Genomic DNA, 72089 nt, shown 5'->3' with positions numbered 1-72089 from the left:
GGTTACGCACACAGTTGACAAGTTTTAATTAAGTTTACTTCAGGTTTGCTATGAACGGGTGTTAAACAAAATTTTCAAGTTGCCACATAACCGTGGAAATGGCTTTCGAAAATATTTAACCCTACAGGGGTGCTCCAACTAGTCCATCACAAACTACCACAAGTTGTGTTAGAAACCTCGGCCATGGAAAATCCATGATCTCCTCACTTCCTGGTGGAAAACCTCAACCTCGAGATAGCACATAGTATCCTCAGAATTCCTCGCACAAGCCGTTTGAGAAAGGTAAAACAAATCCAGCAAGGCTGCCCGATGTGTCAATGATCCTTATAGGACTTGCGTATCTCGTTCTCATGGCATACCAGATGAGCGATGGTTACCACGCCAAACACTAAGTTTCCTCGGGTAGCGTTAATAAGCTGCTCTGGGTTGGACTCACACTCATGAGGAGCATTGACCTGGGGGTTGATTAATTATCCACGGGAGTCGACTGGTCCCTATCAAGTTTATTAGTTACTAGATAAATATAGTACCAATGTTGGGCCTTGCCAAAAGAGTTATATCCCAAAATGAAAGTCAAGGGGGTCCCCATAACAACCCCAAGCATGTTAGGAGCGCTCAATTATGGACCATTACATCGGTACACAAGTAACTAAGGAGACAAAGATGGAACAAAACACCGAGCAAGAAGGCAACGCCTTCCACCTTTTACCAAGTGTATAGGTGTATTAAATTAAATAGCAAAAATATGGTGATATAACAAGGAATTCATGTTGTCACATGGAAAATCAACTTCACCTATTGCTAGCAACGCTATAAGAAGGCTGAGAAAGCATTGACATAGCCAAACAAGGGTTTGTTGGGTTGTGGAGGGGGTTAGAGGTTTTCATGGAAATGTTGGGAGGCTAACATTTATGTTGTGGGTAGCGAGATATAGAGATAGAAATGAGACAACTAGCATAGCAATGATAGTAGTGGTATCTAGGGAAATGAGCATCTTGTGTGTGATCCGCTTGGAAGAAGAACGAATCCGTGAAGTAGACGAACCAACATGGTCGAACGAATCCTCACACTCCGACACACTTGCGCAACTCTATTGAGAAGAAGCAATCCGGAAACAACATTGAACACACGGTAAACACCAAAACATATTCATGAGAAGATGCACAATTAAATATGATGCATGTCCATTTCAATTATGCAAGGCATGGCCAAGCACAACAATTAATATTACACATTAAATGAAGCTCAATATGCAGCGAGTTGCATATTGACCAAACTCCGCATTCAAATATTTAGTTCACTCTCCTTTATGTACACGACAAAATTAGATGTTGTTAAATGTGGGAAGAAATGAAGCATAAATAAACTACACTATCTAGGCATTTTAAATGAGGCCAGAAACAATATATAGCATTTCCGAAATGATCTCATATGTCAATTTTGAAACCGGTCCACATATCAACTAGAAACATTTTATATTTATTAAACAACTAAATAAAACGAAACATGTGATTCTACACGTCATTCTAGTCAATTTACATATATATAGATCACGTAAAACGGAGCTACGGTTTAAAAGATATGATCATCACAAGATAATATGACATGGATGTAAAATCTATGCAAATGACAGCCACAAATATATAAATTATGGATACAACAAGTTATTAAGAAACTACATGAAATTCCAGGCAAGTTTAAATGAGGCCAGAACAACGAATAACAATTCCGGAAAGTCCCATATGCAAATTAAGGTTCCGGTACTATTCTGCCTATTACACAATTTTATAGTTATTAAACAAAAAAATAAATGCTACCACGTCATTCTACATATTTTTCTAGTCAAGTTACATATATGGAACATTTTAATCGGAGCAATGATTAATTAGTTATGAATTAAACCGTTTTGACATGAAATTAAAGCAAATTACATGAAAACAGGTAGTTAAGTATTGTTAGCATGGTTAAAAGTAGAATATTGTGAAACTACACAAAATTCTAAACATTTTTATGTACAAAGTTTTTAAATCCGACGCACGGTTATTTTGCTACGGATTAAAAAATTTAATATGACATCATGCAAAACAAAGCAAACAACTCGTTTAAATATTTTTAACATGTGTGAAAGTTGCAAATTATTAATCTACACAAAAACTAAGCATCTTACATATATAAAGTTTTTACATGCGACCCACGGTTAATTAGTTATTGGCATTTTAAAATGATGCATTTTTTTAATTAAAATTGGTCATAATATATTAGGAGCTCATAATATTAAATTGGAAAAATCGTTCTATAGGAAAAACGTTAACTAGGACGAATCTATTAGGCTCATAATATTAAATACTGCCCACGGGGATCTGATAGCGGGGATGGGTCTGCTCACCTAGTGAGCTCTGGCCCAAGTCGGTGGAGAGGCTGATGCCGACTAGAGGTGCGGTGGGGAGCTCGGCCTCGAGGCCGATTCCGCGAGCTGGGCCAGCAACGGCGAGGCTGGACGAGGTGGCGGCCCTGCAGCGGTTGCTGCGGGCACGTTGTCCTCCTCGTGCGCCCGCACAAGGAGGGTTACAGGGGCGGCGACTGCACAGCGGTTGCCGGCAATGGCGGGGGCAACCAAGGGCGGCAAGGTCGGGGATCGAAGGATCTAGTCGTGGAGGTCCCGGCTCCAAACTTGGCGGTGGCTCTGATCGCCGGCGTTGGCAGATCGGATTGGGGAGACCGAGATGGGAGGCGTGCATGGCGGACACAGGGAGGAGCAACGACACGCGCGGCTGATCGCGGCTCGGACGGGGGCGCGCCGCGGTGGTCGGCTGAGGCGGCAAGGGGCGCGGCGGCACGCTCAGGTGGCCGGCCGGGCGGTGCTCCAGCAAGGGCCGTGGGAAAGAGAGGCAACACTGGCTGGAGGCAGGTGCTTGGGGCACTGGGGTCGCCCGGACATGTCCACGTCGGCCACGGACATGTCCGACGGGGCTGGAGGACGAATATGGACCCTCTAATTTCAGATCTGAGGGCTGAAATTGGAGAGGGAGTGGGGATCTTGGGATTGGAGGGATGTGGGGCTAGAAGTAAGGGTGTTTTAGGGGACGGCTGCAAATTTGGCTAGGGGAATCCTAGTTGAGTGAGAATCTCTCTTCACAAGGTGGATTTATATAGGGAATGGTTTATGTTGGAATGGACCTCGTCCGTCCGATCGCGATCCGACGACCATGAATGGAGGAACGGGCTAGGTGGGTCTAGTGGGTTGTGTAGATGGGCTAGGTGGGGATGAGAGAGAAGGTTGTGGCCCATGAAAGAGTTTTTATAAACCGAAAACGTCCAACAATTTGACGACTATAGTGTCGCTATACATTTAATGGTTCTCGTATCAAATTGACTCCTATTGCAACGAATTTGGTAGGCAGCCTACCTACATTAAAAGAAGACCACCTGGAAACTTTCAACCCAATCCGAAAAAAAATTATACACACTTTTAAAAAACAAAATATTATTGGTGCCACGGGCGCGCGTATGTGGTTGGTCTCAAATGGTCAACGACAAAAACGGAGAGGACCATCAACTAATAACGGATGCAAGTTTTGAAAAATGACGGTAATGGAATGACAGCGCTATGCGCATGATGCGAATGATGCGATGAAGACCGCGACAACCAAATAAATCACAAGGCAACAATGGAACGAAAGGGAATCTTCCAGAGCGTCGGTTCGGGCTGTTACATCAACATTGGCACTACATTTGCCTAATAATTAATAAAATTTCATAGGGATCCATCGACCTCCGTGGATAATTAATCAACCCCCGGGCCAGTGCTCCTCATGAGTGTTGGTCCAACCCAGAGCAGCTTATTAACGCTACCCGGGGCAACTCGGTGTTTTTGCATGGTAACAATCGCTCATTTGTTGTGACGTGAGAACGAGAAACGTTGATCCTCTGGGGATCGTCGGCACATCGGGCGACCTTGCTCGATCACCCCCTCTTATCCTTATACTCGTAAGTTAGACACTCAAGTAAATGCTTAGTTGCTTGTTGCAGCCTGACCAGTTAACCATACCTCACCCATTAAGCTTTGCTGGTCTTGATACCTTTGGAAATGAGATTGCTGAGTCCCTATGGCTCACAGATTAGTACAACAACAGTTGTAGGTATAGGTAAAGTGATACTTGACGTGAGCGCGATGATTGTTCTATTTGGAGTTTCTTCTTCTTCATGATCATCAATCTAGGATGGGTTCCAGGGCGGCAGCCTGGGATAGCAAGGATGGACGTTGTTTTATTCGTTTGATTTCATCTGTTGTCGTACCCTGCTCTTCTCGATGGTGATTGAATATATTGCTCTATTGAGATGTTCATGATTAGCTTGTGGTGAGTGTAAGCCAATTCCATATATTCATCTCTTTTTTACATGTACTTGTAATGATATCCATTCTTGCGGAACGACGAGAAGCGCTTCTATCCTGGCCGAGACCCTCATGCCAAAAAATAAGGATAGGATTGCATCTTCGGCGTTAGAGTACGCCATTTCTCTTCCTTCTCGCGCAGGACAAAGTCGGCGCCCTCCTGACGGCATCGCTGTCTCTACATCATGGTGACCTACAACAAAGGAGAGGATAGAAGGTGAAGGTGAGGTGAGGTGGGGTGGCAAAATCAAGGTAAGGAAGGAGGGAAGTACCTACCCAACCACGCAGGTGTCGAATGTGATACCCTCTAGCCTCATCGTCACTGGAAGTGGCAGATCCTAGCGAACATTAGGGACAATGCTTGATAACGTAGCTCGCCATGGGGCAGGATGGAGGGCTTGAGCCCCGAATCTGGTCAGAGGTGAGGAAGGAGCGGACCATGGGGAGCTTGGGGGCGTCATGCACGCCAACGAAGCTCACTAGAATGCATCGACATGGGTGGTATTAGCGGTGAGGGAGAGGGGTTCACGGGAGTGAGGGATTCGCGGGAGAGAGATGTGTGGTTCCGTACATGTGGTGGGTGGCTCATTTCCTTTTTCATTTTCCCTTCTCCTTTTCTTTAGATATATAGATGGATGTGAACCATGTCATCAATCCATGGCACTATTTACGTGTGGCGGGTGATGTCCGAGGCCCGCCATTAGTGGTTGAGTTACCACTGGCAGGCATGTACTCCCGACCGTCACTGATATTTTTGGGCAAATTTACTCCAGGACCAAAAATACCAATGGTTGGTATGTGTTGCTGCCCGCCATAGGTAACTCAAGTACGAGTGACGGCTGTTGTTTTGTGCCCGTCACCGATAAGAATTCTCCCGTGAAACATTTGGACACGTGTTACGAGTGACATGCGCAAACTCGCGCCCACCACTACTAAGCTAATAGCAATGATGGGATGGTTTTTCCGCCCACCACTCGTAAATTTGAAAATTGCTATCTTATGAGTCAACATGCATTAAAATGATTATGATGTGGTATGGTACTATGGTATTTTCCCTCTGAGTAACTCGAGGAGCTTGACTTGGCAGATTCAAAACGAATGCAACCTTCATGATATTTAAATTCAGAGTGTTCATATCCTACTCATGCTAATGTCCAATGCTAATTATTCGCAACGCAAGATTATGACCGTTTTCGCTCTTTAGTTGACCGCTTCTCAATCTATTGCTAGCCTTCACCTGTACTAAGCGGAAATACTGCTTGTGCAACAAAATTCCTAAACCCAAGTTGTTCCACATGAGTCCACCATACCTACCTATATGCGACATTACCCTGCCGTTCCAAGTAAATTTGCATGTGCCACCTCTAAACATTCAAATAAACATCCATTTTGTGTGCTTGTACCACTCAGGGAGCGATGGGGCGGTCGGTATCTTCCATGCTAAACAGGTTATTCTCAAGATGGGCATTTATTCGCGTGTCATTGCACGAGAGATGCTGGTAAAAAGGATGCCGAGTCCTGCATAATCAAAAATAATTAAATAAAACTCATGTGACAGATGATATGTTGGCAGACATCCATGGATTCGGTCAGCCATGGTTTGTGTATGGATGGTGGAAAGGACTAAATTTACAATTCCTTTTGGCAACTGCCAATAATGTGTTTAGCATGAAAACTCTGTCGTAACTCTGGCACCTGTGCAAATCAATGCTTCCCTCTACAAAGGGCCTTTCTATTTACTTTCATGTTATTTTATTTTTATTCTTGAGTCACCACCTTCTTACTAAAGCACCAGACCTGAGAGCACTATTGCCATTCTTGTGCATTGACACTAGTTAATGTTGGATGTGAGCATGCATGACTGGATCTTTCGACTTTGAATTAAAATGTTTAGTCACTTCTTGGATCTCAGAGGTGCTCTGCACTTATGTTTTGTGGCCTCACAAAGGGCTAGTGAAATACCATGTCATGATATTATATCATGATTGTGTGGACAAATTATTGGTATGTGAGATATTTTATTATTGCTCGCTAGTTGGTTATGTTATTGCCATGAGTGAATATGATAGCTAAGTGTTACCATCGATATGATTATTTATGATTTATGTTTAAAACCTGAACACTAGTTAAATATATATACATCAACGCGAATAAAAGAGTTGCAAAAAGTTTTCTTTATCACTTTCAGTTTATCAATTGAATTGCTTGAGGACAAGCAATGAGTTAAGCTTGGGGGAGTTGATACGTCTCAAATGTATCTACTTTTCCAACCACTTTTGCTCTTGTTTTGGACTCTAATTTGGATGATTTGAATGAAACTAACCCAGGAAGGACGTTGTTTTCACCAGAACTGCCATGATGTTATTTTTGTGCAGAAATAAAGTTCTCGGAATCGAACAAATTTTTTTGTCAATTATTTCTAGAATATATAAGGCATTATGGAGCAAGAACCACCGGAGGTGGCTGCCTGTGGGCCACGAGCCAACTGGGCGCATCCTATTATAAATTCATATCTTTGGAGAAAAAATTGGAGAGAATATTTCATCGTGTTTTAAGAGAAGGAGTCGCCACCACCTGCTCTTCTTCCTTGGGAGGGCTAATTTGGAGTACTTTTGGGGTTCCGTAGGTGGAGATTCATTGTCGCCGTCATCATCAACTATCAGACTCAGGGCTTTGGGGACCCAAAGAGGTTCGAACTCTCGAGTGCGCAGGCTCTTCCGCTCTACTCTACCACGCTATCTCGCGGCGACACTCCGGCATGCTCGATCTAAGGAAGAAGAAAAGTAGGCACGCCGTTTACCCAGGTTCGGGCCACCTCGCGGTGTAGAACCCTACTTTTGTTTGTCTGGATTGCTCGAGGGTCACACAGAGTATAAAGGTATGTTCTGTCTAACTTTCAGGATGATCCCCTTCTACGGTGGCGACCTATCCTCCTTTATATTGGCCCTGGTCCTCTTCCCTCGAAAATCAAGGCGAGAAGGGTTGCCATAATGGCTAGTTTGAAGGGGGACAGGAGCTCAATCTATCCTGGCAAAAGTAGTCTCCGCATGAAAAGATTCTTACCGTGATACATTGGTGGGCTCAGGGATGACCTCCTGGCTTGGCGATCCTCCCGTCCTGGTCTTCTTGCACCCAAGAGGAAACATTTAGGGATTTCTTTGGGAACCGGCGGTGGCCTTACTCCCTTAGCACAAAAGTTTAAAGCATCCCCATCTACGCCTGCTCACACACCTCCTGGCACCACTTGGCACAACACGCGTCACCCACGAGATGGCATAGGGTCGTCCGACCCCACCGAATCATCCTTGACTAGCCTGCCCCACGCAGGACTCGAGGGCAGCCCCGGGAGTTGCCCTCGCAAGGGGGATTAGTGCAGCTCCCGACGACAGGGGCCCCACAAGAACCTTGCCCGTGAAGTCCAAAGAAGGTGCATGCTTAGCACACGACATGAGCTACGTTTGGGCCTATAGGAAGATGTGCCCAGGGCCGGCGGTGTGAACGATTCTGCCAGTGGTCGGGGCGAAACTGCACAGGCCGCAACCGCGTGCGTACCAGGCATGATGCGTGGCGCACGATAGAACATGGTACACCCCCACTTCCCCACGATGCCTGGGAAACTGCCCAGGCTGACATAAAGCCTGTGCACGACATGGGGCCATCATTGCTCTTCCTTGCCTTGTTTATGCCTAGCAAAGGCGAGGGGCGCGGGTCGGTCATCTATCGACTGTTATAAGTAGGCAAGCTAGAGGGTCCATGGGCGAATCTTTCTTGCTCTCTCACCTCTCTCCCGCTTATTGTTGCATCGATGATGGTGCGTGTGAGGATGTTTTCTGCTGCCGAGAGGGGAAAGGCAGCGGTGGAGGAGGTGGAGGCGCCCTAGATGGCGAGGGGGCGAGGCCGCCCCCGCGCGTCCACCATCGTGGCCGGGGCGCCTTGCCAGTGACCCCGCCGGCCCGAGCACTCGAGGTGGAAGCTCGGCCCACGAGCGTGGCCGTGGGGGCGAGGCTCACGTGGGTGGGGCAAGAGGAGCGGCGCAGCCTCCAGACAACCCCGTTCATGGAGACACTCCGCATACGCGGCCCATGAGTTCATCGTGGAGATAGAGAGATAACTCCGTACCTAGCTCCAGCTTCGGAGCTCCTTCACCGGGGAGTTGGTGTAGCGCACCCCTTGGCTTGTGGTTACATCCAGACGGCTGCTGCAACGAGCCTTCCTGGGTGGCGATCGAGTTCACCCCCGCGGCTTCATGTACCTCGCGCAGGGATAGAAATTTTTTGCCCTAGCCCGTGGGTTTAAGGAGGGTCATGTCCTATACTTCAAGTTTGACAAGGGTCGCCACGCTCTTTGTGAAGATCTTCGAGAGAGCCACCGACCGCCTGGACTGCTGCATGGAAAGCGACAGCAGTTCCGTCGGCGATGATGGCGGAAGAAACACTTCTTCCAAGAGCTACCACCGCGAGGGTTCCCCACACGCGCGCGTCAAGGAGGAGGGCTCAGACTAGGCGGAGGTGACACAAGGGTCGACATACTGAAAGCAGCACTGCTCGAAGCTAATTCTTTTGTTTCTGTTTCTTACCTTCCGTGCCACAAAGTGTGCTAGCCCCGCGATGGCGTGTAAGAGGGATTATGGCCCTTGCGCCTTAAGTTAATTATTGTCGAAAGCAAATTCGCACTTAGTGGTCCTTGTTAGGCATGCCCCTTTCTCCGCGATTCCCTTGGCGCTTTGCGTCGCTAGGACCGAGTGCCCGAGCCGGGCTCACTAATTGGTGGCATGTTAGGTTTTGGTACCGGGGTCCACTGAGTCGTGCGTTGCCGTCAACCCGATTCTTCGGAACAAGACGCCCAATGGCTGTGACATGCGGGTACACACATGGCATGAGGGTGCCCTCCCCCCAAAGCTTACTTCGTTTCCTATCTTCTATCCGCGCGCCTCCTTCAGAAGTCCCTTCGCAGGTTCTTCCCCGTACTTGGGTTTGTTGTTGTTTTTTGTTTGCCTTTGCGCGGTGTGTTGGCAGGGCCCAACCACATGCGTACTGATACGTCTCCAACGTATCTATAATTTTTGATGGTTTCATGCTATTATCTTGTCAAACTTTGGATGTTTTGCATGCCTTTTATATATTTTTTGGGACTAACTTATTAACTCAGTGCCAAGTGCCAGTTCCTGTTTTTCCATGTTTTTGACCGCTTTCAGAGTAGATTTTGAATGGAGTCCAAACGGAATAAAATCTCCGAAAAGATTTTTTCCGTAACGGAAGAAGATCAGGAGACTTGAGAGCCAAGGCAGGGGGCCCCAGGGGCCCCACAAGCCCTCACCCCGCGGCCAGGGGGGAGGCCGCGACCCACAGGCTTGTGGGCCCCCTAGACCTCCTTTTCCCTAGCGTTTGCGCCTATATATCCCCAAAACTTCCACAAAAAATCAGGAGATCATCGAAAGTACTTTTCCGCCGTCTTAAGCTTCTGTCTCCGCAAGATCCCATCTGGGGCATGTTCTGGTGCCCTGCCGGAGGGAGGATTCCGACACGGAGGGCTTCTTCATCAACACCATGACCTCTTCGATGATGCGTGAGTATTTCACCATAGACATACGGGTCCATAGCTAGTAACTAGATGGCTTCTTCTCTCTCTTGGATCTTCAATACAAAGTTCTCCATGATCTTCATGGGCATCTATCCGATGTAATCTTCTTTTGCGGTGTGTTTGTCGAGATCCGATGAATTGTGGATTTATGATCAGATTATCTATGAATCTTATTTGAGTTTCTTCAAATCTCTCTTATGCATGATTTCATATCCTTGTAATTCTCTTCGAGTTGTGGGTTTTGTCTGGCCAACTAGATCTATGATTCTTGCAATGGGAGAAGTGCTTGGTTTTGGGTTCATACCGTGCGGTGACCTCACCCAGTGACAGAAGGGGTAGCGAGGCACGCATCGTGTTGTTGCCATCAAGGGTAAAAAGATGGGGTTTTCATCATTGGTTTGAGATTATCCCTCTACATCATGTCATCTTGCTTAAGGCGTTACTCCGTTCGTCATGAACTCAATACACTAGATGCATGCTGGATAGCGGTCGATGTGTGGAGTAATAGTAGTAGATGTATAAAGTATCGGTCTACTTGTCTCGGACGTGATGCCTATATGTATGATCATTGCCTTAGATATCGTCATGACTTTGCGCGGTTCTATGAATTGCTCGACGGTAATTTGTCCACCCACCGTAATACTTGCTATTTTGAGATAAGCCTCTAGTGAACACTATGGCCCCCAGGGTCTACTCCACACCATATTTTCAGCCTTACACTTTTTACTTCGTTGCACTTTCCGCCTTCAGATCTCACTTTGCAAACAATCTTGAAGGGATTGATAACCCCTTTACAGCGTTGGGTGCAAGCTCTTTTGTGTTTGTGCACGTACTCTGGACTTTACGAGATTCTCCTACTGGATTGATACATTGGTTCTCAAACTGAGGGAAATACTTACTGCTCCTGTGCTGCATCACCCTTTCCTCTTCAAGGGAAAATCCAACGCAAGCAAGTCTCCGTCAACGTGTCAATTTCTGGCGTTGTTGTTTGAGAAGTAGCAGAAGGATTTTTGGCGCCGTTGTTGGGGAGGATCAAGTCAATAACTCATCCAAGTAGGTGTCGCAAACTCATCTCTTGCATTTACTTTGTTTGCCAGTTGCCTCTCGTTTTCCTCTTCCCCACTTCACCAATTTGCCTTTTTCGTTTCACTTTTTCTCGCTTGCTCTTTGTTCGCTTGTGTGCTTGCTTGCTTGCCGAAGTCACCATGAATGAAAACACCAAACTTTGTGTCTTCTCGAATACTAATAATAATGATTTTATTAGTACTCCGATTGCTCCCGCCACTAGTGCGGAGTCATACAAATCAATGCCGCTGATGGGGTCATAGTCCTAGGGTAGGGTCATAGGCATGCCCTACATGTCCTACCCAAGGACTACCCCACACAAGGGACAGGACCTTAAGTCTGCCCCGACTGAATTAAGGTGTCCCCATCATCCAGTCGGTAACAGGCCCAGAATCATCCAGTCGGAGACTAACTTTCGGAGAGCACCAGGCCAACCGACTGGATACACTCGGTACGTCGTAACCTCTCCGGAGGAAAACTGCCGTACATTTCCGGGTGCGTTTATTAGCATTTAGAGCATACGTTACGTGTAACGTATGCATTCAATCGCCACTACTCCACCCGTGAGTCAGAACTGTTGTGGAGGACAGCGCACTCTCTATAAGCCGCCCTCCCCCACTGGTCAAGGGGTTAGCAAAACATTGTACTCCATATCACACTCGGTAACAAGTTCCGAGAGAGCACTGAGACGTAGGGCTATTACCTCCACCGCAGAGGGGCCTGAACTCATACAACCTCGCCGTAGCTAGGACTCTGCCCATCTCATTCGTACCCTACACATCTACTGTCAGGCTTGTACCCACGACAGTTGGCACCCACCATGGGGCGGCGTCTAAGCGACTTCCGGCGAGTTTGCGACTACTTCCTTTCGTCATGTCGTCTGGTGGAGATTCGAACATAGGTCGCCAGATCCTCTTCGGCGTTCTCTCCTTCACCATCGACGACTCGGCGTGGTTTCGGGAGCCGCCTCTCGACGTCGAGGCGCTTCCCCGCCGCGGGGCCACGCACTTCCGTGCCGGCGCTCGCGGCGTTCTTCTTCTTCAACAATCGGCTCCATTATCGGCCTGCACTTCCGCCATGCGCCGCAACAAGCGGTCTCGCAGCCCGCATCTCCAACGTTGGGTGCAACATGCCCGAGCGCGTCAGATCGCGTCCTCTCAGGTGGCAGTTCTGGAGTCTGTTGTGGTTGCCCCGCGCTCCTAGTGCTCGGGCTCGGTTCCGACTGAGCTCCCTTTCGAGTACGCGGGTCGTGGGCTTGCAGCAGAAGTACACATGGCCAACTCCCATGAAGATCCCCGTCAAGCCGGCCGGGGCGAGCACAAAATCGGCGAAGCATCCGGTGCACGTCGTCCACCTCGTCGTTCTGCCAGCCGGCACACTCGGCGGAGCAACGTGGAGGTGTTCCGCACACCTCTCCTCAACTTGGCTGCGGCTGCTCAGATTGCTGATTCCCTCCAGCCGTCTGATTCAGAGGTAGGAAGGGGAATCGAGCAGATCCGAGCTCTGTTGCGTGCGGCGCAGCAGCAGAATTCGGCAGTCTCCCAGTCGCACAATCGGATCTACAATAGTTCCGTCCATGCAAACACACATCGATCGGTTCATAGCCCTGGTTCCCATCAACACCACAGGGGAGGGAACCGTTCCTTGATCCGTGAGGATCGCCGCCGTTCACGCACCCCTCCGCAGGGTGGGCCTTACGGGTCCCGACATCATGATGATCGGCGTTCAGTCGGCGACACTTACGACCCAAGACCCGACGCAAGAGGGCGAATCGCCCAGCGAAGAGTCGACAGGGGCCGAGCCCACCGCGATGGGCACGATATGGATCGTCCGAGTGGCAGCAGGACCATCGTGTCCGGCCCCGAGTGTTTTAGTCGAGCCATCCGCTCGGCTGACATTCCGCCCAACTTCCGATTGGCAGCAGGAATCGGTAAATTTACAGGGGAGTCCAAGCCTGAAACATGGCTAGACGACTACCGAGTGGCAGTCCAGATCGGAGGAGGGGACGACCATGTCGCTATGAAGCACCTCCCTCTGATGCTCGACGGATCGGCTCGAGCTTGGCTGAACCAGTTGCCCCCCTCAAGCATTTACAGTTGGGCAGATCTAGCCCGAGTGTTCATCAGAACCTTCGAAGGGACGTGCAAGTGCCCTGCAGGCCTTGTGGAGCTTCAACACTGCGTCCAGAAGCCGAATGAGCCCTTGCGCGACTTCATCCAGCGATGGACAACTCTCTACCACACGGTGGAGAACGTCACCGAGCATCAAGCAGTCTGCGCTTTCAAGGCAGGCGTGCGGTACAGAGAACTGTACTTGAAGTTCGGTCAAACGGGCGACATCTCCATGAGTAAGATGATGGAGATAGCGGCTCGCTACGCAAATGGGGGAAGAAGAGGACCGCATCCGGAGCGGCAAACACAAGACACTCGGCGATGTCGACGGAGGTAACACTCGGAAGCAGAAACAAAAAGTTCCTCCCACACCGCAGGCAGAAGCTGTAGCTGTAACCAGCGCCAAATTCAAGGGTAAAGGGAAAGCGCAGTCTGCTCCCAAGAACAAGCCGTTCAACAATCCCATCCTGGACCAGCCTTGTCCAGTTCACACGAAGATGGACGAAGAAGGCAACCCCATATACGCGAAGCACACCACTCGGCAATGCCGTCTCCTAATCCAGGGGTTCAGCGAAGGGCAACCGAGTGAGAAGAATCCTGAACAAGATGAGGAGGATAAAGAGGATCCGTTCCCCCAAGTCCATGCAACCCTCATGATTTTTGCTGACGTCGAAAGCAAGAGTCGACTGAAGTTGGTGAACAGAGAGGTCAACATGGCCGTTCCGACTGCTCCCAAGGTCCTTAAATGGTCTCAGACTGCGATCACCTTTGATCAGTCAGATCATCCAACGCATGTCCCCACCCTAGGAAGACAGGCTCTGGTCGTCGACCCGGTGGTGGAAGGAGTCCGACTGCGCAAAGTCCTCATGGACGGTGGTAGCGGACTGATCATCATGTACGCTGACACTCTCAAGGGAATGGACATTCCGATGTCCAGACTCAGCGAGAGCAGTATGCAGTTTCACGGAGTCGTCCCTGGACGGAAGGCCAGGTCACTCGGCCAGATCGCGTTGGACATCACCTTCGGCTCCGACAAAAACTTTCGCAAGTAGAAGCTCACATTTGAGGTGGTGGATTTCCAGAGCGCTTACCATGCAATTCTGGGTCGCCCGGCATACGTGAGCTTCATGGCACGTCCATGCTATGTGTACTTGAAGTTGAAGATGTCGGGCCCAAAAGGCGTTATCACCATCACCGGCAACCGCCAGCGAGCCGAGGAGTGTCTGCAAGAGGGATCAAGAATCGCTGACCATCAGATGGCGGTACTCGAGCTCGACGAATACAAGAAGATAGTTGACCCTGCCGACCTGATGCGCTCGAAGAAACCAGCTTCTGAGTCCTCATTCCAGTCGGCGGGGGAGACGAAGAAGGTCAGCATCCACCCGACGGACGACTCAGCCGCCCCGACGAACATCTCCACCACCCTCGATCCTAAATAGGAAGCCGAGCTCACCCAATTCCTCCGTGAGAACTGGGACATCTTCGCATGGAAACCATCTGACATGCCGGGTGTACCCAGGGAGTTGGCTGAGCACCGACTGCATGTGGATCCCGCTACTCGGCCCGTCCGAGAGCGCCTGCGCCGGTCCACCGCGCACAAGAGGAAAGCAATCGGAGAAGAGGTGGCCAAGCTGTTGGCGGCCAACTTCATTCGCGAGGTTCACCACTCCGAGTGGCTCGCCAATGTCGTCATGGTGCCCAAGAAGGACAAGTCACTCCGAATGTGCATTGACTTCAAGCACCTCAATAAGGTCTGCCCGAAAGATCATTTTCCGCTCCCCCGCATAGATCAAATTGGCGATTCGACTGCGGGATGCGAGCGTTTGTCATTTCTTGATGCCTATTCGGGCTATCATCAGATCCGTCTGTATGGTCCCGATGAGTTGAAAACAGCCTTCATCACCCCGTTTGGGTGCTTCTGCTACATCACTATGCCTTTCGGTCTGAAGAATGCAGGAGCTACCTTTATGCGCATGATCCAAAAATGTCTCCTCGACCAGATCGGTCGCAATGTGGAGGCATACATGGATGATATCGTAGTCAAGTCACGCAAAGGTTCCGACCTGCTGACTGACTTGGCAGAAACATTCGCCAACCTTCGTAGGTACGATATCAAGCTCAACCCAGCCAAATGTTCATTCGGTGTTCCCAGTGGAAAGTTACTCGGTTTCTTCGTTTCCGAACGAGGAATCAACGTTAACCCCGAAAAGATCGGGACCATCGTCCGAATGGAGAGGCCGGTCAGAATACACGATGTTCAACGGCTCACAGGTTGCCTAGCGGCTTTGAGCAGGTTCATCAGTCGTCTCGGCGAAAAAGCACTTCCTCTGTACCGACTCATGAAGAAGTCAGATACCATCGAGTGGACAGACGAAGGCCAAGTCGCATTCGACGACCTCAAAGTCCTGCTTTCCACCCAGCCGATTCTTACTGCTCCGCTCAGTAAAGAGCCCCTTCTTCTGTACATCGTGGCTACAAATCAAGTAATCAGTACTGTTCTTACAGTCGAGCGAGAAGAAGGCAAAGCGTATAAAGTTCAGCGGCCAGTGTACTACGTCTCCGAAGTCCTGACCCCTTCCAAGCAGAGGTATCCCCATTATCAGAAACTTATCTATGGGATTTATATGACTGCGAAGAAGGTGGCCCATTATTTCCAAGACCACTCGGTATCTGTCGTGTCGGATGCTCCGTTGTTGGAAATTCTCCACAATCGTGACACATCAGGCCGAGTGGCGAAGTGGGCGATGGAGATGCTGTACTGCGACATCAAGTTCGAGGCCAAGAAAGCTATTAAGTCTCAAGCCCTGGCTGACTTTTTAGCAGAATGGGTAGAACAACAGCAATCGACCCACATCTACTCGGCTCATTGGACAATGTTCTTTGATGGGTCTAAGATGTTGAATGGCTCCGGCGCTGGCGTTGTGATCATATCACCCAAAGGCGACAAGCTCAAATACGTGCTTCAGATACACTTCGATTCCTCCAACAACGAGGCGGAGTATGAAGCTCTTCTCTACGGACTGCGCATGGCCATCTCACTCGGCGTCCGTCACCTGATGGTCTACAACGATTCGGATTTGGTAGTCAACCAAGTGATGCAAGAGTGGGACGTAAGGAACCCCACCATGACAGTGTACTGCAATGCAGTGAGGAAGCTAGAGAAGAAGTTTGAAGGTCTGGAGCTCCACCATGTTCCGAGACTGAAGAACCAAGCAGCTGATGAGTTGGCGAAACTCGGATCCACTCGGAGACCAGTCCTGAGTGACGTCTGCCTCGAGCACCTCCATCTTCCCTCAGTCAAAGAAGATCCCTTCACTGAAGAACCGATACAACCCAAGAGCGCAACAGATCCGACTGAAGTCGATGTACCTGCGGTGGTTGATCTGGTCACGGAGATTCTGGTTGTCATTCCCGATTGGACTGTGCCGATCATCGCATATATCCTAAGGCAAGAGCTTCCAGAAGATGAGATCCAAGCCAGGCAAATAGTTCGCAGGTCGAAGGCATTCACTGTCATTGACGGTCAATTGTACAAGGAGAGTGTGTCAGGCGTTCTCCAACGCTGCATTTCCCCGGAGGAAGGACAGTTGATCTTAGAAGACATTCACTCGGGAACCTGCGGGCACCACGCTTCTTCAAGAGCAATCGTCGCCAAGGCGTTCAGAGCCGGTTTCTTTTGGCTGCAGGCCAACGAGATGGCTAAAGATATGGTCGACCGATGTGTAGGCTGTTAGTTCTACTCCAACAAGTCCCACAAACCAACATGTGCACTAAAGACGATCCCACTTGTGTGGCCATTCGCAGTTTGGGGACTAGACACAGTCGGACCATTCAAGACAGGCCAAGGGGGCTACACACATCTGTTGGTGGCAGTCGACAAGTTTACAAAATGGATAGAAGCTAAACCCATCAAGAAACTCGATGCCTCAACAGCTGTCAAGTTTGTCAGAGACATCATTTCCAGATTCGGGGTGCCTCACAGCATAATCACAGACAATGGGACAAACTTCGACTCAAACAGATTCAAAGGCTTTTGTGCGAGTCAGGGCATCCGAGTGGATTTTGCTTCCGTAGCACATCCTCAATCCAATGGGCAAGTTGAGAGGGCGAATGGGCTTATTCTTCAAGGTTTGAAGCCCCGACTCCTGCGAGACGTAGGACAAGCTGCTGGCGCTTGGGTTACCGAGTTACCTTCGGTGCTTTGGGGCCTCCGCACCACTCCGAATAGATCAACGGGGCGATCACCGTTCTTCCTCGTTTATGGAGCAGACGCAGTCCTTCCGAGTGACCTGCTTCTCAACGCCCCGAGAGTTGAACTCTTCTCCGAAGCCGAAGCAGAACAAGCAAGGCAAGATGGAGTCGATCTTCTAGAGGAGGAGCGCGAGATGGCACTTACTCGCTCAACAATTTACCAGCAAGATCTGCGACGCTTTCATGCGCGTCACGTCAGGAGCCGCACATTCCAAGCAGGCGACTTAGTGCTCTGAGTGGACCAACAAAGACCCCACAAGTTGGCTCCGGCCTGGGAAGGGCCTTTCATCATTTCCAAGGTGCTGAACAACGGAGCATACAGACTCTACAACATTGAGAGGGAGACAGACGAGCCGCGCGCATGGAACGGAGATCTCCTCAAGCGTTTTTATACGTGATCGTCGACTGAAGCAGTGTAATGAACAAGTTTTGAAGAAATAATATATTCAGCAGATTCAGTTTTGTGCAGATTCAGAGTTCTCCCACACACACACAAAAAAAAAAAAATTAGCTGCGGTCCTGCATCGCCTAAGTACTCACTTCCTCCGAGTGTGCACTATACGTCACACTCGGGGACTTAGCTGCGATCCTGAATCGCCTAAGTATTAACCTCCACCGAGTGTGCACTATACGTCGCACTCGGGGACTTAGCCGCGATCCTGCATCGCCTAAGTACTCACTTCCTCCGAGTGTGCACTATACGTCACACTCGGAGACTTAGTTGCGATCCTGAATCGCCTAAGTATTAACCTCCTTCGAGTGTGCACTATACGTTGCGCTCGGGGACTTAGCCGCGATCCTGCATCGCCTAAGTACTCACTTCCTCCGAGTGTGCACTATACGTCACACTCGGAGACTTAGCTGTGATCAAGAATCACCTAAGTACTAACCTCCTTCGAGTGTGCACTATACGTCGCGCTCGGGGACTTAGCCGCGATCCTGCATTGCCTAAGTACTCACTTCCTCCGAGTGTGCACTATATGTCACACTCGGAGACTCAGCTGTGATCAAGAATCACCTAAGTACTAACCTCCTCCGAGTGTGCACTATACGTCGCACTCGGGGACTTAGCTGTGATCAAGAATCACCTAAGTACGAACCTCCTTCGAGTGTGCACTATACGTCGCACTCGGGGACTTAGCTGTGATCAAGAATCACCTAAGTACGAACCTCCTTCGAGTGTGCACTATACGTCGCGCTCGGGGACTTAGCTGTGATCAAGAATCACCTAAGTACTCACTTCCTCCGAGTGTGCACTATACGTTACACTCGGGGACTTAGCTGTGATCCAGAATCACATAAGTACTCACTTCCTCCGAGTGTGCACTATACGTCGCACTCGGGGACTTAGCTGTGATCAAGAATCACCTAAGTACTCACTCCCTCCGAGTGTGCACTATACGTCGCACTCGGGGACTTAGAAGTGATCAAAAATCACCTAAGTAACAACTTCCTCCGAGTGTGCACTATACGTCGCACTCGGGGACTTAGAAGTGATCAAAAATCACCTAAGTAATAACTTCCTCCGAGTGTGCACTAGACGTGCACTAGGGGACTTAGACGTGGCCAATAATCACCTAAGTCTTAATATTCTCCGAGTACGCACTAAGTGTTGCACCCGAAATAGCATTCAAGCAAAAGACTAAATGTTTTTCATTCCGACCCCAACAGTTCAAAAATGATAGGTGACTCGGTGCGGATCAAGCTTACCCGCACCGATTTTAAAGTACGACCGCCAACAGAAGTGGCCAGAGTATATTAGAGGTTAACACTCGGCATACCGAGGATAAAGTTTGATCACGCGTCACGTGGGCCGGCGTCAGGACTGGAGGGCTCCAGAAAAGTGTCCAAGTCGATTCCATCAGCGATGCGGGTAGCAGTCTCAAGGAACGTCTCCATGAAGTCTTCGAATCGAAGCTTCTTCGTATTGGCGACCTTTAATGCTTTCAGCTTATCTTCCCGCACCTCCTTGCAATGGACTCGGACCAAGGACAGCGCAACATCAGCACCGCAACGCGCTGCCGATTTCTTCCAGGATTGCACTCGGCTCGGAACCTCCTCCAGTCGCCCCGTCAGGGTCTCCATCTCCTGCCACGACTCGTCTTCCGGCCAAAGTTCCTTGTTAATTCGGCCGACGGTTTCTCTCAGTCGACCGATGAAAGGACCTACTTTGCCTACGCGGATATGTGCTCGAAGCAGATCCCGGTTGGCGTCATCGCCGAGTGGCACCTTGTCTTTCATGGACCGCTCCACAGCTGAGGCTTCAGCTTCAGCGTCTCCGCAAAAGTCTGCACCAAACGAGCAAACAGACAGTAAAAACCGAGTATTCGTCACATGGTCCAACCACTCGACAAAGCATAAGACTTACTAGCCAGACGAGTCATCATCTACGTAGCCCAGTCGGTGACATACTTCTCTTGGGCTATGCATCGTTTGTTCAGGATGCCCATCTGTTTGTGCAGCTCAGTCCTCTGTTTCCCCACCCTCTCCACCTCCGCCGTCAACACCCTGTTTGCCTCCAGCGCCTCCTCCAAGGACTTCTCTCGTACTTCCAGCGCATCCTTCATGCCGGCCATGGCGAGCATTGCAGCTTCTAGTTCACCAGCATACTGGTTCCTCTCCGCTCTCAGGGCTTCATAAGCCGTTCCCATTTCACAAGTTTTCTACACCAAGAAACAAAGGGTAATCAGCAAGTTTATCAGTTCACAGGCTAAGTTCTTCAGACCCCTGCCGACGCAAGCAGTCGACAGTGGTCTCGGGGACTACACCCAGTGGGTTCACTGAGAGTGACCCCACTGGCATGCACCTCAAACAGGCCCACCCTATTGAGGTGCACTCGGAAATACTACTCGACCTGCGTGCAACTTACTCTCGGAGACTCTTACCGCAAGAGCGCTCCGACTGCAACAAGTACTCGCACTCGGAAATCTTGTCTACGGACACAACCAAACTAAAGACAAAATGTATAAAGACAACTGTCGGTGCAAGCACTCGACAGAAGTCTCGGGGACTACACCCAGTGGGTTCACTCGGAGTGAACCCATTGCAAAAACAATACCACCCAGTGGGTTACAGGAGAAAAAGTAAATACTTACTAGACTACTTACTCGGATGTCATCGCGCAGCTCCAAGCTCCGCCGGTACAAGGCCGCGACGGAGTCATAAGCCCTCTTGGCTTCTCCATCCATGAGTTCCGCCTGCACCATGGCCCCCTTGGCCGCTCCCACCTGCTCCTCTGGGACACACGGGATGCCGAATTCAGCATTCGACGAACTGGGAATCGTGGGAAGTTCCTGGGACATCCCAAGGTTCACCCCAGTCGGTTCCTCCCTCACTGGCACCGGTTCAGTCGGTGGTGGCACTTCGGTCGGTGGAGCGTCGGCAACAAGGGCAGTAGCAGGAGGAGCAGCCTCAGGAACTGGCTCCAGGACGGGCTCCACAACAGGGTCGGCTCTCCCCTGGTCGTCCTCGTCCAGGTGAATCGCCCGTGACAACGACAAGCCGAATGACATGACGTCTCAGAAAAAGAAAGAACGGCGCAGTCCGCAGGAATAAAATACCCGACTCTCCTACAACATACCTGGCTGGGACGAAACGATGTTGTCCGTGTCCATAGGGTCGTCCCCTTGGCGGGCCGGAGAGGTTGCAGAAGTGGCAACCCTGTCGAGTGAAGTCCATTCGACTTATAAAGCAGGAGTTCACCCGGTCAACAGAAAGAGCCGAAAGTTAGATTCACTTACGTGGAGGTGACGGGGATGGCCATCCTCATCCGCGGCAGGGCCTTCCGAGGTTTGGGCCCACTCGGCTTGGGCGCCCTGGAGGACTAGCCTGCGGGCTCAGCGGCTGCATCCCTGGCCCTCTTGGTGCCTCGAACACTCGGTACCACCGGGGCAGGAGGCGAGGCACTCGACGACGCAGGAGGAGCTGAAGGGGCGGCGGGCTCGTGCTGACGCTTACTCCGATGCTCTGGCCGCAGGGGTGGCGAGTCTGGCTCTTCATCCTCTTCCTCTTCCTCTCTGTCCTCCTCCTCCGACTCCCCGCTGTCGGAGACGTATTCGGCGCTCTCCACGCTCCCCTCCTGGCTGCCTTCTTCCTCCTCCTCCTCCGGATTCCCGTTCGAGAAGGGGGAGAACCAGTTGGTCCACGCCTGCATGAATTTCAGTCAGAAACATAAAGCGTCACACGGAGATATAAGTAAACGACTGGAATAAAGACGATTCAATGCACTCGGCTGATGCCACTCACCTGATTCGGTGGAGGGTTGTCCGCGCTGTAAGGCGCCACTCGGCGGGCTCCTTTAGGGTTCTCACAAGGACCCGTGATTTGGAGCACCAACGAGGTCACCTTCTCCTCGAGTATGCCCACCACGTTGGTCCGAGTGGAATCCTCAGGCCCTGTGTAGTGCCACATAGCGTGGTCCCGAGCCTGCAGAGGCTGGATCTGCCGACCGAGGAAGACTTCCAGCAGGTCTATACCGGTGACCCCTCTCCTGACAACATCCACGAGTGCCTCAACCAAAGGCTGGATATCGTTCTTCTCGGCCTTAGAGAGCGCGAGTTGTTTGGGCGGAGCGGGACGGCCTTAGAGGCTATGTCCTGGCAGTAGAACCACGTCGATTGCCAGTTCCTGACCGACTCGCTCAACTGGAGAGCGGGATAGCTGCCCCGACTCTTCTTCTGGAACCCTAAACCCCCGTAGAGCTGGAGGAGATGCGTCTTGTCATCCGACTGACTAAGACGTTTGATGGTTTGAGAGCGGGCGGAGAAGATATGTTTGAATAAACCTCAATGGGGGGGGGCAACCGATAAAGCACTCGCACAAAACAATGAAGGCAGAAAGATGGGCGATGGCATTTGGAGGGAAGTGATGGAGTTGAGCACCAAAGTGATTCATGATGCCCTTGAAGAAGGGATGCGGGGGCAGAGAAAAACCTCTGTGAACATGGCTGAGGAGCAAGACACGCTCCCCTCCCGTGGCGCCGGCTCGACCTCGTCGTCCGCCGGCAGCCTCCAGGACTTATGTCTTGGAATTATGCCCTAGAGGCAATAATAAATATAGTTATTATTATAATTCCTGTATCAAGATAATCGTTTATTATCCATGCTATAATTGTATTGAATGAAGACTCATTTACATGTGTGGATACATAAACAAAACACCGTCCCTAGCAAGCCTCTAGTTGGCTAGCCAGTTCATCAAAGATAGTCAGTGTCTTCTGATTATGAACAAAGTGTTGTTGCTTGATAACTGGATCACGTCGTTAGGAGAATCACGTGATGGACTAGACCCAAACTAATAGACGTAGCATGTTGGTCGTGTCATTTTGTTGCTACTGTTTTCTGCGTGTCAAGTATTTATTCCTATGACCAAGAGATCATATAACTCACTGACACCGGAGGAATGCTTTGTGTGTATCAAACGTCGCAACGTAACTTGGTGACTATAAAGATGCTCTACAGGTATCTCCGAAGGTGTTAGTTGAGTTAGTATGGATCAAGACTGGGATTTGTCACTCCGTGTGACGGAGAGGTATCTCGGGGCCCACTCGGTAATACAACATCACACACAAGCCTTGCAAGCAATGTGACTTAGTGAAAGTTGCGGGATCTTGTATTACGGAACGAGTAAAGAGACTTGCCGGTGAACGAGATTGAAATAGGTATGCGGATACTAACGATTATATGAATCCTTGGCACTGAGGTTCAAACGATAAGATCTTCGTAGAATATGTAGGATCCAATATGGGCATCCAGGTCCCGCTATTGGATATTGACCGAGGAGTCTCTCGGGTCATGTCTACATAGTTCTCGAACCCGCAGGGTCTGCACACTTAAGGTTCGACGTTGTTTTATGCGTATTTGAGTTCTATGGTTGGTTACCGAATGTTGTTCGGAGTCCGGGATGAGATCACGGACGTCAGAGGGTTTCCGGAATGGTCCGGAAACGAAGATTGATATATAGGATGACCTCATTTGATTACCGGAAGGTTTTCGGAGTTACCGGGAATGTACTGGGAATGACGAATTGGTTCCGGGAGTTCACCAGGGGGGGCAACCCACCCCGGGGAAGCCCATAGGCCTTGAGGGTGGCACACCAGCCCTTAGTGGGATGGTGGGACAGCCCAAAAGGGCCATATGCGCCTAGGAAAGAAAATCAAAGAGAAAAGAAAAAAAGAAGAGGTGGGAAGGGAAGGAAGGACTCCCACCCACCAAACCAAGTCCAACTCGGTTTGGGGGGGGAGCCTTCCCCCTTGGACTCGGCCGACCCCCTTGGGGCTCCTTGAGCCCCAAGGCAAGGTCCCCTCCCCCCACCTATATATACGGAGGTTTTAGGGCTGATTTGAGACGACTTTTCCACGGCAGCCCGACCACATACCTGCACGGTTTTTTCCTTTAGATCGCGTTTCTGCGTAGCTCGGGCGGAGCCCTGCTGAGACAAGGTCATCACCAACCTCCGGAGCGCCGTCACGCTGCCGGAGAACTCTTCTACCTCTCCGTCTCTCTTGCTGGATCAAGAAGGCCGAGATCATCGTCGAGCTGTACGTGTGCTGAACGCGGAGGTGCTGTCCGTTCGGTACTAGATCGTGGGACTGATCGCGGGATTGTTCGCGGGGCGGATCGAGGGACGTGAGGACGTTCCACTACATCAACCGCGTTCACTAACGCTTCTGCTGTATGATCTACAAGGGTATGTAGATCACTCATCCCCTCTCGTAGATGGACATCAGCATGATAGGTCTTCGTGCGCGTAGGAAAATATTTGTTTCCCATGCGACGTTCCCCAACAGTGGCATCATGAGCTAGGTTCATGCGTAGATGTCTTCTCGAGTAGAGCACAAAAGTTTTTGTGGGCGGTGATGTGCGTTTTGCTGCCCTCCTTAGTCTTTTCTTGATTCCGCGGTATTGTTGGATTGAAGCGGCTTGGACCGACATTACTCGTACGCTTACGAGAGACTGGTTTCATCGCTACGAGTAACCCCGTTGCTCAAAGATGACTGGCAAGTGTCGGTTTCTCCAACTTTAGTTGATTCGGATTTGACCGAGGAGGTCCTTGGATGAGGTTAAATAGCAACTCATATATCTCCGTTGTGGTGTTTGCGTAAGTAAGATGCGATCCTACTAGATACCCATGGTCACCACGTAAAACATGCAACAACAAAATTAGAGGACGTCTAACTTGTTTTTGCAGGGTATGCTTGTGATATGATATGGCCAACGATGTGATGTGATATATTGGATGTATGAGATGATCATGTTGTAATAGTAAATATCGACTTGCACGTCGATGGTACGGCAACCAGCAGGAGCCATAGGGTTGTCTTTATACTAACGTTTGTGCTTGCAGATGCGTTTACTATTTTGCTAGGATGTAGCTTTAGTAGTAATAGCATGAGTAGCACGACAACCCCGATGGCAACACGTTGATGGAGATCATGGTGTGGCGCCGGTGACAAGAATATCGTGCCGGTGCTTTGGTGATGGAGATCAAGAAGCACGTGATGATGGCCATATCATGTCACTTATGAATTGCATGTGATGTTAATCCTTTTATGCACCTTATTTTTCTTAGAACGACGGTAGCATTATGAGGTGATCTCTCACTAAAATTTCAAGACGAAATTGTGTTCTCCCCGACTGTGCACCGTTGGTACAGTTCGTTGTTTCGAGACACCACGTGATGATCGGGTGTGATAGACTCAACGTTCACATACAACGGGTGCAAAACAGTTGCGCACGCGGAACACTCGGGTTAAGCTTGACGAGCCTAGCATGTGCAGACATGGCCTCGGAACACATGAGACCGAAAGGTCGATCATGAATCATATAGATGATATGATTAGCATAGGGATGCTTACCACTGAAACTATACTCAACTCACGTGATGATCGGACTTGAGCTAGTATAAGTGGATCATGAACCACTCAAATGACTAGAGAGATGTACTTTTTGAGTGGGAGTTTAGCGAATAATTTGATTAAGTTAAACTCTAATTATCTTGAACATAGTCTGAAGTCCACTTTGAATATACTTGTGTTGTAGATCATGGCTCACGCTACAGTCATCCTGAATTTTAATAGGTTCCTAGAGAAAGCTAAGTTGAAAGATGATGGAAGCAACTTTGTAGACTGGGCTCGTAGTCTTAAGCTAATCTTACAAGCTGGGAAGAAGGATTATGTCCTTAATGCTGCGCTAGGAGATGAACCACCCGCTACGGCTGATCAGGATGTTAAGAACGCTTGGTTAGCACGTAAGGAGGACTACTCAATAGTTCAATGTGCAGTCTTGTATGGCTTAGAACCGGGACTTCAACGTCGCTTTGAGCGTCATGGAGCATTTGAGATGTTCCAGGAGTTGAAGTTTATCTTTCAGAAGAACGCCCGGATCGAGAGGTATGAGACCTCCGATAAATTCTATGCTTGCAAGATGGAGGAAAACTCGTCTGTGAGTGAACATGTGCTCAAAATGTCTAGGTACTCAAACCGTCTAGCTGAGCTGGGGATTGAACTCCCGCAAGAGGCTGTCACTGACAGAATCCTTCAATCACTGCCGCCAAGCTATAAAGGCTTTGTGTTGAACTACAACATGCAAGGGATGAACAAGTCTCCCGGCGAGTTGTTTGCGATGCTGAAAGTCACGGAGTCTGAACTCCGTAAAGAGCATCAAGTGTTGATGGTGAATAAGACCACTAGTTTCAAGAGAAACGGCAAAGGCAAGAAGGGTAATTCGAAGAAGAGCGGCAAGCCTGTTGCCAATCCGACGAAGAAACCCAAAGCTGGACCTAAGCCTGAAACAGAGTGTTACTATTGCAAGGGTATGGGTCACTGGAAGCGCAATTTCCCCAAGTATCTGGCAGATAAGAAGGCGGCCAAAGAAAAATCAGGTATATTTGATATACATGTTATTGATGTCTACTTAACCGGCTCTCATAGTAGTGCCTGGGTATTCGATACCGGTTCTGTTGCTCATATTTGCAACTCGAAACAGGAACTGCGGAATAGACGAAGGCTGGCGAAAGATGAAGTGACGATGCGCGTAGGAAATGGTTCCAAGGTTGATGCAATCGCCGTCGGCACAGTTTCACTTCAGTTACCATCAGAATTAGTGATGAACTTAAATCATTGTTATTTAGTGCCTGCGTTGAGCATGAACATTATATCTGGATCTTGTTTATTGCGAGACGGTTACTCTTTTAAGTCAGAGAATAATGGTTGTTCTATTTCTATGAGTAACATCTTTTATGGTCATGCACCTAATGTGAGAGGATTGTTCATATTGAATCTTGATAGCGACACACATATACATAACATTGAGACCAAAAGAGTTAGAGTTAACAATGATAGCGCCATATTTTTGTGGCACTGCCGCTTAGGTCATATTGGTGTAAAGCGCATGAAGAAACTCCATGCTGATGGACTTTTGGAGTCACTTGACTTTGATTCACTTGACACGTGCGAACCTTGCCTCATGGGCAAGATGACTAAGACTCCGTTCTCCGGAACAATGGAGCGTGCAAGTGACTTGTTGGAAATCATACATACCGATGTGTGTGGTCCGATGAGCGTGGAGGCACGCGGCGGATATCGTTATTTTCTCACCTTCACTGACGATTTGAGTAGATATGGTTATGTCTACTTGATGAAGCACAAGTCTGAAACATTTGAAAAGTTCAAGCAATTTGAGAGTGAAGTGGAAAATCATCGTAACAAGAAGATCAAATTCCTACGGTCTGATCGTGGGGGTGAATATCTGAGTTTGAGTTTGGTACTCACTTAAGACAATGTGGAATTGTTTCACAGTTAACACCGCCTGGAATACCACAGCGTAATGGTGTGTCCGAACGTCGTAATCGTACTCTATTAGAGATGGTGCGATCTATGATGTCTCTTACTGAATTGCCGTTATCGTTTTGGGGTTATGCATTAGAAACAGCTGCATTCACTTTAAATAGGGCACCATCAAAATCCGTTGAGACGACACCATACAAACTTTGGTATGGCAAAAGGCCAAAATTGTCGTTTCTTAAAGTTTGGGGATGTGATGCTTATGTCAAAAAGCTTCAGCCTGAAAAGCTGGAACCCAAAGCGGAAAAGTGCGTCTTCATAGGTTACCCAAAAGAGACAGTTGGGTACACCTTCTATCTCAAATCCGAGGGCAAAGTGTTTGTTGCTAAAAACGGAGCTTCTCTCGAGAAGGAGTTTCTCTCGAGAGAATTGAGTGGGAGGAAGATAGAACTTGACGAGGTTGTCAAACCTCTCATCCCTCTGGATGGTGGCGCAGGGCAAGGGGAAACCTCTGTCGTTGCGACGCCGGTTGAGGAGGAAGTTAATGATGATGATCATGAAACTCCAGTTCAAGTTTCTGTCGAACCACGCAGGTCGACGAGACCACGTGCTGCTCCAGAGTGGTACGGTAATCCCGTCTTATCAATCGTGTTAGACAACAATGAACCTGCAAATTATGAAGAAGCAATGGTGGGCCCAGATTCCAACAAATGGCTAGAAGCCATGAAGTCCGAGATAGGATCCATGTATGAGAACAAAGTGTGGACTTTGGAGGTACTACCTGAGGGCCGCAAGGCTATTCAGAACAAATGGATATTTAAGAGGAAGACGGACGCTGACGGCAATGTGACTGTTTATAAAGCTCGACTTGTGGCAAAGGGTTTTTCACAAGTTCAAGGAGTTGACTACGATGAGACATTCTCACCCGTAGCGATGCTTAAGTCCGTCAGAATCATGTTAGCAATAGCTGCATTTTTCGATTATGAAATCTGGCGGATGGATGTCAAAACGGCGTTCCTTAACGGTTTCCTTAAGGAAGAGTTGTATATGATACAACCCGAAGGTTTTGTCGATCCTAAGAATGCTAACAAGGTGTGCAAGCTCCAGCGATCCATTTATGGACTGGTGCAAGCATCTCGGAGTTGGAACAAACGCTTTGATGAGGTGATCAAAGCATTTGGGTTTATACAAGTGGTTGGAGAATCTTGTATTTACAAGAAAGTGAGTGGGAGCTCTGTGGCGTTTCTAATATTATATGTGGATGACATCTTACTAATTGGAAACAACGTGGAGTTTTTAGAGAGCATAAAGGATTACTTGAATAAGAGTTTCTCTATGAAGGACCTAGGAGAAGCTGCTTACATTCTAGGCATTAAGATCTATAGGGATAGATCAAAACGCCTGATAGGACTTTCACAAAGCACATACCTTGATAAAGTTTTGAAGAGCTTCAAAATGGAACAGTCCAAGAAAGGGTTCTTGCCAGTTTTACAAGGTACGAGATTGAGTAAGACTCAGTGCCCAGCAACTGATGAAGATAGAGAGCATATGCGCTCCGTCCCCTATGCTTCAGCCATAGGTTCTATCATGTATGCAATGCTGTGCACTAGACCGGATGTTAGCGTGGCCATAAGTATGGCAGGTAGGTTCCAGAGTAAACTAGGAGTGGATCACTGGACAGCGGTCAAGAATACCCTAAAGTACCTGAAAAGGACTAAGGAGATGTTTCTCGTGTATGGAGGTGACGAAGAGCTCGCCGTAAAAGGTTACGTCGATGCAAGCTTTGACACAGATCCGGACGACTCTAAGTCACAAACCGGATAGGTATTTATTCTTAATGGGGGTGCGGTAAGCTGGTGCAGTTCCAAGCAAAGCGTCGTAGCAGATTCTACATGTGAAGCGGAGTACATGGCTGCCTCGGAGGCGGCTAAGGAGGGTGTCTGGATGAAGCAGTTCATGATGGATCTTGGAGTGGTGCCAAGCGCACTGAATCCAATAACCTTGTTCTGTGACAACACGGGTGCCATTGCCTTAACAAAGGAACCACGGTTTCACAAGAAGACCAGACACATCAAACGACGCTTCAACCTCATCCGCGACTACGTCGAGGGAGAGGATGTAAATATATGCAAAGTGCACACGGATCTGAATGTAGCAGACCCGCTGACTAAACCTCTTCCACGGCCAAAGCATGATCAACACCAGAACTGTATGGGTGTTAGATTTATTACAATGTAATTCACATGATGATGTGAGGGCTAGATTATTGACTCTAGTGCAAGTGGGAGACTGTTCGAATTATGCCCTAGAGGCAATAATAAATATAGTTATTATTATAATTCCTGTATCAAGATAATCGTTTATTATCCATGCTATAATTGTATTGAATGAAGACTCATTTACATGTGTGGATACATAAACAAAACACCGTCCCTAGCAAGCCTCTAGTTGGCTAGCCAGTTCATCAAAGATAGTCAGTGTCTTCTGATTATGAACAAAGTGTTGTTGCTTGATAACTGGATCAAGTCATTAGGAGAATCACGTGATGGACTAGACCCAAACTAATAGACGTAGCATGTTGATCGTGTCATTTTGTTGCTACTGTTTTCTGCGTGTCAAGTATTTATTCCTATGACCATGAGATCATATAACTCACTGACACCGGAGGAATGCTTTGTGTGTATCAAACGTCGCAACGTAACTGGGTGACTATAAAGATGCTCTACAGGTATCTCCGAAGGTGTTAGTTGAGGTAGTATGGATCAAGACTGGGATTTGTCACTCCGTGTGACGGAGAGGTATCTCGGGGCCCACTCGGTAATACAACATCACACACAAGCCTTGCAAGCAATGTGACTTAGTGAAAGTTGCGGGATCTTGTATTACGGAACGAGTAAAGAGACTTGCCGGTGAACGAGATTGAAATAGGTATGCGGATACTGACGATCGAATCTCGGGCAAGTAACATACCGAAGGACAAAGGGAATGACATACGGGATTATATGAATCCTTGGCACTGAGGTTCAAACAATAAGATCTTCGTAGAATATGTAGGACCCAATATGGGCATCCAGGTCCCGCTATTGGATATTGACCGAGGAGTCTCTCGGGTCATGTCTACATAGTTCTCGAACCCGCCGGGTCTGCACACTTATGGTTCGACGTTGTTTTATGCCTATTTGAGTTCTATGGTTGGTTACCGAATGTTGTTCGGAGTCCCGGATGAGATCACGGACGTCACGAGGGTTTCCGGAATGGTCCGGAAACGAAGATTGATATATAGGATGACCTCATTTGATTACCCGAAGGTTTTCGGAGTTACCGGGAATGTACCGGGAATGACGAATTGGTTCCGGGAGTTCACCAGGGGGGGGGGGGCAACCCACCCCGGGGAAGCCCATAGGCCTTGAGGGTGGCACACCAGCCCTTAGTGGGCTGGTGGGACAGCCCAAAAGGGTCCTATGCGCCTAGGAAAGAAAATCAAAGAGAAAAAAAAGAGGAGGTGGGAAGGGAAGGAAGGACTCCCACCCACCAAACCAAGTCCAACTTGGTTTGGGGGGGAGCCTTCCCCCTTGGACTCGGCCGACCCCCTTGGGGCTCCTTGAGCCCCAAGGCAAGGTCCCCTCCCTCCCACCTACATATACGGAGGTTTTAGGGCTGATTTGAGACGACTTTTCCATGGCAGCCCGACCACATACCTCCACGGTTTTTCTTCTAGATCGCGTTTTTGCGGAGCTCGGGTGGAGCCCTGCTGAGACAAGGTCATCACCAACCTCCGGAGCGCCGTCACGCTGCCGGAGAACTCTTCTACCTCTCCATCTCTCTTGCTGGATCAAGAAGGCCGAGATCATCGTCGAGCTGTACGTGTGCTGAACGCGGAGGTGCCGTCCGTTCGGTACTAGATCGTGGGACTGATCGCGGGATTGTTCGCGGGGCGGATCGAGGGACGTGAGGACGTTCCACTACATCAACCGTGTTCACTAACGCTTCTGCTGTACGATCTACAAGGGTACGTAGATCACTCATCCCCTCTCGTAGATGGACATCACCATGATAGGTCTTCGTGCGCGTAGGAAATTTTTTGTTTCCCATGCGACGTTCCCCAACATTATGCACGAGCATGCCATGCTCCACCAGCTCCAGCAGGTCCCCTTCCGTCACCGTGGAGGGGAGGAAATCTCCTTGGATCCACCCCGCCGGCAGCAGCCGCTGCCGCCGTTGAGCAGCTGCCGCCTTGCTCTTCTTCTTCCTCGCCTCCATCTTGCTGGTCTGACCCTTGGTCATGGAGGCGATGGCGAGTCCTCGAGGAGGAGGAGGAGGAAGAAGCGTAGGTGCGCAGGGGGTGGCGTGGAAGACGGAGCGGGCGGGAGCGAAAGATTTGGCGAGCGTAACCGAGGAGTCTCGCCGCCCAGAGTTAAATAGAGCACCGACTGGGTCGCTGGCGAGCGGGCCCGAAATATTATCTGCCCAACCGGCCACAGCGATATCAGTGGAGGAGTTGAAGGCGCGGGAACCGAGGAGTCAGGCGCTACTTGAGCGCGCTCACGTCGTCCCCGCTGAGCGGGCGGAACCCGAAATTTGAGATCCCGAAAAATCCGCCGCTGTCAGTTGACCAGTCACGTCAGAAGATGCCGCGAAAGCACTCGGTTTCTGACATTCCGTTTCGCAAGCACTTCCACTCGGAACGCTGGTCAGGAGAGATAAAATGGATAGAGGCAAGTAACGCCCAAGCCGAACCTAGTCCAGTCGGATCTGAACCTCAAGCACCGCTTCGGCGTTTCAACCCCAATCCATTCGGGGACTAATGATGGGGTCATAGTCCTAGGGTAGGGTCATAGGCCTTCCCTACATGTCCTACCCAAGGACTACCCCACACAAGGGACATGACCTTAAGTCTGCCCCGAGTGAATTAAGGTGTCCCCATCATCCAGTCGGTAACAGGCCCAGAATCATCCAGTCGGAGACTAACATTCGGAGAGCACCAGGCCAACCGACCGGATACACTCGGAACGTCGTAACCTCTCCGGAGGAAAACTGCCTTACGTTTCTGGGTGCGTTTATTAGCATTTAGAGCATACGTTACCTGTAACGTATGCATTCAATCGCCACTACTCCACCCCTGAGTCAGAACCGTTCTGGAGGACAGCGCACTCTATATAAGCCGCCCTCCCCCACTGGTCAAGGGGTTAGCAAAACATTGTACTCCATATCACACTCGGTAACAAGTTCCGAGAGAGCACTGAGACGTAGGGTTGTTACCTCCACCGCAGAGGGGCCTGAACTCATACAACCTCGCGTAGCTAGGACTCTGCCCATCTCATTCGTACCCTACACATCTACTGTCAGGCTTATACCCACGACAACCGCTTTGCTGAATCTTGTTATGAAAGAGCAATTCTCCGGCCTTCCTAGTGAAGATGCCGCATCCCATCTCAATACCTTCATTGAGCTTTGCGATATGCAAAAGAAGAAAGATGTGGATAATGATGTGATTAAATTGAAGCTTTTTTCCTTTCTCGTTGCGAGATCGTGCAAAAACTTGGTTTTCTTCTTTGCCCAAAAATAGTATGGATTCTTGGGATAAGTGCAAAGATGCTTATATATCCAAGTATTTTTCGCCGGCTAAGATCATATCTCTCCGTAATGATATCATGAATTTCAAGCAACTTGATCATGAACATGTTGCACAATCTTGGGAGAGAATGAAATTAATGATTAGAAATTGTCCCGCTCATGGCTTGAGTCTTTGGATGATTATACAAATCTTTTACGATGGCTTGAATTTCGCTTCTAGAAATATCTTGGAATCCGCCTCAGGTGGAACGTTCATGGAAATCTCGTTAGGGGAGGCCACAAAACTCCTAGACTATATCATGACGAACTACTCTCAGTGGCACACTGAAAGGTCACCTACTAGTAAGAAGGTACACGCTATAGAAGAAATTAACTCGTTCAATGCTAAGATGGATGAGTTAATGAATTTGGTTGCTAGTATAAGTGCTCCTTTAGATCCTAATTATATGCCCTTGTCTTCTTTGATTGAGAGTAGGAAAGCTAGCTTGGACATTAATTTTGTTGGTAGGAATAACTTTGGCAACAACAATGCTTTTAGAGGAAACTATGTTCCTAGGCCTTTTCTTAGTAACTCCTCTAATAACTTTGGCAACTCCTACAACAATACTCATGGAAATTACAATATATTACCCTCTGATCTAGAGAGTAATATCAAAGAGTTTATCAACTCACAATTTTTTTTAAATGCGTCCATAGAGGAAAAACTACTCAAAATTGACGATTTGGCTAAGAGCGTTGATAGAATGTCTAGTGATGTTGATGCTTTGAAAGTTAGATGTGCTCCTCCAAAGATCAACATGGATGAAACTTTGAAAGCTATGCGTATTTCCATGATTGAAAGCCAAGAAAGAACCACCCAAATTCGTGCTAGACACGAATGGCTTAAAAAGGTGTGTTCTCGTGATGAGAATCACGAAGATCTTAAGTGCTTGGTGTGACTCCCATTGAATCTTTGTTTTCTTGTGTCAAACCAAATGATTATGGGGCTAGATATGAATCCACTTTGGTTGAAAAGTGCCCCAAAGATTCGGAGTCCATCTATCTTGATGCTAAAAGCATTAAAAGTGGAGTAGAAGATGTTAAAACTTTGAGTAGTAATGAAATTACTACCATGGATTTCAAGGAATTCAATTATGATAGTTGCTCCTTGATTTTATGCATTTCTTTGATGCAATCCATGTTAAACTCTCCACACGCTTATAGCCAAAACAAGGCCTTTACCGATCATATCGTCGAACCTATGATAAAATATCTTGAAGAGAAACTTAAATTGGAAGTCTCTATCGCTAGAAAGCTTCCTGATGAGTGGGAACCTACTATCAAAATCAAAATCAAAAACTTTGAATGCAATGCTTTATGTGATTTGGGTGCTAGTGTTTCCGCGATTCCAAAGTCTTCATGTGATGTTTTGGGTTTTAATGAGATTTAAGAGTGTTCTATTAATTTGCATCTTGTTGATTCTACTGTCAGGAAACCCATGGGAAGGATCAATGATGTTCTTATTATTCAAAATAGGAACTATGTACCCGTGGATTTCATTGTGCTTGACATTGATTGCAATCCTACATGCCCTATTATTCTTGGTACACCTTTCCTCAAGACTATCGGCGCTATCATTGATATGAAGGAATATAATATTAGATTTCAATTTCCTTTAAGGAAGGACATGGAACACTTTCCTAGAAAGAAAATAAGATTGCCTTATGAATCCATGATGAGGGCCACTTATGGTTTGAGCACCAAAGACGACGATACGTGATTTTATCGCTTTTATGCCTAGCTAGGGGCGTTAAACAATAGCGCTTGTGAGAGGCAACCCAATGAATTTATCTTTTTATTTATGTTTTGTTGCATCCACGCCATCAAAATTCTGTTGTGTTTATGTTTTTTGTGTTTCTTTTTGTGTTAGAGCCAATCAAAACCTTTATGACTAGTCTTAGATAATGGTTGTTTGATCCTGCTGGAAAAAGACAAAAACTTTTTGCTCACGAGATGATTTTTCATTTTTATTCAGAAAGAGATTTTGAGGTGATTCTTTTTGCTTCTCATTTATATGCCTTTTTCCCAGGCCTTCGTAAGTTTTCAGATTTTTTGAGGTACCACAAGTATATGAAGCATACATATTGCTACAGACTGGTCTGTTTTTGACAGATTCTGTTTTTGTTGAGTTGGTTGTTTGTTTTGATGAAACTATGGTTAGTATCGGGGGGTACTAGCCATGGAAAAGTGATAATACAGTATCCCAACACCTATATAGATGGGATTCAAGTTTTCTACAGTATCAAAAGAAGTGGTAGTTTGTTTTCTTGTGCTAATGTTATGACGAGTTTCTGTTTAAGTTTTGTGTTGTGAAGTTTTTAAGTTTTGGGTGATGTTCTCATGGACAGAGAGATAAGTAGTGGAAAGAGCTCAAGCTTGGGGATTCCCAAGGCATCCCAAGCCAAATTCAAGGACACCAAAAAGCCTAAGCTTGGGGATGCCCCGGGAAGGCATCCCCCCTTTCGTCTTCAATCCATCAGTAACATTACTTGGAGCTATATTTTTATTCACCACACGATATGTGTTTTGCTTTGAGCGTCTTGTATCTTAGGAGCCTTTTTCTTTTTTGTGTCTCACAATCATCCTTGCTGCACACCTTTTTGAGAGAGAGAGACATGCACTCATCGTGATTTTTGCTAGAATGCTCATAGTCCTTCACTTATATCTTTTGAGCTAGATACTTTTGCTCTATGTGCTTCACTTATACCTTTTAGAGCACGGCGGTGTGTGACATGGTAGTTGGCTTATGCTATGAAAGTAGTCTCAAATGTGATAGGTACCCAAAGAGGATGCAAAAACCTCCATCTTCATGTGCATTGAGTAGAAAGAGAAGTCTTGATTCCTCTCAATTAGTTTTGAGACATGGATTTGGTAATATTAAGAGCTATGTTAGTAGGGTGTTGTGAATCTAGAAATACTTGTGTTGAAGTTAGTGATTCCCGTAGCATGCACGTATGGTGAACCGCTATGTTAGGAAGTCGGAGCATAATTGATCTATTGATTGTCATCATTTGTGTTGAGGTCGGGATCGCGCGATGGTTAACACCTACCAACCCTTCCCCTAGGAGTATGCGTTTAGCACTTTGTTTTGATTACTAATAGAAACTTCCGCAACAAGTATGTGAGTTCTTCATTACTAATTCGAGTCCATGGTATAGATGCACTTTCACCTTCCACCATTGCTAGCCTCTCTAGTGCTGCGCAATTCTCGCCGGTGCACAAACCCACCATATGCCTTCCTCAAAACATCCACCATGCCTACCTGTTATGGCATTTTCATAGCCATTCCGAGATATATTGCCATGCAACTCCCACCGTTCCGTCTCATCACTTGTGCCGTCACTCTCATATTGCATTGCATGATCGTAAGATAGCTAGCGAGATGTTTCAACGTCACATGACATGCTAGATCGTTGCACATCCCGGTACACTGTCGGAGGCATTTCCTATAGAGTCATCATCATTTTGAGCTTTAAGCTGTGAGTAAATAAAAGTGTGATGATGTAGCGACCCGACTCAAGACGAGTCAAGCCTCTGTGTATTTGTGCCATCCCTGGATCAGTATGCTGGCACACACAGTACATCAATGTATATATCAAAGTGCAATCACATGTAAATAGCGTAAAACTGATATATACCTTAAATATCTCAGCTGAAGCAGTCAAGGGAGTGGAGTCCCAATAAACACCAATGGCAAGTTGAGTGTAGACCGTAACCCTGAATCGTACTCTTACTCGTCGAAGAAAATATCTGCAACATAAGACGTTGCAGCCGTGTAGGTCAGCATATTGAATATGCCGGCAAGCCACATAAGAGAGGGGTAAAATGTCATCTATACTATATGCATATATGGTAGGTGGGGTTGTAAGTTTTAGCGTAAAGCAAATTTTTCTCCTACAAAAAGAGAGGGCTAAAAACAAAATGTTACTACATTGTTGGTTGTTAACGAGATGGTTCCGCCAACCAGTTCTCGTACCCGAGTTGTCAATAGTTACCCTCATCAAATATATTTAATGGTGTTGAGATATCCAGATAACTCCAGTTCCTTTGGCTCAAGTCGTCCATGACCGTGGACACGACTAATCGATCAGGTTTGAGTACTCTGCAGAGTTTTGCACACGTTCCCCACAAGATTTGATCGCCTCCGTGTATGTCCTCGCACTTCAGGGTGTTTGAAGACCGGATGATCAAAACATGGTCTTTCAACGGGTCCCTTTGAATTCCTGTCGGTGCCCATCCATTCCTACCTTTCGTCTACATCTGTTAGCACCGCCTGTCCAGAGTCGCCGCGTTGTCCAACCAAGCCAGAGCCCATAATGACTTGTGGCTGTGCAGGTAAGCCTTCGGTCTTGAAAATATCCGTCCGTCTCTTTGAGCCTGGGTGAAGCTTTTCGCAGGATGTCATGGCCGTCCCCAGCATCCCGGGCATCCACTGGGTTCTCCAGGGAGCCGATCAACCGTCCTTCACCTAGAGTTGCATTGCGTCCGAGGTCTTGAAAATCTTGTCTTAACCGGTCTTGATTATTTAATCAACCTCGCATCACTCGTTTTATGCACTCAACCGAAATCCCGTCTACTCAAGCATAGCAATATGAAATTTGTTGTCCCGGGGCCAAGTATAGGGGTTGTTGTGTGCCTACCACATGATACTACAATCTATACTAAAATTTCCAAGTACCTACTCAGCATGCAATTGGGCATAGGATGGTAGAACTACGATGCGTAAAACATAGGTGATAGTATGATCAAAGTGACTTGCCTGGTGATGTTGACGAAGAAGAATTTCTCGAGAAAATAACTTGATAGACTACTCGTCACTCTCCGATGAAATCTATATAACAAACATATCATTCACATAAGCACTCATACTAGCAATCAATTCTAGCAATCAAAACAAAAGAGAGAGCGAATAAGAATCCGAAATAAACTTCAAACAAGACTAGGGAGTCTTCTAGTACGTCAAACACTAAATAGTTTTTGTCTAACAGAAAATAATAATAAGGAACTAAGATAAAATTTTAACTAAGATAAAATAAAGTATTTTTCACAAAACTTTTTGAAAGTATTCCCAAACGGGATTTGAAACAGTGTTGAAACCAATCGCAAGTTACTAAGGAACTAGAATTGATTTCATGAAAACAAATAAAAATAAAATAAAAACTTGTTGCAAAACTACTGTTTATCTAACAAAAACAAAACATAAAAATCTTTCTGAAATAATAAAGAAAATATTTTAAAAACAAAGATAGAAAAGGAATTAGCCGAAATCCTAAAAGAGGTGAAACAGAAATTGTTTCACATGAAACAGTGAGCTCAGATACTCAGACAAATCTGAAATCTTTACCACTGATAAATAAGATCACTAGTGATCAGTAACAAAATGAATCAAATTAAAAGCTATTTTTAATCTCCTGGAATAGGCAAAACAAGGTTTAAACTAAATCTGATCTAACTTATATTTGAAAATTTCAAACATAGACAAATTATATGTTTTTAAAAACTACAGGAAATTTGTGAGCTACTGGAAAAAGAATACTATCATTGGACTTCAGGATAAAAAGTTAGAGGCTAAACAAGATTGGAACTTTGCTGTTTTTGGAATTAAACAGAAAAAAGAATAAAAGCTAACTAGCTACGTGGCGCTCACTGATTGGCTAAGGGGTGTTTGCTGCATAGGCTAACCAGCGAATGGCCGCTAAATAAGAAAAGTTCTCTGGCCAAAAGTTAAGTAAATAAAAACCAGTGCGGTTTTTTGTTTAAAAACCGAAAGGGTAAGTTACTCTAATCTATACCGTAGGATCTAGATCTAAGGGCTAAAACTAAAAAAACAAAACAAGTAAAAAAAAGAAAAGAAAGAGGGAGGAGAGGTTACCTCGGCTGGGACTCCCATGGCTGTAATGGCGATGGGAAGGGGAGGAGCAGCAGGGGGCGGTGGAGGGGGGGTGCAGCGAGGCTCCTCGGAGGGGGTGCAGGGGGCGGTGGGGCTCCTGGGGGGGAGGGAGGCGAGGTGGAGGGAGTGCAGGGGGAGGGGCCGACGTGGGAAAGCTGCTGGCTGCTGCTGCTTGCTGGTAGTGGCGATGGGGATGGGGAGGAGCAGCAGCGGGGTGGAGGGGTGGTGGAGGAGGGGGCCAAAGGGGTGGGAGGCGTGGTGGAGGGAGTGCAGGGGGGGCTCGGCAAGGAGGAGTGGTGGAGGGGGCCGACGATGGGGAGTTCTCTCGCGAGTTTTCCGGTGACGACTCCGACGAGGTGGGGCGCGAGTTAGAGGCGAGGAGAGGGAGAGTTTTCAACGGGAATGGAACGAGGAGGTGTAGGGGGTTCTTATAGAGGCGACGGGAGGCGCCGGGAAGGAATGTGCTTCGCGAACCCCGGAGGTGGGGATCTCCTCTCCATGGAAGGCAAGTTTTTCTGTGACGTGAGGGAGAGAGGAGGAAGAAGATGATCTGGTTGGGCCAAATAGGAAAGTGTCTTAATGGGCCAGCAGGTATTTCCTAATAAAGAGTGATTTCCTTCCTATTTTTAAAACTAGGAAACTAAAACGATAAAAAGGAAATCAAATACATTCGGAATAAAGAGTTTCTATATACTAAAATTATCAGAAAAATAAAATATAGATGATGGGCATTTTTCCACGGCAAAAATAATAACTTCAGAAAAAAATTATTTTCACAAAATTGCCTAAAAGGTTTATTTTCTTTTGCAAATAATTTTCAAATGACCCTCTAAGTTTGAGGGTTCAAATAACTTTCAAAATGCCCGTGGGTTTGAGGGTCATGTTCCTCCGCTCTTTAGAATGTATTTCCCTGCATTTCTTGCACGAAGAAAATGAATGGAAATGCAAAAGAATTCAATGCAAATATCTCCGTTCAATTTCTTTGTAGTTGAAGAAGTCATGTCATCTTCTCTCTTTGCTTTTAAAAGATTGAATTTGAATTTACCGGAGATGGGAAAGTCATTTTATTCCCTCTCATTCAAAAGTTTCGAAAAGTTTCAAATTTCACACAAGTTTCAATCACTCAGGCAACCAACAAACAATCAATCTAATAATTATATTAACATTCCAAAATTTAAAATTTTGGGATGTTACAAACTACCACACTTAAAATGAATCTCGTCGTCGAGATTCGAAGAGGCTAGAAAGAAAGGTTAGGGTTTGGGGGTCTTCTAACAAATCCAATCTCCGACAAGGTGGGATGCTACCACACTTAAAATGAGAAATACTGGTCCCTCAAAATGCTTTAACGATCCTCTAGGGTTTTGGCAACTGACATCGCACAGTCTTATATTAAATCCTTTGGTGATGCTCTCCCGTTGATATAAGCTTCTTTCATCACTGGGTCTTCTTAACTGACAGTCTCGTGGTCAATTCTAAATAACATATCGATGGTTCTCATGGTGGTCTACCATTTGTGGTTATCCTGCAGAGAGAGGGGTCTTGGTTTCATTCTCACCGTAAAATTTCCTACGCGTGACAACAAGTGCCATGTACATGGGCTTTTCTTATACCACTCTAAGGCTTAAACAAAAGCTTCAAAGAACGTTGTCTCTCACTATGGGTAAGTCTCTCAGATTTACCATTCCGAATAGCAAGATAAATGATAAGAGTAAGTCGTCATGGTGATCAATCCATTCCGCACCCAAATCATTTCCCTGTACAAGGTTTAGCGAATCTCGCATTCTAACACTTGGGCATCCTCACAAGCATTGCATAATTTCTCTTGTCCACGAACGAAGTTCGGATAATCCATTGGTTCTGCAAGCTGAACGAAACATCTATCGTATCTTCACAACTCTCAGGTTTTCGTATGCTCCTAAGAAAATGTTTGCTGATCCATCATAGCTTCTTCCATAAATCATATTCATTTCATAATCAATCCTTTATTACATCCTTAATTTTTCCTCAAAAACTCCAATTCAAAAGTACTCTATTACAAATGCTGCCATCCACATTGTTCGGTATGGTCGAGCATTTCTGCCAACTTTATTCATCTGCCTCTCTTGGAGGTACTTTAGTTCCTCTGGAACTTTCCAATGTGCTCCTTGAAATCATCCATCTTTTGCTTCATCATGGTGGTCATGAGTTTCATCTCCATCATCTCCGCACGTACTTCACTCAGGTATTCCTGGTTCATTCCTACTCAGTGGATCCTGTGGGTTTACCGATTACTACCACACTTAAATGAATTATACTCATGCCTGCATAGACCATATTTTCTCTTATCCTCCTAAATGTTCAGAGATCTTTTCTCGTAGAGAAACAACGCATACATTTTCAACATAGGCAATCATGAGACAATAAATTCCATTTATTCATGATGTTATTACAATCTTAGGGACTTCTGTTACAAAAAATTCACTACATGATCTTATGAAAAACAAGAGTGCTTCGGATTAGACTTATTGCCATGGTCAAAACTTAACTACTCCATTCTAGCTTTCTCCCTTTGTGGACAATCGCTAGCAAAATGTCCTGCTTCCTTGCAACGAAAGCAAATGAGTTCTGACAAGTCTCGAGGCTTCTTAGCTTTTGCTTTTGCTCCTTGGATTTCCGGCTTCCACATGTATTTGTGGTGGTCAAATTCCATACACTTGTAACATCTGACATGACTCAGGTCTATATCTGCAGAGATTTGGCTCTTCCGAGGGTACTTTTTCTTCTTTCGAGACTCCTTTATTTTGGCCAGTTCTTCTATTTCAAATGGATCAAACTCCACTTTTTCTGTCGGGAAGTTTCCCAGATACTCTTGGCTTCTCTTCGTGCAATCCTGTGAATAATGTCCTTCTTCTCCACATGAGTAGCATGCATTGGAAAAAAATCTGTGAGGACCTTGTCCATCAGGGTCTTCAATATTTTCGTTCATCACCGGTTCTTCTAGAATCTTCTTCTTGAGTGTTTCCTTCACTACATCTTTCTTCTGCTTGACAACTTGTTGCACCTTGGGGTAAATGTGACACTGAGCTGGGTAGTGGGTGGTTCCTTCACAAAGGAAACAAGTCACCTGACTACTAGGGCACTCCTCAACTTGGTGATTTTCTTCACAATGAGTGCATCCATCCTTGTGTTCTTCCTGGGTGTGTCCTATTTCTCCACAGATCTTGCATGCACAAGTCTTCTCCTTCGGATTATCATAGCACTTCTGAATAAGACGGGATCTTAACAAGGTCTTCTTGAATTCGTCCCAGGTTTCTGCTCCACTAAATCCTTGTATGGCATGATGCATTTTCCACCAGATAGCAGCACTTTGGGTAAAGTACTGAAGAGCATGTGCCACTTCATACTTCCTTAAAATCAAATTGCTCCCGAAGTGGTTCTCCATGTTCTGAATCCATATATCAGCCTCCAGCTGGGTCATTAGTCCAGAGATTACAAGTCCAGCTTCATACTCCATCTGGTAGGGTTGAGGTTTTGGGGATGAGATGGGTAAGAGAGGGAGGGAGATACACGCAATACAAACAATATTTTTGAGAATAGGTTTTATTTGGGGCTGTCGAAAAACACACACCAATGACGGCTCACAAATCATCGTATCTAACGTGGGTATATCAGGGGTTTGGACTTCTAATCGTCATATAAATATTCGAACGTTTCGGGGTCTTCGAGTTCTTCGGGTCTTGAGAGTCTTCAATTGGTGTAGCTTCAATTGCATGATGAAATCCTCTTTACTTTGAAGTAGAACTCCGTTGATTCTTCATGAGGTCAAAGGGGTAAGGGTATTGTCTAACTATTTGAGGTGAGAGGGAACATTCGATGAAATCAGAAGAGATGAGAAGTGAAAGGTGTTGTTGAAAATAAATTTTGAGAGATCCTTTCCTAAGAAATTTCCAATTTCTAGGGTCACGTCCTACAGTCAACATGTGCTCTGATACCATCTCTGTAGTGACCCGACTCAAGACGAGCCAAGCCTCTGTGTATCTGTGCCATCCCTGGATCAGTATGCTGGCACACACAGTACATCAATGTATATATCAAAGTGCAATCACATGTAAATAGCGTAAAACTGATATATACCCTAAATATCTCAGCGGAAGCAGTCAAGGGAGTGGAGTCCCAATAAACACCAATGACAAGTTGAGTGTAGACTGTAACCCTGAATCGTACTCTTACTCGTGGAAGAAAATATCTGCAACATAAGACGTTGCAGTCGTGTAGGTCAGCATATTGAATATGCTGGCAAGTCACATAAGAGAGGGGTAAAATGTCATCTATACTATATGCATATATGGTAGGTGGGGTTGTAAGTTTTAGCGTAAAGCAAATTTTTCTCCTACAACAAGAGAGGGCTAAAAACAAAATGTTACTACATTGTTGGTTGTTAACGAGATGGTTCCGCCAACCAGTTCTCGTACCCGAGTTGTCAATAGTTACCCTCATCAAATATATTTAATGGTGTTGAGAAATCCAGATAACTCCAGTTCCTTTGGCTCAAGTCGTCCATGACCGTGGACACGGCTAATCGATTAGGTTTGAGTACTCTGCAGAGTTTTGCACACGTTCCCCACAAGATTTGATCGCCTCCGTGTATGTCCTCGCACTTCAGGGTGTTTGAAGACCGGATGATCAAAACATGGTCTTTCAACGGGTCCCTCTGAATCCCTGTCGGTGCCCATCCATTCCTACCGTTCGTCTACATGTGCTAGCACCGCCTGTCCAGAGTCGCCGCGTTGTCCAACCAAGCCAGAGCCCATAATGACTTGTGGCTGTGCAGGTAAGCCTTGGGTCTTGAAAATATCCGTCCGTCTCTTTGAGCCTGGGTGAAGCTTTCCGCACGATGTCATGGCCGTCCCCAGCATCCCGGGCTTCCACTGGGTTCTCCAGGGAGCCGATCAACCGTCCTTCACCTAGAGTTGCATTGCGTCCGAGGTCTTGAAAATCTTGTCTTAACCGGTCTTGATTATTTAATCAACCTTGCATCACTCGTGTTATGCACTCAACCGAAATCCCGTCTACTCAAGCATAGCAATATGAAATTTGTCGTCCCGGGGCCAAGTATAGGGGTTGTTGTGTGCCTACCACATGATACTACAATCTATACTAAAATTTCCAAGTACCTACTCAGCATGCAATTGGGCATAGGATGGTAGAATTACGATGCGTAAAACATAGGTGATAGTATGATCAAAGTGACTTGCCTGATGATGTTGACGAAGAAGAATTTCTCGAGAAAATAACTTGATGGACTACTCGTCACTCTCCGATGAAATCTATATAACAAACATATCATTCAAATAAGAACTCATACTAGCAATCAATTCTAGCAATCAAAACAAAAGAGAGAGCGAATAGGAATCCGAAAGAAACTTCAAACAAGACTAGGGAGTCTTCTACTACGTCAAACACTAAATAGTTTTTGTCTAATAGAAAATAATAACAAGGAACTAAGATAAAAATTTAACTAAGATAAAATAAAGTATTTTTCACAAAACTTTTTGAAAGTATTCCCAAACGGGATTTGAAACAGTGTTGAAACCAATCGCAAGTTACTAAGGAACTAGAATTGATTTCATGAAAACAAATAAAAATAAAATAAAAACTTGTTGCAAAACTACTGTTTATCTAACAGAAACAAAACATAAAAATATTTCTGAAATAATAAAGAAAATATTTTAAAAACAAAGATAGAAAAGGAATTAGCCGAAATCCTAAAAGAGGTGAAACAGAAATTGATTCACATGAAACAGTGAGCTCAAATACTCAAACAAATCTGAAATTTTTACCACTGATAAATAAGATCACTAGTGATCAGTACCAAAAGGAATCATATTAAAAGCTATTTTTAAACTCCTGGAATAGGCAAAACAAGGTTTAAACTAAATCTGATCTAACTTATATTTGAAAATTTCAAACATAGACAAATTATATGTTTTTAAAAAATACAGGAAACTTGTGAGGTACTGGAAAAATAATTACTATCATTGGACTTAGGGATCAAAAGTTAGAGGCTAAACAAGATTGGAACTTTGCTGTTTTTGGAATTAAACAAAAAAAGAATAAAAGCTAACTAGCTACGTGGCGCTCACTGATTGGCTAAGGGGTGTTTGCTGCATAGGCTAACCAGCGAATGGCCGCTAAATAAGAAAAGTTCTCTGGCTAAAAGTTAAGTAAATAAAAACCAGTGCGGTTTTTTGTTTAAAAACCGAAAGGGTAAGTTACTCTAATCTATACCGTAGGATCTAGATCTAAGGGCTAAAACTAAAAAAAAACAAAACAAGTAAAAAAAAGAAAAGAAAGAGGGAGGAGAGGTTACCATGGCTGGGACTCCCGTGGCAGTAATGGCCGATGGGAAGGGGAGGAGCAGCAGGGGGGTGGAGGGGGGGGGGTGCAGCGAGGCTCCTGGGAGGGGGTGCAGGGGGGGCAGTGGGGCTCCTGGGGGGAGGGAGGCAAGGTGGAGGGAGTGCAGGGGGAGGGGCCGACGTGGGAAAGCTGCTGGCTGCTTCTGCTCGCTGGTAGTGGTGATGGGGATGGGGAGGAGTTGCAGCGGGGTGGAGGGGTGGTGGAGGAGGGGGCCGAAGGGGTGGGAGGCGTGGTGGAGGGAGTGCAGGGGGGGCTCGGCAAGGAGGAGTGGTGGAGGGGGCCGACGATGGGGAGTTCTCTCGCGAGTTTTCCGGTGACGACTCCGGCGAGGTGGGGCGCGAGTTAGAGGTGAGGAGAGGGAGAGTTTTCAACGGGAATGGAACGAGGAGGTGCCGGGGGTTCTTATAGAGGCGATGGGAGGCGCCGGGAAGGAATGTGCTTCGCGAATCCCGGAGGTGGGGATCTCCTCTCCATGGAAGGCAAGTTTTTTTGTGACGTGAGGGAGAGAGGAGGAAGAAGATGATCTTGTTGGGCCAAATAGGAAAGTGTCTTAATGGGCCAGCATGTATTTCCTAATAAAAAGTGATTTCCTTCCTATTTTTAAAACTAGGAAACTAAAACGATAAAAAGGAAATCAAATCAATTCGGAATAAAGAGTTTCTATATACTAAAATTACCAGAAAAATAAAATATAGATGATGGGCATTTTTCCACGGCAAAAATAAAAACTTCAGAAAAAAATTATTTTCACAAAATTTCCTAAAAGGTTTATCTTCTTTTGCAAATAATTTTCAAATGACACTCTAAGTTTGAGGGTTCAAATAACTTTCAAAATGCCCGTGGGTTTGAGGGTCATGTTCCTCCGCTCTTTAGAATGTATTTCCCGGCATTTCTTGCACGAAGAAAACGAATGGAAATGCAAAATAATTCAATGCAAATATCTCTGTTCAAATTCTTTGTAGTTGAAGAAGTCATTTCATCTTCTCTCTTTGCTTTTAAAAGATTGAATTTGAATTTACCGGAGATGGGAAAGTCATTATATTCCCCCTCATTCAAAAATTTCGAAAAGTTTCAAATTTCACACAAGTTTCAATCACTCAGGCAACCAACAAACAATCAATCTAATAATTATATTAACATTCCAAAATTTAAAATTTTGGGATGTTACAGATGATCATCATTATTGGAGCATTGTCCCATGTGAGGAAAAAAAAGGCCAAAGAGCCCAAAAATAAAAAAAGGGAGAAAAGAGAAAAAAATAGAGGCCTAAGAGCCCAAATAAAAAAAAGAGAAGAGAGAAAAAGAGAGAAGGGACAATGCTACTATCTTTTTCCACACTTGTGCTTCATAATAGCACCATGTTCTTCATGATTGAGAGCTTCTTGCTTTGTCACTACCATATGCTAGTGGGAATTTTCATTATATAACTTGGCTTGTATATTCCAATAATGGGCTTCCTCAAAATTGCCCTAGGTCTTCGTGAGCAAGCAAGTTGGATGCACACCCACTAGTTCTCCTTTTGAGCTTTCACATGCTTATAGCTCTAGTGCATCTCTTGTATGGCAATCCCTACTCATTCACATTGATATCTATTAATGGGCATCTCCATAGCCTTTTGATACGCTGAGTCAATGTGACCATCTCCTCCTATTTGTCTCACAACCACCACCACAATCTATTCCACCTATAGTGCTATATCCATGGCTCGCGCTCATTTATTGCGTGATAGTTATAAAAAGTTTGAGAAAGTAAGAGTGCGAAAACAATTACTTGGTCAATACCGAGGTTGTGCATGATTTACATTAGTTGTGTGAGGATGATGGAGCATAGCCAGACTATATGATTTTGTAGGGATAACTTTCCTTGGCCTTGTTATTTTGAAAGTTAATGATTACTTTGCTAGTTTGCTTGAAGTATTATTGTTTTCATGTCAATAGCAAACTATTGTTTCGAATCTTACGGATATGAACATTCATGTCACGTGAAAGAAGTTGCAAAGGACAACTATGCTAGGTAGCATTGCACATAAAAAATCATTCTTTATCACTTCCCTACTCGAGGACGAGGAGGAGTTAAGCTTGGGGATGCTTGATACGTCTCCAACGTATCTATAATTTTTTATGGTTTCATGCTATTATCTTGTCAAACTTAGGATGTTTTGCATGCCTTTTATATATTTTTTGGGACTAACTTATTAACTCAGTGCCAAGTGCAAGTTCCTGTTTTTTCCATGTTTTTGACCCCTTCCAGAGGAGATTTTGAAACGGAGTCCAAAGGAATAAAATCCCCGAAAAGATTTTTTCCGTAACGGAAGAAGATCAGGAGACTTGAGAGCCAAGGCAGGGGGGACCCAGGGGCCCCACAAGCCCTCACCCCATGGACAGGGGGAGGCCGCGGCCCACAGGCTTGTGGGCCCCCTAGACCTCCTTTGCCCTAGGGTTTGCGCCTATATATCCCCAAAAATTCCACAAAAAATCAGGATATCATCGAAAGTACTTTTCCGTCGCCGAAAGCTTCTGTCTCCAAAAGATCCCATCCGGGGCACGTTCTGGTGCCCTGCCGGAGGGGGGATTCGGACACGGAGGGCTTCTTCATCAACACCATGACCTCTTCGATGATGCGTGAGTAGTGCACCATAGACCTACGGGTCCATAGCTACTAACTAGATGGCTTTTTCTCTCTCTTGGATCTTCAATACAAAGTTCTCCATGATCTTCATGGAGATCTATTCGATGTAATATTCTTTTGCGGTGTGTTTGTCGAGAGCCGATGAATTGTGGATTTATGATCAGATTATCTATGAATCTTATTTGAGTTTCTTCTGATCTCTCTTATGCATGATTTCATATCCTTGTAATTCTCTTCGAGTTGTGGGTTTTGTCTCGCCAACTAGATCTATGATTCTTGCAATGGGAGAAGTGCTTGGTTTGGGGTTCATACCGTGCGGTGGCCTCACCCAGTGACAGAAGGGGTAGCGAGGCACACATCATGTTGTTGCCATCAAGGGTAAAAAGATGGGGTTTTCACCATTGGTTTGAGATTGTCCCTCTACATCATGTCATCTTGCTTAAGGCGTTACTCTGTTCGTCATGAGCTCAATACACTAGATGCATGCTGGATAGCGGTCGATGTGTGGAGTAATAGTAGTAGATGCAGAAAGTATCGGTCTACTTGTCTCGGACGTGATGCCTATATGTATGATCATTGCCTTAGATATTGTCATGACTTTGCGCGGTTCTATCAATTGCTCGATAGTAATTTGTTCACCCACCGTAATACTTGCTATTTTGAGAGAAGCCTCTAGTGAACACTATGGCCCCCAGGGTCTACTCCACACCATATTTTCAGCCTTACACTTTTTACTTTGTTGCACTTTCCGCCTTCAGATCTCACTTTGCAAACAATCCTGAAGGGATTGACAACCTCTTTACAGCGTTGGGTGCAAGCTCTTTTGTGTTTGTGCAGGTACTCTGGACTTGACGAGATTATCCTACTGGATTGATACCTTGGTTCTCAAACTGAGGGAAATACTTACTGCTCCTGTGTTGCATCACCCTTTCCTCTTCAAGGGAAAAACCAACGCAAGCAAGTCTCCGTCAACGTGTCAATTTTTGGCGCTGTTGTTTGAGAAGTAGCACGTACCTCAATTGTTGTAAGTGCTCTACAATGTGAGTAGCTTCTCACCCTCTCGATGCGCCTTGCAAGCCCCCTAGGCGATCCATCCAAAAGAAGAGCCTCGTGCACACAAGCTTTGTTATGAACAAAGTGCGCTCGCTATCTTGCGTTTGGGTGCCACACGAGGGGACCAAATACCAAGGGACTTGGTAGAGTGGCGTGCGCACGAGAAGACCAACAAGTCCTCACTCAGTCCCTTGCATTCTTCAGCGCCAGTGGGACTGAGCCGGGCATAGGTACCGTGTCCAGCCCCCTCCCGCGTTGGTCTCGAGGGGTGGCTCGCGAGCTCAAGCCACGGGAGGAGATCAACAGCGACCTTGGTAGGGGCCACGTATGGCACAACTTACCCTGAGGTTGGTGTGTTGTGTTGGGCGCCCTTAGTTGTTTTACCCACTAGCGCGAAGCATGGGGCTTCCATCTGGCGTGGGCATAGCCGTGGTTCGACCTTTTTCCTCGAGCTTGGAGCATGGGGCTTCCACTTGGCATGGGCATAGTCGCGGTTCGACCATTTTCCACCATCATGGAGCATGGGGCTTCCACTTGGCGTGGGCATAGATGTGGTTTCACTGTTTTCCGCCAGCACAGAGCATGGTGCTTAGACTTGGCGTGGGCATAGTTGCGGGTTGACCATTTTTCGCCAACGCAGAGCATGGGGCTTCCACTTGGCGTGGGCATAATCGTGGTTTGACCGTTTTCCGCCACCGCGGAGCATTGGGCTTCCACTTGGGCGTGGGCGCGATTCCTCTTGAGCCCAAGGTGTGGCGCACTGCGAAGCTCTGGGGCGTGTACAACCCCACCTCATTCTTACGTAAGAGGGCCACGAGCGTAGACTTCGAGGGTTCCAGGTGCAAGGCTTAGGAGCCGTTTCCGCGGCCCTCAGGCGACTAGCATTCTTCCTGTGGTGCGGTCGCAAGTTCATGTGGCTCGTGTCGAAAGGGCGACGTGAGGGCCTCGCGAGGCGCAACACTCCCTTCGCCATCCGAATGCTCAGGGTGGCGCACACCAGGCTATCATTCTGAGATCATGGCGCGGCGTCGTTGGTACCGAGGGTGCAAACGAGACGATGCGTGCAGGCCGATCCGCCAGGCAGGGCTCGGTTGCTCAGGCCTAGTGATGTTGTGGGGACAGATTCCATGTCGAAGTCCCGATGAAATGTTTAAGCAAAACTCGCCTAGCGTGTGGCGAAACACCAAGCTGACAGTTATACAAATTCTGTCGCGCTCTTACTTTCCAACCCATAACGATCCCATGAGAGGGCGTGCCAATAGGGACCTTTGTGAGGTGTCATGCGCGGGTGCTAGCCTGTGAGGCAGAGCTCGATCCCTTGGATTTACCAATGTTGCTGGGGCGGACCCAAGCACAAACACCGTGTCCAGCCCCGAGTTATGGTGCGGCCAAGGGGAGAATCACAAGGGCACAGTGATTTTAGATGGCATTGAGACATCAAACACATGATTTAAGCGAACAACATAAACTCAACCAAAATTTAATTGGGTTCGCTACACAACCAAAAAGCGAGGGCGCTGCAAGGACGAAACCTTGTCGGCTTGAGGTAAATGCAACCCGATGGGCCTTCTTAATTCGATAGCCAAAAAGTCACTTGGAAATCAAGCCGATGTAGGAGCGTCGGGTTGCTTGGCGAGGTAGACCATGGAGGCTCACCGCTCAGGGCCGGCCTGCACCTGAGGTCTTCAAGGCTTGCGTGGACTCGATGGCTCGCGAGGCACTGTCATAAGTCGCGCTAGCCTTTGGAAGTGGCGGCTGCATTTTCCATGCCGAAGGGCATGCACATGCTGCTGGCGGTGATGCCCTTGCTCATGCCAGCACATGATGGCCAGAACAGGTTCCGGGAGTCGTCCCTCTTGAGGCCCGTGATGTCGATGCACATGTGCACTTGGTCGTTCTTCTCAGCAGTGGCGATCGAGTTGGCGGTGCATCGTAGCCTACGCTCGCCGCACATGGCACACCCCTCCCATAGCTTGTCAATCTCTTGGGTGATGAACTCTTGTGCCCCTCGCACCTGGCGCCATACTTCCCGCTTGCGAAGCGTGCATCGAAGCATGGCTCCAAGTGGTGCCCGAGCACCTCCCTAGTCACGCTGGTAAGGTCGGACACTTTCTAGATGGAAACCCTCGAGCCTGACCTTAAGGAGGAGTCGGGTGCGCCATCCTATGCCAAGGGGACGCCAACGCCGGCCGTGAGCGCGGGGCTCACGGATCCAATGTCGGACGATGCATTCCTTGCCTTGCCAAGGCCTGGGGCGGACAATGACTGCTTCTTCCTAGGGGGCGTCGCCTTGCGAGGCCCAACATCTCCCTCGCCATCCAAATGCTCGGTGCAACTGCTTTGTAGGCGCGCTCGAGGGAGCAGGGCGCATCCTTTTCATCGCAGGCGATGGTGCTGATGTTGCTGCACCCACACATCTTGAGGATGTTGTCACCATGGTGCACCGCTGCCATGGACTTGGCCAGTGCCGGGTTCCCACGATTGCATTGTACGGTAGGCTGATGTGCACTACATTGAAGTCAATGAGCTCGGTGTAGTAGTTGTTGCGCATGCCGAAGGTCACAGGGAGGCGGACTTTCCAACGGGAACAGTAGAACCATTGGTAACTCCTGAAAACGGCTTGGTAGGCATCAGCTGGTCGTAAGGCACATGGAGTGTCTCAAAGGTATCGACAGAGAGCACATTGAGGCTAGCGCCTCCGTCGATGAGTGTCTTGGTGACCAAGACATTATTGATGGTGGGGGTGCACAACATGGGGAGCGTGCGTGCGGCGGACATGGACCGGAGGCCGTCCTTGGAGTCAAAACTGATTGCATATTGCGACCACTTGAGGGGCCACACGGCTTACGGCTTTGAGAGGGCGTCATTCACCTCCCGAGAGAACAGCTTGAACAGGTGGCTCGATGCACGGGCATGCGCTCCGCCGAGGATGCAGGCTAGTGCGCGGGGCTCTTGGTATCGCCAGCCTCCTCTTCACGTTGGTTGTTTTCGACTCTCCTAGGCTGCGACAGCAATGGTGGAAGAGCCGCGTTGTCTTGGGGGCGTGCCTTGCAGGGCTGCCCGCGGGAGGCGCCCTCACGAGGGTGATCACGCCAATCATCCCCGTGGGGCTTCTTCCGCCATCTATCCTCGCAAGCTAGGCCTGGCAAGGGTTGCCATTGCGGCTCTCCCACTTGCCGCCTCCTCGGCCACCACCACGGCCGGTACCACGGTATTTGCGCTTCGTACACCAAACAACATGCTCATCATGGAGGGACCTAAGCTCTTGGCAGTCCTTAGTGATGTGAGTGTGTGCATTGTGGAAGGCACAGAGTGGACGACGGTCCTTCTTGGGCACATCGTGGTCGCGGGGGTGCTTCGGCTCAGGCTCCGCTTTGAGCACCATGGCCCCCTTCCATTTGACCTCCTTGCCCTTTGCCTTGCCGTTGTCGGGCATGGCGTCGGGGTGGCGTGGTTGAACAGGCGGCTCTCTTGAGCCTTGGCGCACTTGTCAGCGATGTTGAATAGCTCCAGGACAGTGCTCAAGTTCTCATTGATGGCAAGCTTCGCGCACATGCGGATGTCCGTGACACTGTTGTAGAACACCATGATGATAGCTTCATCTGAGCCACACATGATCTTGTTGTTGGGGAACATCGCATGGGAAACAAAAAATTTCCTACGCGCACGAAGACCTATCATGGTGATGTCCATCTATGAGAGGAGATTTGGATCTACGTACCCTTGTAGATCACACAGCAGGAAGCGTTAAGAAACGCGGTTGATGTAGTGGAACGTACTCACATCCCTCAATCCGCCCCGCGAACCGTCCCACGAACCGTCCCGCGATCCGTCCCACGATCCGCTCCGATCTAGTGCCGAACGGACGGCACCTCCGCGTTCAGCACATGTACAACTCGACGATGATCTCGGCCTTCTTGATCCAACAAGCAAGACGGAGAAGTAGATGAGTTCTCCGGCAGCGTGACGATGCTCTCGTGGTGGTGAAGGATCTACTCCTCCACGGCTCCGCCCGAGCTCCGCAGAAATACGATCTAGAGGAAAAACCGTGGTGTCTGTGGTCGGGCTGCCGTGGCAAAAGTTGTCTCAAATCAGCCCTAAAACTCCACTATATAAAGGAGGAGGGGAGGGGAGGCTTGCCTTGAGGGCCAAGGCCCCCTATGGTGCGCCGTCTAGGAGGTGGAGGAGTCCACCTCCAATCCTAGTCCAACTAGGATTGGAAGGTGGAGTCCTTCCCTTCCTTCCCACCTCCCCTTTTTTCTTTCTATTTGATTTTCTATCCTTGGCGCATAGGGCCCTTTTGGGCTGTCCCACCAGCCCACCAAGGGCTCGTGCGCCACCCCTAGGGCCTATGGGATTCCCCGGGTGGGCTGGCCCCCTCCGGGTGAACATCCGAAACCCATTCGTCACTCCCGGTACATTCCCGGTAATGCCCGAAAACCTTCCGGTAATCAAATGAGGTCATCCTATATTATCAATCTTTGTTTCTGGACCATTCCAGAAACCCTCGTGACGTCCGTGATCTCATCCGGGACTCCGAACAACATTCGGTAACCACACATATAACTCAACTATACTAAAACATCGCCGAACCTGAAGTGTGCAGACAGTGCGGGTTCGAGAACAATGTAGACATGCCCCGAGGTACTCCTCGGTAAATATCCAACAACGGGACCTGGATGCCCATATTGGATCCTACATGTCCTCTGAATAACTTATCGGTTGAACCTCAGTGTCAAGAATTCACGCAATCCCGTATGTCATTCCCTTTGTCCTTCGGTATGTTACTTGCCCGAGATTCGATCGTCGGTATCCGCATACCTATTTCAATCTCGTTACTCGCAAGTGTCTTTACTCGTTCTGTAATACAAGATCCCATGACTTACACTTAGTCACATTACTTGCAAGGCTTGTGTGTGATGTTGTATTACCGAGTGGGCCCCGAGATACCTCTCTGTCACACGAAGTGACAAATCCAAGTCTTGATCCATACTAACCCAATGGACACCTTCGGAGATACCTGTAGAGCCCCTTTATAGTCACCCAGTTACGCTGTGACGTTTGATACACACAAGGTGTTCCTCCGGTGCCAGTGAGTTATATGATCGCATGGTCATAGGAATAAATACTTGACACGCAGAAAACAATAGCAATAAAACGACACGGTCAATATGCTACGTTCATATTTTGGGTCTTGTCCATCACATGATTCTCCTAATGATGTGATCCTGTTATCAAGTGACAACACTTGTCTATGGTTAGGAAACCTTGACCATCTTTGATCAACGAGCTAGTCAACTAGAGGCTTACTAGGGACAGTGGTTTGTCTATGTATCCACACATGTATTTGTGCTTCCAATCAATACAATTATAGCATGGATAATAAACGATTATCACGAACAAAGAAATATAATAATAACTAATTTATTATTGCCTCTAGGGCATATTTCCAAGAGTCTCCCACTTGCACTAGAGTCAATAATCTAGTTCACATCATCATGTGATTTCAACGATTCAAACACCCATATAGTTCTGGGGTCTGATCACGTCTTGCTCGTGAGAGAGGTTTTAGTCAACGGTTCTGAAACTTTCAGATCTGTGTGTTCTTTACAAATCTTTATGTCATCTTATAGATGCTGCTACTACGTGCTATTCGGAAATACTCCAAATATCTACTTAACTATACGATCCGTTTTACTACACATAGTTATTCGGATTAGTGTCAAAGCTTGCATCAACGTAACCCTTTACGACGAACTCTTTAACCACCTCCATAATCGAGAAAAATTCCTTAGTCCACTAGTTACTAAGGATAACTTTGACCGCTATTTCAATGATTCAATCCTGGATCACTCTCCGTACCCCTCAACAGACTTGCAGCAAGGCACACATCAGGTGCGGTATATAGCTTGGCATACTGTAGAGTCTATGGCTAAGGCATAGGAGACGACCTTCGTCCTTTCTCTTTCTTCTGCCGTGGTCGGGCTTTTGAGTCTTACTCATATTCACACCTTACAACACAGCCAACAACTCTTTCTTTGCTGATCTATTTTGAACTCCTTCAAAAATTTGTCAAGGCATGCATTTTATTTGAAAGTTCTATCTAGAATTTTGATCTATCTCCATAGATCTTGATGCTCAATGTTCAAGTAGCTTTATCCACGTCTTCCTTTGAAAAACCCCTTTCAAACAACCTTTATGCTTTACAGAAATTCTACATTACTTCTGATCAACAATATGTCAACCACATATACTTTATCAGAAATACTATAGTGCTTCCACTCACTTCCTTGGAAATACAAGTTTCTCATAAACCTTGTACAAACCCAAAATCTTTGATCATCTCATCAAAAGTGTATATTCCAACTCCGAGATGCTTGCACCAGTCCATTGAAGGATCGCTGGAGCTTGCATACTTGTTAGTATCTTTAGGATCGACAAAACCTTCTGGTTGTATCACATACAATCTTTCCTCAAGGAACCCGTCGAGGAAACAATGTTTTGACATCCTATGTGCAATATTTCATAAATAATGCAGCAACTACTAACATAATTCTAACAGACTTTTAGCATCACTACGAGTGAGAAAGTCTCATCATAGTCAACTATTTGATCTTGTCGAAAACATCTTTGCGACAAGTCGAGCTTTTCTTAATAGTGAGTTATCACCGTCATCGTCTGCCTTCCTTTTAAAGATCCATCTTTACTCAATAGTCTTATGACCATCAAGTAGTTCGTCCAAAGTCTACATGGATTCTCTCTCGGATTTCATGGCCTCCAGCCTTTTGTCGGAATCCAGGCCCACCATCGCTTCTCCATAGCTCGTAGGTTCATTGTTTGTTCAACAACATGGCCTCCAAGACAGGGTTACAGTACCACTCTGCAGCAGTACGCGACCTGGTCGACCTACGAGTTTTGTAGTAACTTGATCCAAAGCTCAATGATCACCATCATTAGTTTCTATTTCAATTGGTGTAGGCGCCACAGGAACATCTTCCTGCGCCCTGCTACACACTGGTTGAAGTGATGGTTCACTAAACTTATCAAGTTCCACCACCCTCCCACTCAATTCTTTCGAGAGAAACCTTTCCTCGAGAAATGACCCATTTCTAGAAACAAACTCATTGCGTCCGGATCTGAGATAGGAGATGTATCCACTGTTTTGGATATCCTATGAAGATGCTTTTATCCACTTTTGGGTTCGAGCTTATCAGACTGAAACTTTTTCACATAAGCGTCGCATCCCCAAACTTTTAAGAAACGACAACTTAGGTTTCTCCAAACCATACTCTATACTGTGTCATCTCAACGGAAATACGCGGTGCCCTATTTAAAGTGAATGCGGTTGTCTCTAATGTATAACCCATAAACGATAGTGGTAATTCGATAAGAGACATCATAGTATGCACCATATCAAATAGGGCGTGGCTATGACGTTCAGACACATCATCACACTATGGTGTTCTAGGTGGCATGAACTGCGAAACAATTTTCATTTTGTCGTAACTGCGTACCATAAACTCATAACTCAGATATTCGTCTCTATGATCATATCGTAGACAGTTTATCCTCTTGTGACGACGATCTTCACTCTGAAATTGCTTTGAACTTTTAAATATTTCAGACTTGTGATTCATCAAGTAAATACTCCTGTATCTACTCAAATCGTCAGTGAAGTAAGAATATAAGGATATCCACAGCGTGCCTTAGCACTCATTGGACTGCACACATAAAAATGCATTACTCCCAACAAGTTAGTATCTTGTTTCATGTGGCATGTTTTGCATGTCTCAAGTGATTCAAAATCAAGTGAGTCCAAACGATCCATCTCTATGGAGTTTCTTCATGCATTTATACCAACAGGTATGGTTTGCATGTCTCAAACGTTTCAAAAATGAGTGAGTACAAAGATCCATCGGCATGGAGCTTCTTCATGCATTTTATACCTACATGACTCAAGTGGCAGTGCCACAACTAAGTGGTACTATCATTATTACATTGTATCTTTTGCCACCAATATTATGAACATGTGTAACACTACGATCGAGATTCAATAAACCATTGTGGGTAATTATTCAAGCAAACAGAATAACTATTATTCTCTTTAAATGAATAATCGTATTGCAATAAACACGATCCAATCATGCTCATGCTCAACGCAAACACCAAATAACAATTATTTAGGTTTTACCACCAATGCCGATGATAGAGGGAGCGTGTGATGTTTGATCACATCAACCATGGAAACACTTCCAACATGTATCGTCACCTCGCCTTTAGTTAGTCACCGTAGCTTTCATTTCGAGTTACTAATCAGTTAGCAACCGAACTGGTATCCAATATCCTCGTGCTACTAAGAGTACTAGTAAAGTACACATCAATATCATGTATATCAAATATACTTCTGTTGACTTTGCCAGCCTTCTTATCTACCAAGTATCTAGGGTAGCTCTGCCTTAGTGACCGTTCCCCTCATAACAGAAGCACTTAGTCTCGGGTTTGGGTTCAATTTTGGGTTTCTTCATTAGAGCAGCAGCTGGTTTGCCATTATGAAGTATCCCTTCTAGCCCTTACCCTTCTTGAATCTAGTGGTTTTACCAACCACCAACAATTGATGCTCCTTCCTGATTTCTACTTTCGCAGTGTCAAACATTGCAAATCACTCAAGGATCATCATATATATCCTTGATTTGTTTATAGTTCATCACAAAGCTCTAGCAGCTTAGTGGCAGTGACTTGGGAGAACCATCACTATCTCATCTGGAAGATTAACTCCCACTTGATTCAAGCTATTGTTGTACTCAGACAATCTGAGAACATGCTCAACGATTTGAGCTTTTCTCTTTTACTTTGTAGGCAAAGAATCTTGTCGGAGGTCTTATACCTCTCAACAAGGGCACGATCATGAAATCTCAATTTCATCTCTTTGAACATCTCTTGTGTTCTGCGATGTTTTCAAAACGTCTTTGGTGCCTTGCTTCTAAGCCATTAAGTATTGCGCATTGAACTATTATGTAGTCATCAAAGACGTGTATGTCAGATGTTCGTAACATCCACAGACGACGCCCGAGGTGCAGCACACCGAGTGGTGCACTAAGGACATAAGCCTTCTGCGCATTAATGAGGACAATTCTCAGTTTTACGGACTCAGTCCGCAAAGTTGCTACTAACAACTTTCAACTAAATTTTCTCTAGGAACGTATAAAAACAGTAGAGCTATAGTGCAAGCTACATCGTAATTCACAAAGACCATTAGACTATGTTCATGATAATTAGTTCAATTAATCATATTACTTAAGAACTCCCACTCAAAACGTACATCTCTCTAGTCATTTGAGTGGTACATGATCCAAATCCACTATCTCAAGTCCGATCATCATGTGAGTCGAGAATAGTTTCAGTGGTAAGCATCTCTATGATAATCATATCAACTATATGATTCATGCTCGACCTTTCAGTCTCATGTGTTCCGAGGCCATGTCTGCACATGCTAGGCTCGTCAAGCTTAACCCGAGTGTTCCGCGTGTGCAACTATTTTGCACCCGTTGTATGTGAACATTGAGTCTATCACACCCGATCATCACGTGGTGTCTCGAAACGACGAACTGTCGCAACGGTGCACAGTCGGGGAGAACACAATTTCGTCTTGAAATTTTAGTGAGAGATCACCTCATAATGCTACCGTCGTTCTAAGAAAAATAAGGTGCATAAGAGGATTAACATCACATGCAATTCATAAGTGACATGATATGGCCATCATCATGTGCTTCTTGATCTCCATCACCAAAGCACCGGCACGATCTTCTTGTCACCAACGCCAGACCATGATCTCCATAATCATGATCTCCATCAACGTGTCGCATCGGGGTTGTCGTGATACTTATGCTATTACTAGTTGATACGTCTCCAACGTATCTATAATTTTTTATGGTTTCATGCTATTATCTTGTCAAACTTTGGATGTTTTGTATGCGTTTTATATATTTTTTGGGACTAACTTATTAACTCAGTGCCAAGTGCCAGTTCCTATTTTTTCCATGTTTTTGACCCCTTTCAGAGGAGATTTTGAAACGGAGTCCAAATGGAAGAAAATCCCCGAAAAGATATTTTTTGGAACGGAAGAAGATCGGAGAACTTGGGAGCCAAGCCAGAAGAGCCCCAGGGGCCCCACAAGCCCCCACTCCACGGCCAGGGGGGCCGCGCCATCCAGGCTTATGGGCCCCCTGGAGGTCCCCTGACCTAGGTCTTTCGCCTATATAATCCCAAAAATTCTAGAAAAAATTAGGAGATCATCGCAATCGCTTTTCCGCCGCATCAAGCTTCTCTCTCCACAAGATCCCATCTAGGGCACGTCCTGGTGCCCTGCCGGAGGGGGGATTCGGACACGGAGGGCTTCTCCATCAACACCATTACCTCTCCAATGATGCGTGAGTAGTTCACCATAGACCTACGGGTCCATAGCTACTAACTAGATGGCTACTTCTCTCTCTAGGATCTTCGATACAAAGTTCTCCATGATCTTCATTGAGATATATCCGATGTAATCTTCTTTTGCACTGTGTTTGTCGAGATCCGATGAATTGTGGATTTATGATCAGATTATCTATGAATCTTATTTGAGTTTCTTCTGATCTCTCTTATGCATGATTTCATATCCTTGTAATTCTCTTAGAGTTGTGGGTTTTGTCTGGCCAACTAGATCTATGATTCTTGCAATGGGAGAAGTGCTTGGTTTTGGGTTCATACCGTGCGGTGACCTCACTCAGTGACAGAAGGGGTAGCGAGGCACGCATCATGTTGTTGCCGTCAAGGGTAAAAAGATGGGGTTTTCATCATTGGTTTGAGATTATCCCTCTACAGCATGTCATCTTGCTTAAAGCATTACTCTATTCGTCATGAACTCAATACACTAGATGCATGCTGGATAGCGGTCGATGTGTGGAGTAATAGTAGTAGATGAAGAAAGTATCAGTCTACTTGTCTCGGACGTGATGCCTATATGTATGATCATTGCCTTAGATATCGTCATGACTTTGCGCGGTTCTATCAATTGGTCGACAGTAATTTGTTCACCCACCGTAATACTTGCTATTTTGAGAGAAGCCTCTAGTGAACACTATGGCCCCCAGGGTCTACTCCACACCATATTTTCAGCCTTACACTTTTTACTTCGTTGCACTTTCCGCCTGTAGATCTCACTTTACAAACAATCTTGAAGGGATTGACAACCCCTTTGAAGCGTTGGGTGCAAGCTTGTTTGTGTTTGCGCAGGTACTCTGGACTTGACGAGACCCTCCTTTTGGATCGATACCTTGGTTCTCAAACTGTGGGAAATACTTACTGCTCCTGTGCTGCATCACCCTTTCCACTTCAAGGGAAGAACCAACGCAAGCCCAGCCTCTGTCAACGTGTCAACTTCTGGCGCTGTTGTCTGTGGGATAGCACTAGTAAAGCTACGTCCTTGCGATATAGTAAACGCATCTGCAAACACAAACGTTAGTTTAAAGACAACCCTATGGCTCCTGCCGGTTGTCGTACCATCGTCGTGCAAGTCGATATTAACTATTACAACATGATCATCTGATACATCCAATATATCACATCACGTCATTGGCCATATCATATCACAAGCATACCCTGCAAAAACAAGTTAGACGTCCTCTAATTGATGTTGCATGTTTTACGTGGCTGCTATGGGTATCTAGTAGATCGCATCTTACTTACGCAAAAACCACAACTTAGATGTGCAAATTGCTATTTAACCTCTCCACGGACCGCCTCGGTCAAAACCAATTCAACTAAAGCTGAAGAAACCAACACCCGCCAGTCATCTTTATGCAACGAGGTTGCATGTCAATTGATGAAACCAGTCTTTCTTAAGCGTACGAATAATGTCGGTCCGGGCCGCTTCAATCCAACAATACTGCTGAATTGAGAAAAGACTAAGGAGGGCAGCAAATCGAACATCACCGTCCACAAAACCCTTTGTGTTCTACTCGAGATAACATCTACGCATGAACCTAGGTCATGATGCCACTGTGGGGAACGTCGCATGGGAAACAAAAAATTTCCTACTTGCACGAAGACCTATCATGGTGATGTCCATCTACGAGAGGAGATTTGGATCTATGTAACCTTGTAGATCGCACAGCAGGAAGCGATAAGAAATGCGGTTGATGTAGTGGAACGACCTCACGTCCCTCGATCCGCCTCGCGAACTGTCCCACGAACCGTCCCACGATCCGTTCCATGATCCGCTCTAATCTAGTGCCGAACGGACGACACCTCCGCGTTCAGCACACGTAGAGCTCGACGATGATCTCGGCCTTCTAGATCGAGCAAGCAAGACGGAGAATTAGATGAGTTCTCTGGCAGCGTGACAACGCTCCGGTGGTGGTGAAGGATCTACGCCTGCACGGCTCCGCCCGAGCTCCGTAGAAACACGATCTAGAGGAAAAACCGTGGTGTTTGTGGTCGGGCTGCCGTGGCAAAAGTTGTCTCAAATCAGCCCTAAAACTCCACTATATATAGGAGGAGGGGAGGGGAGGCTTGCCTTGAGGGGCAAGGCCCCCTATGGTGCGCTGGCTAGGAGGTGGAGGAGTCCACCTCGAATCCTAGTCCAACTAGGATTGGAAGGTGGAGTCCTTCCCTTCCTTCCCACCTCCTATTTTGTTTTCTCTTTGATTTTCTATCCTTGGCTCATAGGGCCCTTTTGGGCTGTCCCACCAGCCCACCGAGGGCTGGTGCGTGATACGTCTCCATCGTATCTACTTTTCCAAACTCTTTTGCCCTTGTTTTGGACTCTAATTTGCATGATTTGAATGGAACTAACCTGGAATGACGCTGTTTTCAGCAGAATTTTCATGGTGTTGTTTTTGTGCAGAAATGAAAGTTCTCGGAACGTCCTCAAAATTTACGGAGAATATTTCTGGAATATATGAAAAATACCTGCGCAAAGATCCACCGGAGGGGGCCGGCCAGTGGGCCACAAGCCCTGTAGCTGCGCCCCCCTAGCCGTGGCTACCAAGCTTGTGGGGCCCATGTGGCTCTGCTGCCCCCAATTCGAGCGCTATTTATTCCCTTTCGTCCCGGAAAAAATCAGGAGAGAAGATTTCATCGTGTTTCACGATCCAGAGGCACTGCCACCTCCCGTTCTTGCCCTGGAGGGCAGATCTGGAGTCCGTTTTGGGCTCCGGATCAAGGAGATCGTCGCCATCGTCATCATCAACCTTCTTCCCTCTCCAATTCCATGAAGCTCTTCATCGTTCGTGAGTATTCTATTCGTAGGCTCGCTGGGCGGTGATGAGTAGGATGAAATCTATCATGTAATCAAGTTACTTTTGACAGGGATTGATCCCTAGTATCCACTATGTTGTGAGATTGATGTTGCTACTACTTTGCCATGCTTAATGCTTGTCACTAGGGCCCGGGTGCCATGATTTCATATCTGAAATTATTATGTTGTCACCAATATATGTGTGTTTTAGATCCGATCTTGCAAGTTGTAGTTACCTACTATGTGTTATGATCCGGCGACCCGGAGTGACAATAACCGGAACCACTCCCGGTGATGACCATAGTTTGAGGAGTTCATGTGTTCACCAAGTGCTAATGCGTTGGTCCGGTTCTCTATTAAAAGGAGAACCTTAATATCCCGTAGTATCCATTTAGACCCCGCTACCATGGGAGGGATGGACAATAAATGTCATGCAAGTTCTTTTCCCTAAGCACGTATGACTACACACGGAATGCATGCCTACATCACATTGACGAGCGGGAGCTAGCCACATATCTCTCTGTGTTATAAATGTTGCATGATGAATGTCACCCAAAAAATCACCGATCCATTGCCTACGAGTTTGTCCCACTCCTGTTGTTACTTGCTTTGCTCTGTTGCTATTACTACTGTAGCTGCTACGGTTACTTGCTGCTATTGTTACTTGCTTTGACTTGCTACTGCTGTCACTACTGCTGTTCCTTGCCACTGTTGTTACTCGTTACACTACTACTACCTGCTACAATACTTTACTGGCGCCATTGATACTTCAGTTAGGAATAGTCTGCCTTGTCATCAGATCGTTTCTGGCACCGTTGTTATCATACTACCTTTGCTTCTTATATCCTGCTTGCAGATACTAATCTTTTAGGTGTGGTTGAGCTGATGACTCGACTGCTAATACTGGAGAATATCCTTTCACTCCCACCGTGTCGAACCAACAAATTTGGGTTGAATACTCTACCCTCGAAAATTGCCGCGATCCCACACGCTGGTGGGCCATTGCAAGACAATTCCTAATTGTTGAGCAACTGGAAGCAGCTCTCTTCTGGCGCCGTTGCCGGGGACTGCTAGCAGCTCTCTTCTGGCGCCGTTGCCGGGGACTGCTAGCAGCTCTTTTCTGGCGCCGTTGCCGGGGAGGGAATAGCTATATTCTCTGAGTCACATGGGATTTGTATCTTCTGATCACTATGAAGAATCTTAAAGATCCAAGAACCAAAGTCTTGCCCTCAACTACGAGGGGAGGTAAGGAACTGCCATCTAGCTCTGCACTTGATTCACCTTCAGTTATGAGTAAGTTTGCGACACCACCTCCCGCTAGAAATCTTGATATGTCGTGTGTGGTTCATGATGCTTATGATGCTACTATGCTTGATGATACTATGTCTGATACTTCTAGAGATGCTATGCCTGATACTGCTATCCATGATGCTATGCTTGATACTGTTTTGCCTGATGATGCTAGAGGTGCTATTTTGCCTGATGATGCTATGCTTGATACTGCTAGAGATACTACTTTGCCTGATACGCCACTAGGGGTATTCCTTGATGCTCATATTGCAAGAGTTACTGCCAATGCTCGTGATGCTTCTGAAACTGCCGATACTGTTGAGATAGAACCTCCTTTCGCTCCTGCTAGATCTAGCTCTCCTAGATATGAATGGCCTGATATACGTCAGGGTTATGTTATGGAGGGAGAGACAGATGAGGATTTTCTTGTGTGTAAGGATGCCTATGACGCTGAGAAATTACTTCTCAAGTGGAAGTAAAAAATCCCTGAAAGCTAGGATGAAATACGACCCGAAGTTTGCCACTTCACCTATCTTTATCACCGATGAGGATTATGAATTCTCTGTCGACCCTAAGATAATCTCTCTAGTCGAATCTGATCCTTTCCACGATTATGAGTGTGAGACGGTCGTAGCCCATCTTACCAAACTACATGATATAGCCACCCTTTTCACTAGTGAGGAGAAGATCCACTACTACTATATCCTTAAGTTGTTTCCTTTCTCTCTAAAGGATGACGCTAAATCCTCGTTCACTTCTCTTGCTCCTGGATGTGTGAGTAGTTCCCAGGATATGGTCTATTACTTCTGTGAGAAATATTTCCCTGCCCATAAGAAGCAAGCTGCCTTGCAGGAAATATACAACTTTGCTCAACTCAAAGAAGATAGTCCCCCACAAGCTTGGGGGAGGCTCATCCAGCTACAGAATGCTTTGCCTGATCACCCTCTTAAGAAGAACGAGATACTTGATATCTTCTATAACGGACTTACCGATGCTTCTAGAGACCACCTAGATAGTTGTGCCGGTTGTGTTTTTATGGAACAAACTGTAGAACAAGCTGAGATCCTACTGAATAACATCTTGATCAACGATAATGCTTGGACTATTTCCGAACCACCTCCTAAGCCAACTCCTAAGAAAAGAGGTATTCTATTCCTCAGTCCCGAAGATATGCAAGAAGCCAAGAAATATATGCAAGAGAAAGGCATTAGATCTGAAGAAGTCAAAAATCTACCGCCTATCGAAGAGATCCATGGTCTCGATAACCCGATACAAGTAGTAGAGGTGAATTCTCTGCGTAGATTCAATGAGAGTGATATTCCTTTGGACAAACCTTCTAGCCTATGCTTCGATGAATTTGACAACTTTGTTGCCAAACAACAGAGTTTCAATGATTATGTTAGCAGACACTTGGAACAGAGTACTCGTATGCTTAGTCATTTAAGTGCTTGTGTAGACAGAAATGTCAATGATCTGAAGCTTCTAAGTAAACATACCTCTATGATTACTACTCAGGTAGAACAAGTACTTAAAGCTTAGAATGACTTGCTCAATGAATTAAATGACAACTCTGTCAGAGTCATTACTAGAGGAGGCAAAATGACTCAGGAACCATTGTATCCTGAACGCCATCCTAAGAGAATTGATCAAGATTCTCAAGGAATTAATGCTGATACACCCAGTCATCCTAAGAAGAAGAAGAAGGATGATAGAAACCTACATGTCAGTTAACCAAATACTGTCACACGTGAAGAACCAAATGATATTTCTGCGTCTGATGCAGAAACACAATCTGGTGATGAACGTGAACCTGGTGACAATATGGACAGCGATGTTCATAATAATGCTCAACCTAGCAATGATGAGGATGTTGAGATTGAAACTATGGTTAATCCTGATAACCCACAACCTAAGTGATACGATAAGAATGACTTCACTCCTAGGAAGCATGGTAAAGAAAGGGAGCCATGGGTTCAGAGACCCATGCCCTTTCCTCCTAAGCCATCCAAGAAAAAAGATGATGAGGATTTTGAGCGCTTTATTGAAATGTTGAGACCCGTCTTTCTACAGATGCGGTTAATTGATATGCTCAAAATGTCTCCATATGCCAAGTACATGAAAGATATCGTCACTAATAAACGGAAGATACCAGATCTTTAGATCTCCACCATGCTCGCCAATTACACTTTCAAAGGTGGAACTCCTAAGAAACTTCGTGATCCCGAAGTACCCACTATACCTTGCTCTATTAAAGGAAACTACGTAAGAACTGCCTTATGTGACCTTGGAGCCGGTGTTAGTGTTATGCCCCTCTCTCTTTATCATAGACTTGAACTGGATAAGTTGACACCCACTGAAATTTCTCTGCAAATGGCTGACAAATCAACTGCTTTCCCTGTCGGCATTTGCGAGGATGTGCCTGTTGTGGTTGCTAACGTTGCTATCTTGACGGACTTTGTTATCCTGGATATTCCTGAGGATGATGCCATGGCGATCATTCTTGGAAGACCATTCTTAAACACCAGAAGGGCTGTTATAGATTGCAGCAAAGGCAATATCACGTTCCATGTCATAGGTAATGAGCATACAATGCACTTTCCGAAGAAACGATATCAAGTACATTGCATCAATGCTATCGAAAAAACTTCATCGATTCTTATTGGGAGCTTTGAATGCCCTATTCCTCGTGTTAAGATGAAGTATGATTTGCTTGTTGGGGAGATTCATATCCCCATTGAGGTGACTTAGTGGCTATTCGAGAATTCTATTTTCCTTTTGCGATTCGAATTTTTTTTGTCATGAGGATTTGATCAACCCCATTTACGAATTTCTTTGGATGACCATGAAATGGATGAATCAAAGAGTCACATACCTCTGTTTTAAGCTTTCACTTTCTGTTGGTTAGAAGAAAAATGATAGATTTAGTTTAGTTTTTCCTGTTTTCTGTTTTAGCGTCCCGGAGAAAAGTACCCCGAAAAAAAAAGTTCTCCGATGGTCCTGAAAATCAAATATGATTTTTTCTGGATTTTTTTGAAAAATACTAGGACTGAGAGCTGGCCTGGGGGCCACACCAGTGGGCCACAAGCCCTGTAGCCGCGGCCTCCCCCCTGGCCACGACTACCAAACTTGTGGGGCCCACAGGGACCCCCTCCACTCATTCCAGCTCCCGTCCTCTTCTTCTACCTCCAGAAAAAATCGTTTCGCAGCTGAAACCCGTGTTCTTGCTCATTTGGCTGTGATTTTCGATCTCCTTGCTCAAAGCACCATTCTCCGAACCATTTTGGGGAAATCACTCCTTGGTAAGTGACTCCTCCATTGGTCCAATTAGTTTCTACTCTAGTGCTTTATCCTTCGCGTATTCTTGCTACCTTGGTGACCCTGTTCTTGAGCTTCAAATGTTGATTTTAGCTGGTCCCGAGTAGTTTTAGCGCGTGATATGGTCTCTAGGCACTAGTAGGAGTAGTTGCTACAAGGTGTGGTTGGTCTTTATTCACTTTTCTCTTGAACTTCAAAAATTTCAGCAAAAAGAAATTATGTTCAGGAGGAAGTTTCATGGTGGTTCCTCAAGTAAGAAGGGTCCCCGTCTTTCTATTTGGGAGCCCGATCCTTATCAACTAAGGGACGCACCGGTACAACCATGTGAATGGTCATCTGATGAGTTCATGATCGAAGCAGGCTTCAAGGATGAGTTTGATACACTTGTCCGCAATGCCGTCTTAGAAGAATTCCTCTCAGATAAATGTGAACAGTATGCTATGCTCACTGCCTCTTTCGTGCGTAGATTTAAAGTTTCAGTTGGTCATGACTCATCCATACTGTTTGATCTGTATGATAAATCCTACACCATGGATTTGAAGGATTTCAATAGGATTTGCAAGATACCCGATGGGGGTAGTCTTAATGATCCTGCTAAGTCTTTGGTTAGAGATTTTGTCTCTAGTATAACTGTTGGAGAAACTACACACATCACGCAAGCTACCATAGGAAGCATTCATTTCCCTGCCTTGCACTACTTTGCCCTCTTCATAGGTAGATGCATTTACGGCAAGGTTAAACATTGTCACCTATGCGCATCCGACCTTAGTATCCTTAAGAGCACAGTGACGGGTGACAAAAGCTTCAACATGGGAGCTATTATAGCAAGGAGGCTGAATAAGAATGCTATTGATGGGGATTTGTTTGGCGGCATCTATGCCACTCGCATAGCAAATTTTCTTGGAGTACCCATCCGTGCAGGAGATCCCCCGCTCCATACAGCTTTCCTTGACCGCATCGCTATGACACGCTACCAGTTCCTTGAGAGGGATGATGAATCCCTCCTATGCCGATTGATATTTAACCGGCGCGTGTTTTCCATATTACCCTTCCTGCTCCTGCTTTCTTTAACTTCCAGGTAAAACGGAGATACTACATAACCAGAGGAGAGGCACAGGAGTATGAGAGGGAGGCGACGGCTGCTCGTCTCCATGAGGCAGCTATTCAGGCAGTGGCTGCAGCGCTCCCGTATAACCCCGATTATGATTTTGGGTTTCGCCAGGACCGTCCTTGGGAGTATACCAAGCTAGGCCAAAAGCTTAAGCTTGGGGGAGTACGTGTTTGTACCAACTTTACATTCATGCTTATGCTTTCACTTTGTTAGTCGGTGTTTACACTTTGCTACTGTATTATCCATGCTAGTTTATTTTCGTTTTCTTGTTTTCTTGTTTTGTGTCCTTTTGAGAAAACCCAAAAAGATTTTCCTTTCTTCTTTTGCTTGTTGGGAGCTTTCCCGTGTAAATAGTTTTATTTTTCTTTGAGTTGAGGTAGAAGACCATGGTTACAATGTTTAGTGGCTCTCGCATGCATACCTGTTCATTTGTTAAAGAGCCATATTACTTTGTCTTCTCCTTTGTGTTTTCCTGCAGATTCAACTTAGTCCAATGCACGAGCACTCTTATTATTGTTCACATCGTTCGATCGTGCAAGTGAAAGGCAATAATGATGATATATGATGAAGTGACTGAGACTGGAAAAGCTGGTATGAACTCAATCTATTTTGTTTTTGTAAATATGACTAGCTTGTCATCCCAGATTTAGCTTTATTGAGAGAGAACCATGTTTGCAATGACAACTTAGAGATCATAGTTTCTGATGCAATGCTTAATTAGCTAGGAGCTTATAATGGTTTGTCTTGAATGCCAACATAGATTTTGACATGACTATGATGTAGTATGATAGGATGGTATTCTCCTTTGAATGATTCAAGTGGCTTGACTTGGCGCATGTTCATGCATGTAGTTGAAACAAAATCAACATAGCCTCTATGATGTTCGTATTCATGGTGATTTATATCCTGCTCATGCTTGCACTAAATGTTAGTCAAACTCATTGCATCTTGATGACTGTTGTCACTCTCTAGTTGGTCGCTTCCCAGTCTTATGCTAGCCATCACTTGTACTAAGCGGAATACTGCTTGTGCATCCACTTCCATAAACCCAAAAGTTTTTCCATGAGAGTCCACCATACCTACCTATTTGCGGTGTCTACCTGCCGTTCCAAGTAAATTTGCATGTGCCATTCTCTAAACCTTCAACAAATAATCTGTTTTGCATGCCCGAACCGCTCATGTGGTGACACGGGGCTATTGGTATCTTCCATGTTAGGCGTGTTATCCTCGACATGTGTTTATTCACTGTCATTCACGAGAAAGGGGCCGGTAATTGGAATGCCCAGTTCCACGCTTAATTCGAAAACATAACTGTAAAACAAGACTCCCCCCGGGATTGATGTTAGTATGGACGGTACCCGAGGATTCGGCTAGCCGTGGAGTGTGATTGATTGGTGGTGGGGGAGTTAAAACTTTACTTTTCTGTTTGGGAACTGCCTATAGCATGAATAGCATGGAAGATATTGAGAACTCTTGGTCATTGCGTTGACAATGAAAGCATGCCGCCCAAAATTATTATCTCTGTTTTCAAAGCTTGCGCTCTGGCACCTCTGCAAATCAATGCTTCCCTCTGCAAAGGGCCTGTCTATTTATTTTCCTGTTGAGTCATCCTCTTCTTATATAAGAACCAATTAGAGAGCACCTCTGTCATTTTTGTGCTTTGCTTTTGATTGATATTGAGTATGACTATGACTGGATCTTCATTGCTATGAATTACAATGTTAGTGAGCCCTTGATCTTTGAAAGTGCTCTACATTTATGTTTTGCGGTCTCAGAAAGAGCTAGCGAGATACCATCTATTCATATTGCTTCATGCTTGTTTTGATTGAATTGTTGGTATCTGAAACTCATTATTATTTGATTGCTAGCTGATTATGCCATTGATATTAGTTTACCGTGAGACCTTTGTGTCACTTGCTTATGTGGTTAACTTGTGATCTTGCTGAAATTCTGGTTATGAGTTAGACATAGTTGCAACAACAAGATCAAACAGAGTTTGTCAAAGTTTTTCTTTCTCTTTCAGTTTGTCAACTGAGTTTCTTGAGGACAAGCAAGGTTTTAAGCTTGGGGGAGTTGATACGTCTCCATTGTATCTACTTTTCCAAACTCTTTTGCCCTTGTTTTGGACTCTAATTTGCATGATTTGAATGGAACTAACCACGACTCACGCTGTTTTCAGCAGAATTGCCATGGTGTTGTTTTTGTGCAGAAATGAAAGTTCTCGGAACGTCCTGAATATTTACGGAGAATATTTTTGGAAAATATGAAAAATACCTGCGCAAAGATCCACTGGAGGGGACGGGCCAGTGGGCCACAAGCCCTGTAGCCGCGGCCCCCTGGCCGCGGCTACCAAGCTTGTGGGGCCCACGTGGCTCTGCCGCCCCCAATTCCAGTGCTATTTATTCCCTTTCATCCCAGAAAAAAATCAAGAGAGAAGATTTCATCGCGTTTCACGATCCAGAGGTGCCGCCACATCCCGTTCTTGCCCGGGTAGGTTCATGAGCCAAGAAAGCGCACCGTCCTTGAGGCCCATGGGGAACCAGTTCGACATAACCTTAACGTCGCCGCTCGCTACCTCGATGCACATCGCGTAGAGCTAGAGGAACTCCATAGTGTCGGGGACTCCAGCATAACGCACGGGCAGCTCAAGCTTGAACTTGACGGGCCAAACCACCCAGTGCAGCCTACGAGTGAAGGCCTGGTAGCTAACACCACTTGGGGGGACGCCACGGGCGAGGGCGGCTAGGTTCTAGTGCCTAGCTGGCACGACATCCTGGATGATCTGGTCTTGACGCTAGTGCTGCTCATCTTGAGCTCGCATCTGGCAATGTGCGACACACGACCTGGCAGCTGCCTCATCTTGAGCTTGCAGAGGGGCTCCACCATGTTGATCGAGCGAGCGTGCATCGCGTCGAGGCTCAACTGGGTCGTTGCGCAATGGAGGTTGTTGGATTGATAGAAGGGGTGTCTAGATGGGCAGGGGGGTGAATAGACTACTTGCATAAATTAAAATCCTAGGCTTTCCCAAATTTGATGGTTGGTAGATTTTAGTAGTTCTAACAAGTCTAGTGCACCCTACACATGCTAGTTAACAAATATGGCATCAGAAAGTAAAGACGTTGCACATGTAAGAAAGGAGTAGAGTTTAGGAAGATCAAACATAAAGAAGACACGACGATTTGTGGCGTTGTTCCGATAGGTGTAGCCATCATACGCCCACATTAGTGGAGACTTCAGCCCATAGAGGGTAACGACTGCGAGAGTCTATGGAGGACTCCACCCACAAGGGGTCCACGAAGAAACGACCTTGTCTACTCCACCATGGCTTATGTCCACATAGGACTAGCCTCACTCATGGTAGATCTTCACGAAGTAGGCGATCTCCTTGCCCGTACAAACTTCTTGCTTCAACTCCACAACACGAAGAAGGAGGCTCCCAACCGACACCTAACCACTCTAAGAGGCACCACCCTCCAAAAGGTAATAGATGCGGTAGAATGATGAACTCCTTGCTCTTGTGCTTCAAAAGATAGTCTCCTCAACACTCGGTCGCTCTCTCATAGATTTGGCATGGATAGGAGAGATTGATTTTCTGTAAAGCAACTTGGGGAGGCTAGAGATCAAGTTTCAAATGGTTGGATTGGAATCTCTTGATCTCTGCACATGAGTAGGTGGCTCTCTCTCAGAAGAATGGATCTCGCAAGTGTGTGTGCGTATTCTGAGTGCTTTCTCTACGAATAAGAGGAGGTGGAGAGGTATATATAGGCATCCCCCAAAATCCAACCGTTACAACATTATTGCCCAACTCGATGACACCGAAATGAATCTCGGTGGTACAGAGTTGCACTAACTGTGGAGACTTTTCAATTCTCGATGAGACCGATATATAAATATCGATGGTACCGATACGTTGCCCTAGAGAAGTTTCCAAATCTCGTTCAGACCGATTCCATCTCGGAAATTGCGATTCTTGGAATTTGCTCAACAAAAAGTTGGGCACATGCTTTCGGTGGCACCGATGTATAACTTTGTGGTTCCAAGAGATTAGGGTCTGGTAAAGGATCTTTCACTGGAAAAATCGGTACACTAGTAGGAAAACCCTTATAGGTAGGACATTATTAGTAGCGTTGGAAAATAGCAAGCGCTGCTGCTAATTAGCAGTGGCACTCAAGGTTGTCAGAATCGCGATTCTAAATCGGATTGGAGCCGCGACGAAAGGATCGCAAATCGTAGAATCTTCACTATCGGGATCGTAAAAACGTAGATTCTGTGAACCAAAATCATAGAATCAGAGGGGTTTGTTTGGATTGTAAAGTCATAGAATCGCACAACA

This window comes from Hordeum vulgare, chromosome 4H (assembly GCF_904849725.1).
Source record: "Hordeum vulgare subsp. vulgare chromosome 4H, MorexV3_pseudomolecules_assembly, whole genome shotgun sequence".
Classification (NCBI taxonomy): Eukaryota; Viridiplantae; Streptophyta; class Magnoliopsida; order Poales; family Poaceae; genus Hordeum; species Hordeum vulgare.
This window is presented reverse-complemented; position numbering follows the sequence as displayed.